The sequence below is a fragment of the Podarcis melisellensis genome, assembly GCF_964234715.1.
Source record: "Podarcis melisellensis genome assembly, chromosome: 4".
NCBI classification, from domain to species: Eukaryota; Metazoa; Chordata; class Lepidosauria; order Squamata; family Lacertidae; genus Podarcis; species Podarcis melisellensis.
In genome coordinates, this window is record NC_138531.1 from 105,211,875 (window position 1) to 105,281,486 (window position 69,612).

At 51.7% G+C, this 69,612-nt stretch overlaps 2 protein-coding genes across 4 annotated transcripts; one reads left to right on the forward strand and one right to left on the reverse strand.

Annotated features, from left to right (window-relative positions):
* Positions 1-24,980: 24,980 nt before the first annotated feature.
* SMPD1 (sphingomyelin phosphodiesterase 1) lies at positions 24,981-37,378 on the forward strand. Its single transcript, XM_081909870.1, has 6 exons — positions 24,981-25,320; positions 31,282-32,045; positions 34,128-34,299; positions 34,445-34,521; positions 34,829-34,974; positions 36,446-37,378. Exons 1-6 carry the CDS (start codon positions 25,090-25,092, stop codon positions 36,853-36,855), a joined length of 1,800 nt encoding a protein of 599 aa, XP_081765996.1. The 5' UTR covers positions 24,981-25,089; the 3' UTR covers positions 36,856-37,378.
* Positions 37,379-41,459: 4,081 nt separating this feature from the next.
* Positions 41,460-64,225, reverse strand: APBB1 (amyloid beta precursor protein binding family B member 1). 3 transcript variants are annotated; one of them, XM_081909809.1, is made up of 15 exons: positions 64,152-64,225; positions 63,094-63,186; positions 61,532-62,154; positions 52,986-53,167; positions 50,291-50,350; positions 50,104-50,189; positions 48,861-48,924; positions 47,015-47,152; positions 46,683-46,810; positions 45,834-45,948; positions 45,227-45,311; positions 44,216-44,299; positions 43,775-43,890; positions 43,520-43,696; positions 41,460-42,136 (listed from the first exon to the last, which is right to left on the reverse strand). In XM_081909809.1, exons 3-15 carry the CDS (start codon positions 62,106-62,108, stop codon positions 41,969-41,971), a joined length of 1,980 nt encoding a protein of 659 aa, XP_081765935.1. In that variant the 5' UTR covers positions 62,109-62,154; positions 63,094-63,186; positions 64,152-64,225; the 3' UTR covers positions 41,460-41,968. The 3 variants fall into 3 exon arrangements, with proteins under 3 accessions (XP_081765935.1, XP_081765933.1, XP_081765934.1); XM_081909807.1 differs by having other exon boundaries at positions 43,520-43,890; XM_081909808.1 differs by having other exon boundaries at positions 43,520-43,890; positions 63,094-63,179; positions 64,152-64,214.
* Positions 64,226-69,612: the final 5,387 nt, after the last annotated feature.

The following is a 69,612-nucleotide window of genomic DNA, read 5'->3' on the forward strand; positions in this document are numbered from 1 at the left end:
GTAAGCTTCTGAGAAGATATTTAGGATGGTTTCATATACAAGAAACCTATCAGTAAAAGGTGAACATCAGTTGTGCTCTCTAGGTGCCAAAAACTGCCACTGAGAAAATTGAGGAGGTTTGTTTTTTAATGCACTCCAGAAACTCCGGACCGCTAGTGCCTGCCTGATATAAGAAGGGGCAGGATCAGGCCTGGTCTCCATCTAGCCAGCTTCCTGGTCTCACAGTTGTCTGTGGGAATCCCAGAAGAAGGACCACAAAGACCTCTCTCCCCTCCGGTGGTTTCCAGCAACCAGAATTCGGAAGCATGGCTGGAAGGGGGGGTGGAGCAGGGCCCTCGTGCCCAGGAGCCCTTGATCTCCCGGGGGGGGCATCCCGGGGGGGGGTCTCACTTGCCGGGAGAAGGCTTCTCTGCTCATCTCAGCTCCCCGTTTATCCTTCCGCTTCCCTGGGAGGGCTCTGCGATGCTGAGGGCTTTTCATCTTGCTGAGAAGACTCCGAGGTCCCTGGAGACAAGATGTGCTTCTGGCTGTCAATTGCTTTGAAAAAAGAGAAGATTTGTTGAAGTAAACCAAAGAAATCAATGCGATAAAATGAAAATAAGCACACATAAAAAGCGTCAAGGGAGACGTGATATTGCTCGAGACCCTCAGGAAAGCAAAATTCTGCCTTGTGTCGCAGAGAGGGAGTCCTGGGTGCCTGTAGTTATTTATTTTATTCACTTATTTCATGAAATTTATACAATGTTTGGTTGTTTTTTAAAAAGAAGCCTTAAAGTAATTTAAAAAGGTAAAACAAGAACATCAGGGAAAAAATACAACAGCATACAAAAGGTTAAAATGCTACTATAAGAATTTGGATAACCGTCATTAAAAAATGCATGTTCGTAAGAGCACAAGGTAAACGCTGGCACCTAAGTGCCTAAACCTTATTCCTGAAAAAGAGAGCAACACAGCGGCCCAGGCTTTTATCAATTACAATACTGTCAATTACAATTTTTATCAATTACAATCCTGTCTTATTTATTTGACAGTATGGTACCTTGATAATCGCTTTCATGTTATGAACCAATGGTCTTGTTGGATAGTAAAATTCATTGTGTTTTTGTTTGTGTGACTTTTTCATTTTTGTGACTGTGGCTTGTTTTTCGTTCTATGATTGATTGATTGATTGATTGATGGTGTGACTGCGGAAATGGATCAAAGCCCCCCATCTAAACAATGACTGTCATCAATGCAGGTAAGAAAGAAAGTTAATTTTAATTTTTATCTATTTTATAGTACATGGCATTGATTATTGCTTTCATTTCATGGATCAATGGTCTCATTAGATAGTAAAAGTCATTTAGAATTGCTGTTTTAGGGGTTGTTTTTAAAAGACTGGAACGGATTAATCTGTTTCGCATTCCTTTCTATGGGAAAGCACACCTTGGTTTTGGAACGCTTTGGTTTTGGAACGGACTTCTGGAATGGACTAAGTTTGAGAACCAAGGGACCACGGTATTCAGATGCATTCCTGCCTCTGACTCTGCAGGCAGGGCTGAGAAAACCTGGCTAGCAGCCTCCCGTCACAATATTAATTTTTTACCTTTTGCATTTATATCCCAGTTTTTCCACCGAGAGCTTCAGGTGGTGCTCCCCCCCCCATTCGATCCCCACAACAACCCTGTGAGGTAGGTCAGGGCCGAGGGGCAGTGAGTGTGTGGCTCCTGAGGTCACGCCCAGGCTGCTTCAGGGTCAGGTGGGGGACTTGAGCCCTGGTCTCTTCCCAGGTCCTAGTCAGACACTCTAACCACTACACCACCACTGCCTCTCACTGGTTCTGTCAGGTCCGGTTTTGCTTGTCAGAGAAAGGGGAGATCCCACAGCACACGGTCCCAGCTTGTGCTGCCAACTATAACCATGCAACGCGGATCTCTGGCAGAACTCAGGAGAGGCTGAGTCATCGGGAACCTGATCCGTAAACATCCATTTCTTGATGCAATGTGGAGCCTTTTTTATTTTTGGTGCTCATTGTGTTGCCAATGGGCTTCATTTATTGCTTTACGTTCCTGAACATCTTGAAAGTTGTGCGCAGCACACACGTCTCGCTGCCTCATTTCTGTATCTTCCCGCAACTATTCAGATAACCTGCTTTTATCATTTCTTCCAGCAAATATAGTATCTCACACCAGCCCTGGCTTCGTTCAGTTCCACGTTTATCTCCCGAAGTTCTCTTTTGCTATTTCGCTGCTATTTGCAATAAAAATGCTTTTGAAAAGAAAAGGCAGAATCTATTGCCAGAGCAAAGCTTTGCTCTAAATAAGGACCAGAGGCAGAAAAACAGGAGGAGGGGGCACCTGCCCCCTCACCTGTGGGTCACGATGTCCCCCCACCCCGCCATCTCATTAGCCAGGCCACTCAGGCACACAAAGGGCCCCTTCTGCCCCGGAACAAAACTTGAGCCTTTCCAAAGCGCAGAACCCGGGGAGGAATTTCATCTAATCTGACGAATGCGTCTTTTCAATAAACAGCGGGCGGACGGCGGAATGAGAAGAGCCGGCAGCAAGCGAGGAAGGAAGGCAGCTGGGTCAGTGTAACACCAACCTCTCCAGATCAGACGTCAGCACTGACGGGTGGCGAAGGAAATGAAGAGAGGAGAACAACAGCAGCAGCAGCAGCGGAGGAAGAAAGGAGGAGGAGGAGGAGGAGGAGGAGGAGGAGGAGGAGGAGGAGGAGGAGGAGGAGGAGGAGGAGGGGAGGGGGCCAAGTCCCCCCTGCGCTGGGGGAGCCAGGCCTGTTGCCCTTCAGGTACAGAGGGATGGAGGAAAAGGCCTGGGATGGAGACAGGCCCTCAGTCCATCTATCTCAGTACTGTACTGTCTACACGGACGGACAGCGGCTGCTCTCCTGAGACCTTCTGCAAGCAAGGCAGCTCCTCTCCCCTCTGGAGCTCTTCTGGCTCCTTAGCTACCATATTTTTCGCCCTATAGGACACACTTTTCCCCCTCCAAAAATGAAGGGGAAATGTGTGTGCGTCCTATGGGGCGAATGCAGGCTTTCGCTGAGGCCTGGAGAGCGAGAGGGGTCGGTGCGCACCAACCCCTCTCGCTCTCCAGGCTTTAGGCAGCTATCCGCAAGCCTGTGGCCACACTTTGAAGGCTGGCGGATAGCAGCTTGTTCTCCACAAGCCTTCATAGCCCGGCGGGAGTTCCCGCCGGACTCCAAAGGCTTGCGGATAGCCTGTTCTGGGGGCTGGGGTCGGGGGAATCTTGTCCCCAGCCCCGCAAGCTCCGGGAGCAGCGGCGAGGTTGTACGCAATCTCTCCGCCTCTCCTGGACCTGTTTTGGGGGCTGGGGTTGGGGGAAGCCCAGGCTTTCCCCGCCCCAGGCCTGTGGCTAAAAACAAAGCCGCGCCCAACCTCTCCCGCTGGAGAGGTTGCACGTGGCTAAAGAGGAAGCCAAGACAGCCAGCGGGATGGATCCCGCTGGCTATCTTGGCTTCTTTGCTCTTTGGGGCTGGGGGCAGAAATAAAAAAAAAATTCTTTATTCCCCCCCCTAAAAACTAGGTGCGCCCTATGGTCCGGTGCGCCCTATGGAGCAAAAAATACCGTAAATCCTGGGGCTTCCATGTTGGGCAGGCTTTAACCAAAACCTTGATGAATCCCAACTTCTACCACTTCCAGGATTTGTGGCTGACCTGCACTCACAGACTCTGGCCCCCCAAACCTGTCACAATATGTTTGCTGAACAGTCAGCCTCACTGCTGGATGGAAACATCCCAGGGAGATGGAAAAAGGAGCTCCTGCCGGTCAAATCCACAGGGTGGGAGGGTGAGAAACAGGGAGATGAAGCCGGGACAAAGGACTCAGCGACATTAGTCAAAAAAACAATGCTTTAGATTTCTTATAAGTTTGTGACACCAGATGGCGACAGAGAGCAAAGAAAATTTTCTATGTGATTTTTACATAGGATTCCCCACCCCTTTTGTTATAACCATTTAATTTCTGACTTATTTATAGCATGTGTGTTTTTCCTGTGTGTAGCTCCACCCAAACTTTCCAGAGAGGAGAAGGAGAGGGGGGCCACTGTCTCTCAAAGAAGTAAGGCCCCGTAGACACGGTGTTTTGGGACTGCCAAAAAGCTTTTAATTCAGTCCCCCAGCAAATACCATATTTTTCGCTCCATAAGGCGACCTGACCATAAGGCACACCTACTTTTTTTGGGGGGGGGAGGAATTCAAGAAAAAAATATTATTTAAAGGGAGCACTGAGCAGAGCATGTATGCATCCCAGGCCATGCTCAGCGCTCCCTTTCATGAGTGGTGCGGAGCGTGTGTGCGGCACTTGCAGGCTTTTCCCTGAGGAGGAAGAAGGGCGGGCAGCCAGCCCATCACTGACGGGTTGCCATTCTCCCTCTTCAGGGAAAAGCCCCCAAGAGCCACACACACGCTCCGCGCGGCTCTTTAAAGGGAGCGCGGCTCTTGGGGGCTTTTGCAGGAGGTGGGGAAAGTGAGAGAACCTTGCTCTCTCTAACCCTAACCCGCAAAAGCCAGGGATAGCCGCGTGAAGCCTCCCCAGGGCAGTGGGCTGCCCTGCGGAGGCTTCGTGGGCTAGCCCAGAGCTGCTCAGGAGCTTGGCGGGGCTGGCGGGGGAAGCCGGGGTTCCCCCCCCCCAGCCCCAGGGACCACACATTTGCTCCATAAGACGCACAGACATTTAAAACGAAAAAAGTGCGTCTTATGGAGCAAAAAATATGGTGATTCATTCAGCTTCTCCGCCATCTCCTTTTCTTCTTTTAGCAGACCTTTGACTCAGCATCCGAGGAACTGACCGCCTCCCTCCCTGGTCTCCCAATTTGAATGCGTTAAAAGCCATTTGTGGTTCTTCTTCTTTGGCTGTCCAGCAATGGGAGCCTCGGCTTCTCCTCCTGGGCGACTGCTGCTTTGGGGGCCTGTCTTTGCCTTGGACTGGGGAGAGGGGGGGCTGCCCCCTTGTGTCCTGCTCCCAGACTCCCCAGAGGAATCTCTCCTGCCTCTTAGTGCTGCACGATGCCGATTTCTTTCTTTCCGTGCAATTCCCCCCCCCCACACACACACACCCCACGGAGCACCAGGTGCCAGACAGGGCTCTGTCCAGCCTCATTTATTCTTCCTGAGTGGCAGCGTCTGGCTTAGTCACCCAGGGAGCTTCAGAGCCAAGTAGAAATTTGAGACCAGGTCTCTCCCAGGTCCTGGTCCAAAACTCTAACCACTAGGCCATGCTCTGGATCTTGGGCATAGAAGGACTCCCATTGGTCAGATCCAGAGGCTGTAAGGAGCCCCTTCTCATGCAGGTCCTCAAAAGAAATACAGTGGTACCTTGGTTCTCAAACGTCAAAAACCCAGCTGTCGGCTATTGTTTCCAGGGCACCTGCACTCACCAGAAGCTGCGCCTTGGTTTCCGAACATTTCGGAAGTCAAACGGGCTTCTGGAAAGGATTAAGTTTGGTGCTTCAGTTTTTGCTATTTATGTTGCATTTTTGTTTTTGAGGCTTTCTTGGTTCATTTGTTTTTGTGACTGTGTGGAACCGAGTTCAGCTACTGGTTGAATGACGGTGTGACTGTGGAAATGGATAAAAGACCCCCGTCCAAACAAGGACTATCATCCGTGCAGGTAAGATTATTTGTACATTGATTACCTGTACATTGATTATTGTTTTCATTTTATGGTTCAATAGTCTCGTTAGATCATGGGTAGGCAAACTAAGGCTCAGGGGCCGGATCCAGCCCAATCGCCTTCTCAATCCAGCCCGCGGACTGTCCGGGAATCAGCATGTTTTTACATGAGTACAATGTGTCCTTTTATTTAAAATGCATCTCTGGGTTATTTGTGGGGCATAGGAATTCATTCTCCCCCACCCCATATAGCCCAGCCCCCCACAAGGTCTGAGGGACAGTGGACCGGCCCCCTGCTGAAAATAATTCCTGACCCCTGCGTTAGATAGCAAAATTCATGTTAAACTGCTGTTTTGGGGTTTGTTTTTAGAAGTCTGGAACGGATTAATCTGTTTTGCATTCCTTTCTATGAAAAAGCGCACCTTGGTTTTGGAACGCTTTGGTTTTGGAAAGGATTTCCGGAATGGATTAAGTTTGAGAACCAAGGGACCACTGTATTTAATCCGTTCTAACTCCTCGCCAGGTGGAATCTCCACGCCGCATTTCCTATTCATAGAATGAAGCATCTTAATTGCATGAGAAACACTTTTTTTGAAAGCCTGTGTGACTCTTGAAAATTGTGGTTGCTGGCGTGACAAAGAAGATTCCTTAAACTTTTGAGCTGCGCGAGGGGAGACGTCTTGGTTCAGCCCAAAGGGGCAGATTCTGAACGGCTTCGTGGTCCCTTCTCCACGGGCAGCTGGCCGCCCTCCTGCTCACTCCGCTCGGTGGGTCCTGATGGCATTCCCCCCCCCCCCCAAAAAAAGAAACCTGCAGAAAGGTGTCCAGACAGACAAGGCGCCTGATGAATATGCATGGCCTCATCTGCATGTACCAACCAGCCTTGCTCTCTCGTCAACAGAGCTGCTGGTATTGATTTGTTCTTTTCCCAGCGGCACACACAACATTCGCCAGCCCAACCCTCGGATGCTCCTCAGAAGAAAACAGGGACGCTTCTCCCTCCTCGGCACCCACAATTCCCCCCCACCCCAGCATTCCCAGCCAGAAGAAGGGCAACCAGGGCACCAACGCCCTGAGAAAAACCACCCATCCCTATTTTATTTTATTCTTTGGCAGGTTTATTAAAGGAAAAGCACACAGCAATAAATAATGTTCAGAAAGGGGCAGGACTAGACGTGGACGCACAAAGCTTCGCCCTCCCCCGAAGACCCCTTGCTCTCCACTGCTCTGTCCCTTTCTCCCCCTGCACCTCAGGGCTGGCGCATCATGCGCTAAGAGCACTTGGAGAGTGGAGCTCAGGTGTGGCAGCCTCTCCTGCTTTGAAGGTCTTTAAGCAGAGGATGGAGGGCCTTCGGTCAGGGATGCTGAAATCCCTGCATTGCAGGGGCTGGAATAGAGGACCCCTTGGCACTGGCATAGCCAGGATTTATTTTAGGAGGGGCAAGAACCGAGCTATCTGGTCCCCAGGATGAGACTCTGCCTGCCTGCCTGCCTGCAGACTGTCTCACCAGAGTGGTGTATGCTCTGGTTATCTCCCGCTTGGACTACTGCCATGCGCTCCATGTGGGGCTACCTTTGAAGGTTACTCAGAAACTGCAACTAATCCAGAATGCGGCAGCTAGACTGGTGACTGGGAGTGGCCGCTGGGACCACATATCTCCAGTCCTGAAAGACCTACATTGGCTCCCAGTACGTTTCCGAGCACAATTCAAAGTGTTAGTGCTGACCTTTAAAGCCCTAAATGGCCTCAGTTCAGTATACCTGAAGGAGCATCTCCACCCCCATCGTTCTGCCCGGACACAGAGGTCCAGCTCCGAGGGCCTTCTGGCGGTTCCCTCATTGCGAGAAGCAAAGCTACTGGGAACCAGGCAGAGGGCCTTCTCGGTAGTGGCGCCCGCCCTGTGGAACGCCCTCCCTTCAGATGTGAAGGAAATAAACAGCTATCTTTTCTTTAAAAGACATCTGAAGGCAGCCCTGTTGTGGGAAGTTTTTAATGTTTGAAGTTTGTGGCTGGGGATACCCAGCCAGATGGGCGATTATTATTATTACTATTATTATTATTATTATTTGTGATACAATTAGTCAGTTAGTTAACTATTTATATTTATTTACTTGATGGGGGAGCTAGCCCCCCCCCCAGATACACCCATGCCCTTGGGGTTCCTTCCAATTCTATGATCCTACTGCTCTAGGCTGCCACCTCAAAGAAGTCCGGCTCTTCCCGTCAGAAAGGTCTATCCGATGTTCAGTTGGAATCTCCTTTCTTGCAACTTAAAGCCCTGGGTTCGAGTCCTACCCTCCAGAGCTGGAGAAAACAAGCTTGTTTCCTCTTCCTTCTGACAGCTTTTAAGATATTTGAAGACGGCTCCCATATCTCCTCTCAGTCTCCTCTTCTCTAGGCTAAACATACCCAGCTCCTTCAACCGTTCCTCATCAGGCTTTGTTTCCAGACCCTGGACCCTCCGCCCACCTTCCAGCTTATCAATAAATATCCTTCTGAAATAGCGGCGTCCAGAACTGGGCACAGTATCCCAGGTGTGGTCTGACCGAGCCAGACTATTTCATAAGGGACTGATTTGGTTAAATTGATAAACGGTTTAAAATGTGGTTATTATTTGTCAAGAAATACTCTCATTGTGAAGCTTCTCATTACGTTTTTTTGGCAGCAGATCAGGCTGTCGGATCGAGGCCATCAAAGCGGTTGGCAGCCCCCCCCCCCAGGATCGGGGCCCCTGTGCCTTTCGCTGTCCTTTTGCATCTTGGGCAGGAGCCACCGCCGGCCACGTTCCGCTTTGCGCGTGGAGAGACAGGCCCGGCAGAGACGTGACCTTCGGTCCTGGACAAGTTAATTTGCCGCCCGGCAAGGCGAGCGAAGCGGCCGGAGGATGTTTGGCTGGCAAGATGCATTTGACTCTGATTTCCTGTAATAACCCGCTGGCCTCTTGTGATCTCTCTCCATAAAACCCTCTTGGTGATCAAAGCTTTTCCGTCTGATTAACCAGCCGGCTCCTGCCAAGCACACCGCTTGGCCAGCTGCCGCTCCCAGCGCAGCCGCTGCAAGGCAGCACAGAACTGCAGAGCCGGGATCCCCAGAGGTCATCCAGCCCAGCCCACGGCGTGGCAGGAATCCCAGCTCCACAATCCCAGCTCTGTGGAAAAACCTCCGCCACAGATTATCGAATGGTAGTAATTAAGTTGAAACCGTAAAGAGATAGTCGGAAGTCAATAAATTCCTAAGGGACTCAAACCAGTATGAAGGATTTTGTGTAAAGAATATCCAAGTATTGGTTTGAACTTCCTAAATATCGCTTGTATTTGAAAAGTACCGTATTTTTTGCTCTATAACACTCACCCGACCATAACACGCACGTAGTTTTTAGAGGAGGAAAACAAGAAAAAAAATATTCTAAACGAAACAGTGGATGTATGATTTTTGTGGTTCATGCTGTGGCCACAGACATGTGATCTGACAGTGAGTTTGGGGATCCATGCTTTGTAACCATGTTTTTGCACCACTGCGGCCCCAGGCAACAGTGGGTGCATGATTTTTTTGGTGCAAGATGTAGCCATGGACATGCTATGTGATCTGATGGTGAATTTGGGGTGACCCAGTGCAAAAATCCTGAGGATCCATGTGGATCCGTGCTTTGTAACCACGTTTTAAGTGGGGAGGGAAGGAAAAGCACTCAAGGGACAAGGAGCACGCGTGGGGTGTGTGGAGAAGGATGCTGCTAATAATGAAGAAGAGGGGTATAAGGGGAGAAGGCTCCTCTCCTCTCCCGCTTTGCTCCTTTAAAGCAAGCAGGCTCTGCTTTTCTCCCTCCTCCCCGCTCATCCCCGGCTTAGTGAGCTGAAAAACTTTGCTGCTATTTAGCGAGCTGAGTGAGGAGGAGAGAAGGACAGAGAGCCTGCTTGCTTTAAAGGAACCAACCGGACAGGAGCCGCTTACACTTACCTCTGCTTACCCCTCTTCTTCATTATTAGCAGCATCCTTCTCCACCCACCCCACGCGTGCTCCTTGTCCCTTGAGTGCTTTTCCTTTCCCTCTCCTCTCCCGCTTTGCTCCTTTAAAGAAGCAGGCTCTCTGTCCCTCTCTCCTCCCCACTCAGCGGCTCTTCTCCCACTTTGCTGTTTCAAAGCGAGCCAGCGAGGAGGGAAGGAAGGGGAACCATGGATCCTCTGCTCACGACTGCAGCAAATCCCCCCCGCGACCCGTAGGCATTCGCTCCATAACACGCACAGACATTTCCCCTTACTTTCTAGGAGGAAAAAAGTGAGTGTTATGGTGCAAAAAATACGGTAATTTAGTTTTTTGTATTTTTTAGTTTTTGTCATTTTGTTTTTTTTTTTTTTTTAAATGTTATTTTGCTTATTTTGGATCTTTCAAGGGCTTTGTAATATTTATTAACATATTAGAATATGTAGTTGAGGATCAATTTATACTTTTTGCTCTTTCTTTGTCAATTTTGAAAATGAAATAAAGTTTTAAAAAAGGCATTGTGCGGGAAGCAAAGTGTCGAGGGCAAAGCCGAGAGACGGGCCCCCACATGGGGGGGTGGCCTACATGCCTTTCTTCCAGTGCTGCCCCCACCCCAAATGGCAAACCTATTTTCTTGCTTTGAGTTCATTTTTTAAAAAAAAAATGTTTTGAGGAGGGGGGCAAACATTTTTTAAAAACCATTTAAAATCCAATTAAAGAACAATTAAAGTTCTTGTCGAAGCTAAACTAAACTAACCCAAAGTTCTGCAGCCCCCCTGGAACAAATGAGATTGCTCCCCCCTGGTGGAATATGCTGAAATGGCGAAAATGACCATGAAACTAAGAGAAAGAGATGACAGCGAATTTAAGGAAGAATGGAAGGACTTTAGTGCATATATACAAATGCAATGTACACAGGATAATACATTGGCAGGGTTCTAGGACTACTAATAATTACATTGTGAATGAAAAATAAGTAATTTTAATGGTTTTTATTCTACATTGGACATGCAGTATGTTGATAAACATTGGAACCAAGGAAGGGACTGGGGGGGGGATTCATTTTTTTTGTTAGATATTGAATTTGTATTGATGTTGTTTTATTTCTGTTATATTTGGAAATTAAGAAAATATTTATTTTTAAAAAAGAGATTGCTCCCCCCTGCATGAGGCCGCAGGGGGGGGCAAGAGGGAGCCCTCTGCTGGTTTGCCCTCACTGAGGTCACGCAGAGCCCCCTCTTCCTCCATGAATCTAACTAATCATCTTTTAAAATTGCCTCATGTGGCAGGGAGTTCCACAGTCTAACTAGGAGGGACTTCCTTTTAACTGTCCCAAATCTTCCCTTTCACTGGATGCCCCTCACTTCTAGCATTATGAGAGAAAGAGGGGGGGCGGGACTTTTCTTTCTCTATTTCCTCCATGCCCGATATCAGTTTGCAAACTTCCCTCACGTCGAGATAAGGATCAGCTTCGGTGCATGAAATAAATCATAAACTCATTTCAAAAGAGCCTCAGCCTTGTTTGTTTTTTTTAAGGAAGTTCTCATCTATTATGTTATTTATTTTGGGGATTATATAACACCCACTCCTTCAATAAAAACCCCAGGGCAGCTTACCAAAATTTCAAAACCCAATTAAAAGGAATTAAAACACCGCACAGAAACACACGCCCACAAAAGTCAACAGGAGCAGCAACGCAGCACAACAAGCCCAGCTGAGATTATTTTAAGGCCGTAGAGTGTGGTTACCAGACGTCCCCGTTTCCCGGGGACAGTCCCCGGATTCACAAATCTGTCCCCAGACAAAATCCATCCCCGGAATGTCCCCAGATTTCATTTAATGTCCCCAGATTTATATTTTAAGTGTTGTGGATTTATTAGTAGGGAATGAATGTTGTGTGATTGGTTCAACAGCACAAGACACATCATATGGGGACTTCTGGCAAGGCAAAATGGCGGGCGCCACGGCAGCGGGCAGCTCCTGAAGCCAGCCAGAGCCAACTGCGCTACCAAGGCTGGCTCTAGGCTGCTGAGACTGCTGCTGCCACGGGGGAACCGGGAACACCCAGCGGGTCAACTGGGGGAACCGCTGCCCCCGTGACCCAAATCGAGCCGGGAGCGAGAGCGCCCGGCCATGAGGCCAACTGCCCAGCAGCGCTCCGGGGCCAGAAAAACCCTGGAGCTGACGCAAGGAGAAGGAGGAGAGGAGAAGGAGAAGGAAGAGAGAGAAAGAGGAAGGAGAAAAAAGAGGGGAGCCCCAATTTTGCCACGCTGCTGAGGAGGAGAAGTAGGAGAGAACTGAGGGGGCAAGGACACATGGTGGAGCCCAGGCCTGATCCGAGCCTACTCCATGGTGGCTAGCACTACAAGAGAGCAGGATGGGGCCCAGAGGAAGGCCACGCTGCAGGGCAAGACGAGGAAATTCTTGGTAGAGCAGAGTGGACTGTCCTCCTGGAACAGAGATTCTTCTTTCTTTGGCGATCCCTCAGAGCTGAGTAAGTTGGTCTTCCATGAACAGGGAGTCCATAAATGACTGTGGGGGCCAATTCTGGATCCACACACCCTTCCATAGTGGGGACATTGGTTTCTGGGCGGGAGTTGATCCCGGTAAGGGTTTGCCAAGCCTGCCTTCCTCCTAGCACGTTTCTCCCTTGCGTCCTGAGTTCAAGTGTCTTCAAAGCCCATGACACCTTTGGTCAATGCTGTTCTCCAACTGGAGCGCTCGCAGGCCAGTGTTTCCCAGTTGTCGGTGTTTATACTACATTTTATTAGATTTGCCTTGAGAGCACCTTTAAACCTCTTTTGTTGACCACCAGCATTACGCTTTCCATGTTCAAGTTTGGAATAAAGTAGTTGCTTTGGAAGACTATAATCAGGCATCTGCACAACATGACCAGTCCAATGAAGTTGATGTTGAAGAATCATTGCTTCAACACTGCTGATCTTTGCTTCTTCCAGTACACTGATATTAGTTCACCTGTCTTCCCAAGTGATGTGTAAAAGTTTTCAGAGACACTGTTTATGGAATCTTTCAAGGAGTTGGAGATGGTGTTTATAAGTGGTCCATGTTTCACAAGCATATAGTGAGGTTGGTAGTACAATAGCTTTGTAAACAAGCATTTTGGTTTCCCTGCCAATGTCCCAGTCTTCTAACACTCTGCACTTTAGTTGGGAGAAAGCTGCACTCTCAAAACTCAGGCGATGCTGGATTTCAGCACAGGGTGGCAAATACGACCTAGGTGGCATTACCCAAACTTGGTGGCATGAGAGTCAAGACTGGAATGTGGAAAGGGAGTGTCACAATCTGCTCAAACAGGAAGCTGGGAGGAGTAGCATCATAGGTAAATGATGTGGATGCTTGTGAAGAAATCCCTGAAGTGGAGCATGGAAACCACATTGGGAGTATCTGGGTGAAACCAGAAGACCTTACAAGACCTTATAATGTGGGTGTCTGCTATAGACTGCCAAGCCAGATGACGCAGATTACCAAACACCAAAGGGAAGGGGGAGGAAGCTTGTTCCTCCTGCTCCAGAGGGGAGGACTTGAAACAAATTACAGTACAATTCAAATTACAGTACAGTGGTACCTCGGTTTTCGAACAGCTTAGTTCCCAAACAACTCAGAACCTGAACACTGCAAACCCAGAAGTAGGTTTCCGGTTTTCGAACTTTGCCCTGGAAGCCAAACATGCTCCTGAGCTTCCATTTTTACTGTTGCACAGCAAATCTGAGTCCCCCGCATAGTAAGAAAATTTCCCCCACTCTCATTTTCCCCTTGCGCGGCAAATTTAAGTCCCCCTCACACACACTGTGATTAATAATAATAATAATAATAATAATAATAATAATAATAATAATAATTTATTTATACCCCACCCATCTGGCAGGGTTTCCCCAGCCACTCTGGGCAGCTTCCAACAAAACACTAAAATACAATAGCCTATTAAACATTAAAAGCTTCCCTAAATAGGGATGCCTTCAGATGTCTTCTAAAAGTTTGGTAGCTATTTTTCTCTTTGTTGTTAGCCGCCCTGAGCCCGGCTTCGGCTGGGGAGGGCGGGATATAAATAAAATTTATTATCATTATTATTATTTGACATCTGGTGGGAGGGCGTTCCACAGGGAGGGCGCCACTACCGAGAAGGCCCTCTGTCTGGTTCCCTGTAACTTGGCTTCTTGCAGGGAGGGAACCGCCAGAAGGCCCTCAGAGCTGGACCTCAGTGTCCGGGCTGGACGATGGGGGTAGAGACGCTCCTTCAGGGATACTGGGCTGAGGCCGTTTAGGGCTTTAAAGGCCTCCGTTTCCAATTGCAGTGTTCTGGGGTAATATTTGGTGCTTTTGTTTTTGCAATTTTTTGCGTTTTTGTTTGTGTGACTTTTTCATTTTTGTGACTGTGGCTTGTTTTTCGTTTTTTGATTGATTGATTGATTGTGTAACTGCAGAAATGGATCAAAGCCCCCCCACCCAAACAATGACTATCATCAATGCAGGTAAGAAAAAAAGTTACTTTTATTTTTTATCATCTACAATACTGTCTTATTTATTTTATAGTACATGACATTGATTATTGCTTTCATTTTAGAGATCAATGGTCTCATTAGATAGTAAAAGTCATTTTAAATTTCTGTTTTAGGGGTTGTTTTTAAAAGACTGTAACGGATTAATCGGTTTTGCATTCCTTTCTATGGGAAAGCACTCCTTGGTTTTGGAACACTTTGGTTTTGGAACGGACTTCCGGAATGGATGAAGCTTGAGAACCAAGGTAGCACCGTAAAGGAGATTCCGATGAAACCTCAGGAAGACTTTAAGAGCTGATTGAGGCCGTGGACTCTCCTTCCTTTTTAAGCAGAGGCTGGGTGACCGTCTGTCAGGGAAGCTTCCGTTGAGATTCCTGCATTGCAGGGGCGGGACTGGATGACCCTTGGGGTCCCTTCTGTTATGGAAATTATGGGGGGGCACATCTTTAAAGTTGTTAAATGTTACAAATATTACTCATAAAGGTATCGTTTTGTCTTGCCAGCTCAGGGAAGTTACCTAGCTTTAAAAATCATATAAAATCAACTCCTTTGCCAGTTCCCTTCATTCCAAAGCTTCATTGGCCAAAGACTTGGAAACCACTTGGTCCCCGCCATAATCCCCCAAAAAGTCACATGGTCACAGGAAGGGACTCATAGGTGTCAATCGCTGGGCAAAGGGACTCCTCTGGTCTTGCCCAGCTGGCAGACTAGGCAAACTAAAGTTCCCTTGTCCTTTTGTAGTAGGTGACAAGAATGTACTTCCCAATGCATATCCTGTATTCCGCCTGTTGCCCCAACACGTTCCTCCTGTTAATCATGTATAACCCTCCCCTTTTCTGATGCAGCAATGATGTAGTGATGATGATGCTTAATGAACTGTCTGCTGGGATAAGATAGAAACTTCTAAACGTCCTTGTCACCCCGTTCTCGGGGTTCAATATTCCTCTTTGAGACTGTTGTGCAATAAACCTTGGTCTTCAGATATTTCCTCCGGTTGGTGGCTGGACTCCTTCCTTTATTTGGCAGGGACCCGCGGGCTCTGCCCGACCAGCTGGGGGACTGAGCAGCCTCACACCTAGATTTTTCCGTAACATTTCCATTCCATTCTGTGAAAAAGGAGAGATATAGTAGCCATGGGAGACTTCAACTTCCCCAATATCTTTTGGGGCTCAAACTCTGCCAGTACTGCAAGGTCCCACAAAATTCCTCCATTGCCTTGCAGATAATTTCATTTCCTAGAAGGTGGAAGAAGCAACAAGGGGGTCATCGATCTTGGATCTGGTCTTCACCAACAGGGAGGAAATTATCGACAAAGTGGTAGTACTGGGAAAGTGATCGTGTTCTCCTGGGTCTCAGGATACAGAGAGGAGGGGAAACTGAGCGTAGTCAGAGACACACTCTGGACTTCAAGACCAATTTCAAAAAGCTTAAAGAGCTCCTGGATGAGAGATTCCATGGTCAGAAATACTCGGAGAGAAGGGAGTCCAGGATGGATGGAGTTTCCCCAAGGAGAAATACTGAAGGCCCAAATGCAGACAAGACCAACAAGAAAGAAATGCAGGAAGCATCTAAGGAAACTGGTGTGGCTGCAAAAGGAGCTCACGGATGAGCTGAGAGCTCAGAAGGGCGCTGTCAGAGCTGCCCAAGGTCCCAGCTCACAGAGGACCAACGCCAGTTCTTGTTATATACAAAAGTCTTTATTAAGGTTCAGTTTCGATTCCAAAGCCGCGGCGCGCAGCTCTACGTCTCAACCCTAGACCGCTGAAGTTCCGTCTGAATCTCCTCCCCCCAGACACCAGTTCAAGACCCTAGCCTTACTCCACCTCTTCCTTTGCTCCTTTCTCCTCTGGGTCCTTCTGCCCACCGGGGTGTTGCCCTTTCTGGACTCTTCTGATGCTGAGTCCCCGGATTCTTCCCCCTGCCTCCGGCGTGCTTTAGGACCTGGCTCCCAATCTGCGCTCCCGGCTGTCCCGCGTGCCTGTGCATTTGAACTTGGCGCGCGCGCCCAGCCAGCAACTTTCCTCCTGACCGTTACACGGCTCCTCTCACTGCTTCCCCCTTGGGGGGGGGCTCGCTGGATCTGGCTTCCCCTCTGTTCCCTCACTCAACGATAGGGGCGTGGTCAGCCCTGACTCATCCTCTCTTTCCCCTGGAGGGGAAACCGGTCCTGACACATGGGACTCTCCCCCCCCCCCCCGCTACGCTCTGGTGGGGAAACTGGTCCCGATCTCCAGCTGCTGCTTTGGGAGTCACCGCTGGTCCCTTGCTTCTGGTGCATCCCTCCCGGGACCCCCCTTGCTCTGGCTATCGGTGCCCCCTTCTGGGAATCTTCCAAATCGCTGGACAGGCTCATGGAATCTCTTGCCCCACTGTCATCCTCACCTACACTGCCCTCGGATTGTTCCCCTTCGCTCTCCGCTTCCTCTCTCCCCTGTGCCTCTGCTCCTGAACCCCTGACAGGCGCGTATAAGAAATGGAAGAAAGGGGAAGTCAGAGAGGAGGAGGATACAGGGGGGGAGTCAGGCTGGCTCAAGCTCAGAATGAGGTCAGGCTTGCAAGGGAAGTTGCAAATAATAATAGAGGTTTCTGTCCGAAGCAAGAAGAAGAACAAGCAGGAGGCAGCAGGGTGCTCTCTTGGAATTATTTATTTATTTATTTATTTATTTATTTATTTATTTATACCCCGCCCAACTGGCTGGGTTTCCCCATGTTAATGGAAAAATCTGAGGGCTCCCTTGGACAAAAACAAAGACACCAACCAGGATTACTTGGAGCAAAAGAGCAGCCTGTGGGCTTGGCCTTTCTTGATCTGTTGCAACAGGGTGCTCCCCTCACTTGCAGGAGAGAGGAGGGACCCAGAAAAATGGTGTGCAAGGCCTTAGAAAGACTTTTGAAATTGCCACCCTGGAGATCAAGACCACCCCCAGAAACATCACACCTACATCACAGAAAGGAGGGGTTGAGGGAGGGGTTGTGGAGGTAACCTGAGTGTCCTGTCACCTGGCTGGTTCCCCCTTCTCCCCTCCCCATGAGTATTTTCCAGGTGACAGAGGGGAGTTTGCAGTTTCCTGCCCCCAGAGGGAAGAGCTGATTATTGTCCTTTGTTCCAGTCTGTGCTGAATCCACTCCCATATGCAAGTTCTTTGTGATCTTGATGGTCTTCTGTCTAGGACCATCAGGGTTGGCATATCAACTGGGCAGGGCTCCTGTGGATGTGCTGGGATGGTGAAGGGATTATGGCTGCCCTGTATCAAACCTTCCCCATTTTGTAGTCCTTCCTTCATGGAGTAAAATAAAAGTGGAACAGTGCAAATCCGATGCATGGTTGATTTTCTATGAATTTATAACAGAAGCGTAGCGTATGTAGTGTGTGAGTGTGTGTGTGAAGTTTGTACAAACTGAATGATTGGGGGGGGTTTCCTGCGACACCCAGCCACTCTGGGCAGCTTCCAACAGAATATTAAAATACAGCAGTCTGTTTAAAATCTTGCTCTCCCTTCTGCCGCCGGCTGGTTTGCCAGAGGCCTCTGGCTGGCCACCGCAAGGAGGCTGCTGGGCAAGATCTTCTTCTGTCCTCCTGATCTTTCGACATAGAGCAAGATGTTGCTGCCCTGTACAAACAGCACACTGTGGGCAGGGAGGGGCGGGCAAAGTGGCTTGAAAGGGACGCCAGCCAATCAGGGGAGCGAAGAAAGAAGGCAGCCAAGAGAGGATTTTTGGCACCAAAGACTATTCTGTTGTGTTCTCTGCCGCAGAAGAGTCACCAAAGCTCTGCCAAGGCCGCCCCCCACTGGCCGAAACCGGGTACTTGGACCCCCCCCCCCCGGAACGAACCTGAGGCTGGCGAACGGAGCTGTGGGGAGGGGGCAGCTTCTGTCGGGGGTGGCAGCCCAGCGCAGTGGCCGGGAGACAAGCCCCCAGCCCCCAAAGCTCCTTGCCCGGGGCCAGGGGGCAAAGCCCACGACCACCTGCCTGCTGCAGCCGACGCCGTTGCCAGGATGAAATCCAATTGCCAGGCTTCAGATTGACTGGAGGCTCATTACATTACTGGCTGAAGTGGCGCAAGAGGAGCAGCTGCCGCACTTCATCAATTAGATTTATTATGGCCCTTGCTCACCTATTCAGGGCTGCCTTCCGGACTCCCTCGCTCACGGCGGCTGCTTCCAGGCACAGTTTGTTACGGAAATTATAGGGGGGCACATCTTTAAAGTTGTTAAATGTTACAAATATTATGCATAAATGTATCCTTTTGACTTGACAGCTCAGGGAAGTCACCTAGCTCTATCAATCATATACAGTGGTACCTCGGGTTAAGTACTTAATTCGTTCCAGGGTTCCGTTCTTAACCTGAAACTGTTCTTACCCTGAAGCATCACTTTAGCTAATGGGGCCTCCTGCTGCCGCTGCGCCGCTGGAGCACGATTTCTGTTCTCATCCTGAAGCAAAGTTCTTAACCTGAAGCACTATTTCTGGGTTAGCGGAGTCTGTAACCTGAAGCGTATGTAACCTGAGGTACCACTGTAAAATCAACTCCTTTGCCAGTTTCCTTCATTCCACCGCCATTTTGCTTCATTGGCCAAGGACTTGGAAGCCACTTGGTCCCCTCCATAATCCCTCAAATGGGAGGTCAGTAATCACAGGAGAGTACTCATAGGTGTCAATCGCTGGGCAAAGGGACTCCTCTGGTCTTGCCCAGGTGGCAGACTAGGCAAACCAAAGTTCCCTTGTCCTTTTGTAGTAGGTGACAAGAATGTACTTCCCACTGCATATCCTGTATTCCGCCTGTTGCCCCAACACATTTCTCCTATGTTGATCATGTATAACCCTCCCCTTTTCTGATGTAGCAATGATGTCGTGATGATGATGATTAATGAACTGTATGCTGGGATAAGATAGAAACTTTTAAAAGTCCTTGTCATCCCGTTCTCGGGGTTCAATATTCCTCTTTGAGCCTGTTGTGCAATAAACTTTGGTCTCCAGCTATTTCCTCCGGTTGGGGGCTGGACTCCTTCCTTTATTCCGTAGGGACCCGCGGGCTCTGCCCGACCAGCTGGGGGACTGAGCAGCCTTGCACCTAGATTTTTGCGTAACAAGTTCAAAGTGCCGCTGATAAAACCCTCCACAGCTTTGTTCCAAGGGGGCGGAAAGACCGTCTCCCCTCCGATGAGCCTGCCTGGGTTTCAAGATCTTTGGGGAAGACATCCTCACAGACAGGCCTGGTGGGAACGCAAGACAGGGCCTTCTCGGTGGTGGCTGCTCATAGATCCTCCACCTACACCAGAATTATCCATACCTTCCCTCTTCATGGTACAATTTAAAACAACAAGTCTATAACTTGTCCTAAACAGTTACAGATAGGTAGCCGTGTTGGTCTGCCATAGTCAAAACAAAATAAAAAAATTTCTTCCAGTAGCACCTTAAAGACCAACTAAGTTAGTTCTTGGTATGAGCTTTCGTGTGCATGCACACTTCTTCAGATACACTGAAAGAGAAGTTACCACACCCTTCTATATAGTGAGAAGGTGGGGAGGGGTATTACTCAGAAGGGTGGTGGGAATGGGTGATTGGCAGATAGCTGTGATGAGCCTGTTGACGACTCTTAACGACTGCAATAGGTCTTACAGGAAGAAGCAAGGGGTGAGAAGGTGAAAAATGGCTTTATACATGCAGTGAAAGAGACCAAACTCATTATACATGCAATGAAAAAGACCAAACTCAGAAGTAAGTTTAAAAACACTTTACTTACTTAATCCAAGGTTCTGGTCATGCTTTATCCTGCAGGCGAATGCGCTTTTGTGGAAAGATACAGGAAGAGAGCAAAGTTGCCTCTTAACCCCCTCACATACTAACAGGCATTGTTAGGTTTGGCTGCAAACCTCCCCCCCCCAAGGTTGCAGCAGAGTCCCTGCCCTTATTTAAAGGTAAAGGTAAAGGTACCCCTGCCCGTACGGGACAGTCTTGACAGACTCTAGGGTTGTGCGCCCATCTCACTTAAGAGTCCGGGAGCCGGCGCTGTCCGGAGACACTTCCGGGCCACGTGACGAAGCTGCTCCGGCGAGCCAGCACCAGAGCAGCACACGGAAACGCTGTTTACCTTCCTGCTGTAAAGCGGTACCTATTTATCTACTTGCACTTAAGGGTGCTTTCGAACTGCTAGGTGGGCAGGAGCTGGGACCGAACGACGGGAGCTCACCCCACCGCGGGGATTCGAACCGCCGACCATGAGATCAGCAAGTCCTAGGCGCTGAGGTTTTACCCACAGCGCCACCCGCGTCCCACCCTTATTTAGTGTCAAACATTAAGAAACAGACCCTGCTATGAAGGCCAAATCCACTTCCTTCTCCAGTCTACAGATCCGAGGGCCCTGAGAGACAGAGCTCCTTATGACCCCCCGGCAATGTGGTCCATGCTGAATGGTTTGAGTGGTTCTGGTTCACAACCCTGGGAGAAAGGTTGTTTTCTGCTGCTCCAGAGAAGCGGACACGGAGCAATGGATCCAAACTACAAGAAAGAAGATTCCACCTAAACATTAGGAAGAACTTCCTGACAGTAAGAGCTGTTTGACAGTGGAATTTGCTGCCAAGGAGTGTGGTGGAGTCTCCTTCTTTGGAGGTCTTTAAGCAGAGGCTTGACAGCCATATGTCAGGAGTGCTCTGATGGTGTTTCCTGCTTGGCAGGGGGTTGGACTCCATGGCCCTTGGGGTCTCTTCCAACTCTATGATTCTATGTGTCACCTAGCAGCACCAGGCCCCTCTGGCAGCAGATTGATTGATTGATTGATTGATTGATTGAATTGATTGATAAAATTTCTATGTCGCTTTTCATTCAAATGAATCTCAAAGCCGCTTACAACCAATAAATAACCATAATAAAACATAACGGCACATCGTGAATACAGCATACGTCATCTAAAATAATCAACAAATTATCAATAAAACAGTTGCAATCTCTAAAAAACGTAACAAATCAGCAACTAAAAAATAAGCTAAGCCTCACAATTACGGCAAGTCATTTGATGAACAAATTAAGGCAGCATTTAGAATCTATAAATCAATATTAAAAACATCCACAAAATAGCAAGTAAAAGATAAGTTAACCACTAAATTCATTCCCACCATCTCTGCACCCCCAGGACTCAGAACCTTTCCCTCTGTTCAGTTCATGAAAACACACAAACACACCTCATGCCCATTGTTCAGGCAGCTCAGCCAGATGCTGGGCTGGCCAGGGTCCGAGTCGGGGGCCATGGGGGAGATGGGGGGGGCTCTCAGGCCTACCGCCAGTGGGAAGGCGGGTGTGGTCTGCCCAGGCACTGTGGAGGCGGAACTTGCCCCCATCGCTGTCAATCATCAGGAGGTCCATTCCCACTTGACCAGTCCCTCTGGGGCAGTGAGGGCCAACTGTCCTTGGTGCAGAGGCCGGCCAGGAGGTCCAGCAGTGGCCCCGGGGCCTGTCCAGAAGGAGCTGCTCCAGCCCAGTGCCCGACTGACCTATAAACTAAACAAGCTCTAGCTCAGGGCCCCAGTCTAAGGAAAACAACAACTGGGTATTTCAAAAATAGAAGATAAAAACTGGTTTGCTCCTTTCTATATATAGGGTGCCTACATTCTGCTATTTATAATTATGAGTCATTTGCATCATATATTTACACCTCTTATTATTTCATGTTCTAGCAAGTCTCTAGAAACTAGATGATGAGTCTTGTGTTTCTAAAAGGAACCTTTGTTCTTGCCAAATGCCAATGTGTTTGCGTTATTAAGTTTGTTATGAATCTAAAAACATTTTAAGTTAGAGCTTCATAATTATTTCACTATTAATATACTTCTTCATTGTATTTCACAATTAATATCCTTATTATTATTAATATTATTAGTATTAATATTATTATAATTATATTATTAATATAATTAATATAATATATTCTATTAATATAATTAATATAATATAATTAATTATTATTATTATTGAATCATAGAATTGCAGATCTGGAAAAGACACCCAGGGTCATCGAGTCCAACCCCCTGCCTTGCAAGAGGTTCCAAATCCTTTTTAAAATGCACATGAAGTAAGAACTTTCTGTTGTTTTTTTTAAATTAATTTTTATTAAAGTTTCCACAACATTTTCAACACAAACAAATACAAAACAATTAAACGTAAAACAGATATACTTCTGAATCTTAGTTTCATGTGCCTTACTTTCTCGACTTCCTCATACCTCCCCTTGCTGCATTCTCCTGTCAATAAATTTTAAGCAAATCCCCAGCTTATTTCAACTTAATCTTAATAACTCTCATTTTCATTCTCTTATCTATTACCGCAGTTAACCCCTATCTTCCCATTCAGCACCAACCTATCTTTCACCAATTTTTGCATATTTCTTTAAATAGTCCTTAAATTTTTCCCAGTCCTCTTCCGCGGTTTCTCTTCCCTGGTCTCGAATTCTACTCGTCATCTCCGCCAGGCTCATATAGTCAATCACCTTCATCTGCCATTCTTCCACGGTGGGTAACTCCTGTGTCTTCCAGTATTTTGCGATGAGTATTCTTGCTGCTGCTGTGGCGTACATAAAAAAAGTTCTATCTTTCTTTAACACCAATTGGCCAACCATGCCCAGGAGAAAGGCCTCTGGTTTTTTAGTAAAGGTGTACTTAAGTACCTTCTTCAGTTCATTATAGATCTTTTCCCAGAAGACCTTAATCCTAGGGCACGTCCACCAAAGGTGGTAAAACGATCCTTCCATTTCCTTACATTTCCAACATTTGTTATCGGGCAAATGGTATATTTTAGCCAGTTTGACTGGGGTCATGTACCACCTATAGATCATTTTCATAATATTTTCTCTCAAGGCATTACATGCCGTGAACTTCATCCCGGTGGTCCATAACTTTTCCCAGTCAGCAAACATAATGTTATGACCAATGTCCTGTGCCCATTTAATCATTGCCGATTTGACCATTTCATCTTGTGTATTCCATTTCAACAGCAGGTTGTACATTCTTGACAAATTCTTAGTACTGGGTTCTAACAGTTCAGTTTCTAATTTTGATTTTTCCACCTGGAAGCCAATTTTCCTGTCCATTTTAAAGACTTCCATTATCTGGTGATAGTGAAGCCAATCTCTTACTTTCCCTTTTAACATCTCAAAGCTTTTCAATTTCTTACTTTCTGGTGGCAACAGCTCTTGCCACCAGAAAGTAAGAACTTTCTGGTGGCAAGAGCTGTTCCTCAGTGGAAAGGACTCCCTTTTGGGATGTTGGGCTCTCCTCCCTTGGAGGTCTTTAAGCAGAGGTCGGACGGCCCTCTGTCCTGGATTCTTCAGCTGAGATCCCTGCATTGCGGGGGTTGGACTAGATGACTCTGGAGTTCCCTTCCAACTCTCCAATTCTGAGGCCCAAGTGAGAGGAAACGTCCCAGCCTTGCCCGCTCCCTTGGGGTCTTTCTCACTGGCGAAGGCAGGGAGCGGCCGCTGGGAGGAGGATCATCGCGCAGGCGAGGAATGTCTTTCCCTGAGTGCTTCTCGCTTGGCGATTATTATGCAATTATGCCGCGAACTGTTTGCGTGGGTGGGATCGGCAGCAGCCTGTCACTCAGGCTTAACTGACAGCTGACAGCGGCTCCCTGAATATTCAGAGATCCTGCGATCCACGCGCTGCATTTTAATGCTGCATTTTGACGAAGGGGCGCGGGCGCTTAAGGCGGCGAGCGGCGCGCAGCCAACGGTCCCGCCGCCCAGTTCCTCGCGCGCAGCGCAACGGGCCCGGGCGAGCCCCGGATGCTGCCAGGCCGAGTCAGGCCGCGGGGCCCAGCCCCATATTGCCCACCCGGACCGGCAGAGGCTCTCCCAGTCTCAGGCTCCCAGGCCGACCTGGGCAGGGGCCAGCGCGCTTTGCGCCGCCGGGGTCCTTCGGCTCGCCAGGCAGGCGCTCCGCCCCCGAGGGGGCCCCGCCCCGCGGCTCCCACCCCCCATTTACACGCGAGTAGGAGCCGCCCGCCCGGCAGGATCGGCTCGCCCTCCTATTCCTCGTGTCTGAAATAGAGGCCGGAATAAAATCCTCCTCAGACTAAAAAAATAAATAAATTGTTGTTTAGTTTACTTGTTTCTATTTTTCTCTTTTGTTTCGATTTGGGATTGTTACTGTTGGTTGTTTTTTATTTGCAAAATAAATACTGTAAAGCATTTATTTAATAAATAATAATCCTCCGCAGACGCCCTCCTGAAGAGCCGAGACAATCGGGGGCCTTTCTGCGCCTCCCCGGCCCTCGGAAAGGACCTCGGGGGGTCTCGTTAAAAAGCCCCCTGCCGGGGTGCCAACTTGAACATTATATCGATCATGCCGCGGCAACCCCTTCATTGGAATGGCAATGCCCATCAACTTTTGGGGAGCTCGGCCCCCCAAATATTTTCTGGCGGGTCCGAAGCCCCCTCGGCCCCCTGTCCAGATAGACTGCGCGCGGCCAGGAGGCTCAGTCCGCTCCGACGCCGCGCCTGGCCCCGATCCCTGAATGGCGCGCGTCTTGGGGGGCACAGCCGCGGCTCCCGCCCCCCCCCCCGGCCGCGCAGGGCGGCGACGCCGGGCCGGCCATCTTGGAGCCGGGCCGGAAGAGGCAGCTGCGCTCTGATCGCCGCGGAGCAAGGAGGCTGAGCGAGGGGAAACCGGGAAGCCCCCCAAGCCCGGACGCCCCCTCGGAGCCCCCGCACCGCCGCGCGCGCCCGGCTCCCTCGCTGGCGGCGGAGAAGAGCCGGGAAGGAGGAAGGGAGGGAGGCCAGCCAGCCAGCCGACCGGCCGACGGGTGGGCGGACAGGCGGGGGCGCTTCTCCGGCCCGCGACGCCCCTCCCCGGCCCGCCCCTCGCCTCCGCCCGCAGCCGAGCAGGAAGGAAGCGCACCTCGGAGCTGCGAGCAAGGGAGCCGCGGAGTGAGGCTCTTCCCGGGCGTCGGGGCTGCTGTCGGGCGAGCGAGGCATGGGGGGGTCGGCGGCGGCGGCGGCGCGGGCGCTGCTCTGGGGGGCGCTGCTCTGGGGGGCGCTGCTTTGGGGGGCGCTGGCCGGGCCGTGGGCCACCGGGACCGGCGGCTCCGAGGAGGCGGCGGCGCTGGCGGAGCTTCTCCCCGAGACCGGCGTCCGCTTCGGCTGGAGGAACCTCAGCTGCCCCGCTTGCAAGGCGCTCTTCCTGGCCCTCGACGTGGGCGTGCAGGTGGGTCTCCGGGGCGCGCGGGATGGGGGGCCGGGGGGCAGCGGGGCTCGGACGGGGCGGGCCGCTCGGGCGACGTCCTTCACTCTCCCCGCCCCCCAAAAGGAGAAGCGCACCCCCCGACGCCCCTTCCGACCGCAACCTGCGGCTTCTGCTTCCCAGCACGAATCCGCTGACAGGATGGCAGGAAAGAGACCCGAGCGGCGCCGCGGTCCCGCCATGGCCGCTTTCAAGGCGCCGAGGGAGACAGCCGGCATTGCGCGGGGTTGGGACGGATGTCCTCGCGGGGTCCCGTCCAACGCTACAAGACTGGGATTCTACCCGATGGGACCGAGGAAACCAGGGTGAACAGACGTGGCCGATTCCCCTCCCTGAAAGCCTTTCTGGGGCCACAGCAGAAAAGGCCCTGTTGACCTGAAGAGGCCCAGAGTGCAGCCGCCCCTGCTCCCCATTACTTGAACCCTAGTTGTGCGTCGGCTGCCCCACTTCCCTGTCTGAGGCTGTTGCCCTACAAGCAGGGGAAGCTGAGGCAGAGGGTGGCTCCCGAGGGAAACCCCAGATGCAGGGGGCAGCTCCAGAAGCCTTATTATCTAGCCAGGAGTGCCCTCCCTGGCCGGCAGCTGCCCCCCCCCCCCCGTCACACAGGCAGGAGATGTTTTGCACCCGAGTCTGAAGAGGCCGCTGGCCCAGGAGAACCTTTGGACCTTCCCTTTGCAAAACAGTTCTCTGCCCCGTGACCAGGGGGTCAGGGTGGGTCAAGGCTGCCCTAGGGCTTCACAGATCCCTGCGAGAAGCCAGAATCCGCCCTCTCCTCCCCGCCCTTCCTTGCTCTTCTTCTTCCCGAAGAATTTCCTTCTGGGATGCCCCCCCCCCCAGAGAAGGGGGTCCTGTGGGAAATCTTCCCAATTATTCCTGAAATGACCTGGCAGGAGGTCTCATGTCTATAGACACCTTTCATTTCCTTTACTCCAAATGTGAGCTTTTCTTAGTATCCTAGATTTGTAAAGTTGGAAGGGATCCTCAAAGGTCCTCTAGCCTGACCCCCTGCAATGCAGGTATCAAAAGCGAAGGAATCCCTCTATCTTGTGGAGCACGGGGGGGGGGGCAGAGGAGGGAGCCCTAAGGGGTCAGGGACAGGCTGCCAGCACCCGCCCCTCCAAGCAAGATTTTAAGCCATCATTGAATTGTCGCCGGAAGGCACCCTTGGGTCATCCAGCCCAGCCCCCTGCAGTCCAGCTAAATCCGTTCACTGGAAATTGGACAAGTTCTGAACTCCCGGCCACGGCCTCGCAGCTGCCCCTGCTTCTGCCTGAGACTGGCTTGGGGGGCAGCAGCTGGCGGCTGAGCCCAGCGCAGTCTAGGCTGCTCCCGCCACCCAGACCCCCCCAGATGCAAAAGGATCCCTGGCCAAGGGGGAAGTTGCTCTCAGCCACAACCCCCCCCAGGTGAGTCAGCTGACTGCCTTGTCAGCTGCTTTGGGGAGGAAGTGTGGTGTAGTGGTTGGAGTGCTGGGCTTGGAAGCCAGGGCTCCAATCCCCCTTCAGGACCAGTCCCCATCTCTTGGCCCGACCTTGCAGGGATGTTGTGAGGTTAGGATGGAGAGGGGAAGAATTATGGTGCCAACTTGCAGAATCAAAGAATTGACCCCCCCCCATAAAGTATGAGAATTGCCCAGTCCCCTAGACCAGCCTCTGCCCACCTAGTGCCCCCCATTCCAGAAGCTGTGGGTGGCGCCTCCCAGCAGCCCCAACGCACCTGGCAGAGGGCACCAGAGGGCAGAGGCTGGTCTATGCAACGCCAGAGGTCCGTAGCAGGTGGAGTGTGAAGGCACCAGCCCCTCCCCACCTCTTCCTTCCAGATGTGCAGCTCTTCTGGCAGCCGAGTGACTTGGGCAGAGGCCCAGCTACCTTGACTCTGGGCGGCAGCTGCTCTGCGGTGGCAGCTTCTGGCTCCTGGTGTCATTAGAGTTTTCCATGAAGCAGTTCCTCCCCTGCGTGGCCCTGGCTGCCCGGTTTCCCTGCTGCTCTCCGTCTGCCCCACCTGCCCCCCAGGGCCTGGCCCCGGTGGGGCAATGCGGTTTGCCAGCTGCTCCCCCCAAGCCAGAGGGGAAGCTGGTTGGGCAAGTCCCTCTGGGGGGGGGGGTAGTCCTTTCTGGGCCTGGGCGGCAAAACAGCCTGGGGGATGGGACGACTTCTGCCACAGCAAACATGGGCCTTCTCTTTTTTTTATTTTTATTTTTAAAAAATTTATTCATTTTTCAAACACATAATAAAAAACAAACACAACACAAAACAAAAACATACACAACATTAAACATATACCGACTTCTCCATACCTCCCCATACATGGGCCTTCTCTTCAGACCTCTGGAGGGTCTCCAAATATCTCTAGGGCTGTCACGGGGAAGGGGGAGCCGGCCAGTTTTCTGCTGCTCCTGAGGGCAGGACTCCGTCCAGGAAACTCACATGACAAGGAGATTCTGACTAAGCGTCAGGAAAAATTTCCTGAGGGTCAGAGTTAAGGGGGGGGCTCATCTTTGGAGGTTTCTAAGCAGAGCTGGGGGGGGGGCATCTGTCCGAGATGCTTTAGCCGTTGTGGGGGTTGGACTAGAGGACTTTTGGGGTTCCCTCCCGATTCCACAATTCTGGGATTCTCTCTTTCGGAATGAGGTGTGCTTTCAGCGCCTCTGACAAAGGACCTTCTTCCTTCCTTCTTTGTTCTTTTCTTTTCTTTTGTTTCCCTTTTCTTTCTTTCTTTCTTTCTTTCTTTCTTTCTTTCTTTCTTTCTTTCTTTCTTTCTTTCTTTCTTTCTTTCTGTCTGTCTGTCTTTCTTTCTTTCTTTCTTTCTTTCTTTCTTTCTTTCTTTAGCCAAGAGGTAAGAGCCTCTTGACTCTCCCAGCTCCTCCTTTACTGGCACAGGAGAAGCTTCTGCCCCCCCCCCACTGGAGTTGGCCTATTTTGCTATCCTTGCTGCTGGGCACTTCTCTGCCTCTTGCCCCCCTCCCACCAACAGAGGGAGGGTGCCGGGGCCCCTTCCGGAGCGGGGCCTCTCTTTGCCTCTTAATCCCAGCCTTCCTCTGGTCATGGGATCCTGAGCCTCTGGACGGGAGCGGGGGGGGGGTGCCCTGCCTGGCACAGAGATCCCTGGCCAGGGTGATTTGCTCCCTTGGCAAAGGGGGTGTTGAGCAATGCCCTCAAAGGGATGATAGGGGTGCCGTGGGGCACAGGAGACCCCTGCCTGCCTGAAACAGGAAACACAGGTTGGGGCGCTTTTCCGCCACCCCTCAATTATCGAATTATGCATTTAATTTCCTGCGTCCTGCGATTATCTGCAGAGGTGGCATTTGCATGTGTGTGGCAACCGCTTCCCATTCGGAGGCTGCCCTGTTCCTCCCGCCCCTCCCTGCCAAGCCGTGGCCCTGACCTCGTCCTTGCCTCCTGGCCCTGAGATGATGATGGCCATAATGATGATGATGATTACTGTATTTTTCGCTCTATAAGACGCACCAGACCACAAGATGCACCTTATTTTTGGAGGAGGAAAACAAGGGGAAAAAATATTCTGAATCTCAGAAGCCAGGACAACAAGAGGGATCACTGTGCAGTGAAAGCAGCAATCCCTCTTGCTGCTCTGGCTTCTGGGATAGCTGCACAGCCTGCATTCGCTCCATAAGACGCACACACATTTCCCCTTACTTTTTTGGAGGGGAAAAGTGAGTCTTATAGAGCAAAAAATACGGTATATTTATTTATCCCCTGCCCATCTGGTTGGGTTTCCCCAGCCACTCTTGTCTTTTAATTCCCAACAGAATTAAAAGCCCCATAAAACGAGGAGGCAGGGGCTGGACAAGGAGGCCCACTGGCCTTCAGCTCCTTCCTCACTTGCTGGGCAGCTGCAGCACCTCCATGACGAAGCTGGATCGGGGCCTCGGCTGTGATCCTGATGGGCCTTCAGGGGAGTCTGGCAGCCACAGGAGTCAGCTCTCTGCTGCCTGGCAGAGTGTAAGAACAGAAAGTCCTAGAGTGGGACCAGGGACTCCCAGGGGTCATCCAGTCCAGCCCCTGCCCGGCAGGAATCGCCACTCAAGGATCCTGCTTAGAAACCTCCCAGGAAGGAGCGCCCACCCCCTTAAAGCCCCTCTTAGGGCCACAAAGCTCTTCCAAATATTGAGTCCTGATCTTTTAATCTGGCGCTTTGGGATCTCTTGCTCTCTGGAGAAGCAGAAAAGAACTCCGGAAGGTGGACTTGGAGGAGATCCTCCGTTTTGTTTTTTAATAACACAGTGGACGCTTGGGTTGCGAACGTGATCCGTGCAGGATGCACGTTCACAACCCGCAGTGTTTGCAACCCTCGTCTGTGCCTGCGCATGTTGCCATTTGGCGCTTCTGCACATGCATGACTGCCGAAATCCGGAAGTAACCCATTCCGGTACTCCCGGGTTCCGGCTGTCCGTAACCTGAAAAAACGCAAGCTGAAAAAGTGTCTGTAACCCGAGGCATGACTGTAATAATATTTATTAAGTTTTCCATTTTCGGGGAGTGATGATCTCCCAGTGATCTCACATTTGTGCTGCTTCCCTTAATTAGTCCAGGTAGTTCCCAGAAGACATTCCATCGTAGATCCTTCGTTTATTTCTAACAGCCTCTGAGTCTGTTTCTGTGTGGATGTTTATTTTCGGTGTTTCTCTTTGTTCTTCGAGAGTCTGTCTGTGGCAATTCACTTTCACTTTCTCACGCCTCTCGCTTTCCACTGCGACACACCACAAGCTGGAGGAAATCTGGCTCTCCGCCATTTGTACCAGGCATATATCCAAACGTCTTGGTTTTATCTCCTTCCAAGACAAATAAGCCTGTGCTTTAGCTAGAAACCATAAGTTCCATCATCTGTTCTTATCGATCCGTTGAAAGTGATTACAAAATTCATAAATTCCACACAGTTAATTCTGTAGTTAAACCATAATCATAACAATAATGAAATACTCTATCTTTCCAGTCCCACTTGCATATGTAAATCCAAAAATGAGACTTTTATCTGGTTGTAAATATGCAGATTATACCAGCAAGAATGAGTCCCTAATGAGTTTTCTGTAAAAAATGATTTACTGTATTGTATAAGACTAGGGTTTCTTACTTTAATGTGATGTGAAAAACTGTGGGTTATCTTATACACGGGGCAGTCTCCCCCCTATTTTCTTAAATTGGAGTCCCTAAAAACTGGGGGTGTCATATACCTGGGGGCGTCTTATACACAGAAATATATGGTAAGTCAAGTCTTACTGACTAGTGATTTACTGTATTTTTGACCCCCATAGGATGTACTTTTTCCCTTCCAAAAATGAAGGGGAAATGTGTGTGCGTCCTGTGGGGCGAATGCAGGCTTTTGCTGAAGCCTGGAGAGCGAGAGGGGTCGGTGCGCACCGACCCCTCTCGCTCTCCAGGCTTCAGGAAGATCTCCGCAAGCCGTGGGAGCCTGCGGAGGGCTCCCGCGGCTTGCGGAGAGTTGCCTGCATGCCGAAGGCTGGGCACGCTGAGCTCAGCTCGCACAGCCTTCGCACAGCTCTCCGCAAGGCGCAGGAGCCCGGCGCCAGGCTCCCATGGCTTGCGGAGAGTTGCCTGCTCTAGGGGCTGGGGTCGGGGGAGGCTCGGGCTTCCCCCGTCCCAGCCCCATGCCTGGGGGAGAAATAAAATGTTTTTCCTTTATTTCCCCCCAAAAAACTAGGTGTGCCCTATGGGACGGTGTGTCCTATAGGGCGAAAAATACGGTAAATTGATTTGATTTAAATCAAATCCCCCCTGCCCCTAGTCAGAGTAGGGATTCTTGGAGAGTGGGGAGACTTGGAGTCTGACTGGGTTCCTAGCTCTGCTCCCACAGAACCAGCGACTGGGAAGGGCCCCCTGGGCATCATCCAGCCCACCCCGCTTTTCCCTTGGTGTGACCCTCTCTCTCTCCTCCCCTCCCTTGCAGCTACAGTCAAGCCAGGACTGGATCCAGCGCACGGGGGTGGCCGTCTGCCTGCGCCTCCGCGCGGGCACCCCCCAGGTGTGCCAGGACATCATCCGCCTCTTTGTGCCCGACTTCCTGACGGCCTGGCGGCGCTCGGTGCTGCGCCCGGACGAGATCTGCGGGCTGCTGGTGGGCTCCCGCTGTGGCCACTGGGACATCTACTCCGACTGGAACGTTACCCTGCCGCGGGCGCCCAAGCCGCCCGTCGTGCCCCCCGCGCCCCCTCCGCCGGGCGCCCCCTCCTCCCGCATCCTCTTCCTCACCGATCTGCACTGGGACAAGGCCTACGCCCCCGGCAGCGACCCCGACTGCAAGGACGCCCTGTGCTGCCGGGGGGGCTCCCCGTCTCGCGGGCCGGGCGCCGGCTTCTGGGGCACCTACGGGCGCTGCGACCTGCCCCTGCACACCCTGGAGAGCCTCCTGCAGCACCTGGCAGGATCCGGCCCCTTTGACATGGCCTACTGGACAGGCGACATCCCCGCCCACAACGTCTGGGAGCAGAGCCGGGCTGACCAGCTGGGGGCGCTGGGCACCATCACGGCCCTCATCCAGAAGCACCTGGGGCCGCTGCCCGTCTACCCGGCCGTGGGCAACCACGAGGCCGTGCCCGTCAACGCCTTCCCCCCGCCCTTCGTGGTGGGCAACCAGTCCTCCGCCTGGCTCTACGAGGCCATGGCCGAAGCCTGGCGCCCCTGGCTGCCCCCCCATGCCCTGGGGACCCTCAGGTAGGCGGGGGGTCCTGCTCTGGAGGGGGGCATTGCACATTTCATAGGGATCCCAGCCAGAGAGTCCTTGGGGGTCCCACACTTCTACGTATCAGGCTCAGTGAGAGTGGGATTATTATTATTACCGTATTTTTCGCTCCATAAGACGCACCTTTTTCTTCCTAAAAACTAAGGAGAAATGTCTGTGCGTCTTATGGAGCAAATGCGTGCTCCCTGGAGCCGAATTGCCCAAGGGTGAAAAGCAGATCATTTTTTTTTTTATTATTATTTTTTGAAAGAGGGAAGTGAAACAAAGCCGCTGATCATTTGCCGATCGGGGAGAGAGATAAGGGACGCTAGAGAGAAAGGAGGCTGCCTGGGAGGGGGGAGGTAAAGACAGCAAACTTGCAAAAGGGGGAAACAGGAAGACTAAAGCAACAAGGAGAGAAATTAGAAGAAAAGGAGGAGCAAAAAACTGCTGAAGCTGAGGAAAAGACACTAAGGCAAACAAGAGGGAAGGGAGTGTTGACAGGAAGCAGCTGATCGGTGGGATCGGAAGAGAGATAAGGGACTCTAGTGGAGGCTGTCTGGGAGGGGGGAGGTAAAAGCCCATGGATCCTCAGGATTTTTACCATCAGATCACATGTCTGTGGCCACAGCATGAACCACAAAAATCATACACCCACTGTTTTGTTCAGAATATATTTTTTCTTGTTTTCCTCCTCTAAAAAACTAGGTGCATCTTATGGTCAGGTGCGTCTCATGGAGCGAAAAATACGGAATAATAATAATAATAATAATTTTTCAATTTATAAACCACCCTATACCCAGAGGTCTCAGGGTGGTTTGCAACAAGACCACAACATATAAAATCCAACCAAAAGCAGTAACCCAATACCCCCCCCCCCCCGCAAATGCCAGATTCTAAAAGAACGTTGGATGTCAATAAGATCAACCAAAGACTTGGTTAAAAAGGAATGTTTTTGCCTGGCGCCTAAAGGTGTACAATGAAGGTGAACTTCCCTGGGGAGAGCATCCCGCAGACAGGGAGCTACTGCAGAGAAGGCCCCGTTCTCATGTTGCCACCCTCCAGATCTCTCAAGGAGGAGGCACACGAAGGAGGGCCTCAGAAGATGATCTCAGGGTCTGGGTGGGTTCATATGGAAAGAGGCGGTTCTTGAGGTCCTGCAGTCCTGAGCCTTTTAAGGCTTTATAGGTCAGAACCAGCACTTTTAATTGGTCCCAGAAACTAATGGGTAGCCAGTGCAGTCAGACCAGGATTGGTGTGAGATGTTCAAAGCGCCTTGCTCCGCTGAGCAGCCTGGCCACTGAATTCTGCACCAGCTGAAGTTTCTGATCCATCTTCAGAGGCAGCCCTACGTAGAACGCATTGCAGTAATCTAACCCTGAGGTTAGGGACGCGGGTGGCGCTGTGGGTTAACCACTGAGCCTAGGGCTTGCCAATCAGAAGGTCGGCGGGTCGAAACCTCACGACGGGGTGAGCTCCCGTTGCTCAGTCCCTGCTCCTGCCAACCTAGCAGTTCAAAAGCACGTCAAAGTGCAAGTAGATAGATAGGTACCGCTCTGGTGGGAAGGTAAACGGTGTTTCTGTGCGCTGCTCTGGTTCGCCAGAAGCGGCTTAGTTATGCTGGCCACATGACCGTATGGAGCTGTATGTCGGCTCCCTGGGCCAGTAAAGTGAGATGAGCACCGCAACCCCAGAGTCGGCCACGACTGGACCTAATGGTCAGGGGTCCCTTTCCCCTTTCCCTTGAGGTTACCAGAGCATAGACAGCCGTAGTTAGGCTCTCCCTGTCCAGATAAGGGCATAGCTGGGCCACCAGCTGAAGCTGAAGGAAGGCCCTCGGGGCCACTGAGGCCACCTGAGCCTTGAGCGACAGCAAAGGATCCAGGAGGACCCCCAGGCTACGAACCTGCTCCTTCAGAGGAAGTGTAACCCCATCCAGAACAGGCAACCTCCCACCCATCTGGTCTAGGGAACCCCCCACTAACAGGATTGAGGGAGAGCAAGGGGGCAGGGACTGGGGCTTCTCTTCCTTCCTGCGCCCTGACGCCTCTCCCCCCCTTTCTTCCCTGCCGCAGGTTGGGGGGCTTCTACACCCTCCTGGTGCAGCCCGGCCTGCGCCTGGTCTCCCTCAACATGAACTTCTGCTCAGACGCCAACTTCTGGCTCCTCATCAACTCCACCGACCCGGCCGGGCAGCTGCAGTGGCTGGTGGGGGTCTTGCAGGGGGCGGAGGAGCAAGGCGAGAAGGTGAGGGGGCTTCACAGGGGGTGGGGGATGGGCACGGCCACCGGACGGGGGGCAGACTCCTTCCTTCCTGCCCAGTCAGCTGTGTGCCAGTCCAGCCCCCCAGAATGGTTCTCAGCCCCACTTCTTCTTCTTGCCCCCCACCCAGGTCCACATCATCGGCCACATCCCTCCGGCGCACTGCATGCGCTCCTGGGGGTGGAACTATTACCGCATCATCAGCAGGTGAGACGCTTGCATGCCCCCCCCCCGCCACCTGGGACCTTGCCCTCCATGCCGCTCTGCCAGTCGGAAGGGACCCCAAGGGCCGTCTAGTCCAGTTGGGGGGGCTCCTCCTCCCCTGGCCCCCTCAATCCTGCTCTTTCCTGCCTCTTGCCCCCCATGGCTGGGCCGGAAAGGAGGCCGCTGCCCATTCTCCCCATGGCGTCCCCCTGCCCTGCCTCAGTTTCCCAGGCTGTGGCCGTGGGTTCTGGGAAGAGGAGATCCCAGCTGGCCCCACATTGACCCCTGTTCTCCCCCCCCCCCCGCCCAGGTTTGAGGGCACGGTGGCCGGGCAGTTCTTTGGCCACACACACTTGGACGAATTTGAGCTGTTCTACGACGAGGAGACACTCTCGCGCCCGGTGGGCATCGCCTTCGTGGCCCCCAGCGTCACCACCTACATCAACCTCAACCCAGGTGAGTTGGGGGGAGGGGATCCTGCCCCCAGGGATGGCCCAGGATGAAATGGGGGCCCCCATTTGCGTCAGTGCCCAATCCTCTCCAAAAAGCAATCCGAGTTGTGGCAATCGCTTACTCTTGTGGCAGGGAGTTCCACAGCTCACCTAAGAAGGACTCATAAAACTGTCCTGACCTTCCTAGTGGGGTAGGAGAGCTGGGTTGGGGGTCACATCTGACCCCCCTTTGGATTTCAGATAGTAGATGAGTCTGAAAACACCCAGGGAACACATTTTCCAGGCCCTCTAAGCAGTTCTGGTAGCTCATTGACCAGGAGGAAAGTAATTAGCATTAACTCTGGAATCGTGGACTCGATTCTGACCAAACTAAGCCTCCTAAAGTAAAATCTACATCAATATCACCCCTTCCTCCCCCCCCATGACCATAAAACCCTCAAACTCCCCACCTTTAACCATTGATATGAGGCATCCTTAAAGTGTAACTGTAATTTTAGTACATCAGTACAAGAAATGTCAAATACAATTATATTCAACTGAATTTGGCCAGAATCAAGTGGACCCTTCCAGAGTGAATGCTAAATCCAAATGAGCTGCCATGGAACTGGGTCTTCTGGGTTTTTTAGACTAGTCTCTCCTTTTGGGCTATCTGAAATTGGTTGGCAGATGTGAAACCCATTGGGATTATTTCTAGAACTCCTGGCCCACCGTCCGAGAGATGCATGCTGGCAGTTGCGGTTGGAGGTCTGCCCCCCCTTGCTTTTCTAGGGGGGTGTCCAGAATGCTGCTGCCAAAGCCCCTTTCATTTTTTTTAAAAAAACTTTCTTACATTTTCAAAATTTACAACAACAAAAAACCTAAATTACATAGTCTAAGATAAAAATAAGTGTTACAAATTACATAATAGAAATAGCTACAGGTAGGTAGCCATGTTGGTCGGCTGCAGTCAAAACAAAATAAAAAAAATTCCTTCCAGTAGCACCTTAGAGTGTATCTGAAGAAGTGTGCAGGCACACGGAAGCTCATACCAAGAACAAACTTGGTTGGTCTCTAAGGTGCTACTGGGAGGAATTTTTTTATAACAGAAATATTTAAAGATCAAGATAAATAGAATAACATTGAGAGAGAGAGAGAAAAAAGAAAAGAAAGATGAAAACGAGAAAAAACAAAACAAAACTAAAAACTGCAACAAAAGGCAACAAAAAATAAAATGAAAATACGTTTCAATAATAAACATTATTTAGGAAGTTCAAACCAATACGTACATATTTTGTACACAAAGTCCTCTATACTGGTTTGAGTCCCTTATAAATTTATTGACGTCCCTCTATCACTTTGCCGTTTCGACTCTATTATTATAATTCAAGAATTTGCATTTGATTGTTTGTCCAAACAGTAGGAAGGTTTTCCTGTTCTGTGAAATTAAACACAAGCCAATCTTCTTCTTGTTGTTGTTGAAACCCTTTCCCGGCCAGGCTACCGCGTCTACCAGGTGGACGGCCCCCGCCCTGGCAGCTCCTTCCAGGTCCTGGACCACGAGACCTTCATCCTGAACCTGACGCTGGCCAACGTGCCGGGTGCGAAACCCCAGTGGCAGCGCCTCTACGGGGCCCGCCAGACCTACGGCTTGGCCAGCGCCTTCCCGGCCGACTGGGACGCCCTGGTGCGGCGCATGCAGACGGACGAGGGCCTCTTCCAGCGCTTCTGGCTCCTGATGCACAAGGGGCGCCAGCCCCACAAGCCCTGCCAGGACCTCTGCAGAACCGCCCTGCTCTGCGCCCTGCGGACCGCCAAGGCCGACGACCCCAGGCTCTGCCCGGAGCATGCCCAAAAGGTGCCCTTCGCCCAGATCCAGGCCTGGTGGAGGCAGCGCCAGCTCTGCTAGAAGCCCCCCAGGAAGCGGGCCCCCCACCTCTGCCCAGAAGCCCCGCAGGAAAGACCGCCTCCTTCCAAGGGAGTTTGTCGTGTGGTCAGACAGGATCAGGGCCGCCTCTTAGGGATTCCTGCCTGGCAGGGGGTTGGGCTAGATGATCGCCGGGGTGCCCTTGGCTTCTAAGGCTTCTGGACTTTGCCCTGGACTCTCCAGCCCCCCAAGCAAGGATTTTTGGGGGAGTGGCCTGGACTGAGGACCCCCCCCCCTTCCAAACACTGGAGCCGCCTCCCTGCTGGAAGGAACTGATTTACATGAAGGAAATGGGGGGGTCTTCTCCCCCTCCGACGCTCTTGCTTTGCCTTGTTAGCGCCCCCCCTCGCATCCTGCTGCTGCAGCTGGGTTGGCTTGGGGCCCCCCGAGTCACAGCGCAGGGAGGATCACAGAATTGTAGAGTTGGAAGGAACCCCTGTGGTCATCTAGCTGAACCCCGTCTTCCCCCATCTCTCTTTGGCAAGTATCGGAGGGGGCTGAGGCCAAAGTGGCTGCTACTCCCAGACTCCCCCACACCTTACACTTAAAGCACATGAGCCCCCCCTCAAAGAACCCTGGGAACTGTAGTTCGCCCCCACCAGAGCTACAGCTCCCAGCACCCTCCACCAATTCTCTAAGCACATAGCTTGTCTGCAGCCCACAGACCTGGAGGATGGGCTGCGCTGCCTGTTTGGGGGCGATGGGTCACCCCTCCAGCCTCCCACAAGTTGCCTGCTGGGGGGGCACTCTCAGGAACTGCCCCTCCAAAGACATCCCAGATTCCTCCCACCCCCCTCCCCACTGTTGCCTTGGATGTTTCTTTGAGGGGCTGAGTGGAAGCCCCCCCCCACGCCCCTTTCCTCCTGACCCCCTTCATGGCCCAGCCTGGGGGAGCATCTCACCCAGGACCCCCAGGAGCGCCTTAAGCAGAGTCAGACCCTTGCTCCCTCTAGCTCAGCAATGCCGACACGGACTGGCAGCAGCAGCACCCCCAGCGTGGATTTCGGGCAGGAAGCCTCACCCAGCCACACCCGGACATGCCGCCAGCGGGACCTTAACCCTCTTTACCCAAAGCAGATTCTCGGCTGCTGAGCTCTGACCCTTCCTCATACGCAGGAAACCCGCACTCGTGACCGTCTCCTCGTCTTCCGACTGGGTTGGGGGCTTCCCCCTATTTATATTCACCCCACCCACCTGTGCAATAAATTATTTCTGGCTCTGCCGCATCTCTCGACTGGCTCCAGTCTGCGTCTTTCCCCACTAGGAATGGCGACCCCCACCCTCCCTGTCCGGTCGCTCCTGAGAACACGCCAGGTTCCGGCCAATGGACTCCCTTGTCCAGCTTCCAGCCTGGCCCCAAGCACGGCAGCAGCCCTTCCCCTGCCCCACAGAGGTTCATTGGGGGTCTATTGCTCCTGGCACCAGAGGCTCCCAGAGGCACCACTGGCTCATAGCCAACCTCTTGCACCAAGAGCCGCCTCCTTCAGAGCATAGGGTGAGCCTATGGGATCAGACCCACGGCCCCTCTGGCTCAACCTCCTCTTCTCCCAGGGGCCCCTTACGGGAAACCCCCGAGCAGGATTCGAACACAAGAGCAACTCTCCCCTCCAGAAGCACCGCTGCCTCCCTCCGTGGAGGCCACTGGGGCTGCCGGCCATGCACAGCCCCCTCGTCCGCCGTGAAGTCACCTACTCCTCTTTCAAAGCCATCTCTGTTGGGGGCCATGGCTGTTCTGTGGTTGAAGGAGCTCTCGATTTCACCTCCCAACATTCTGCCCCCTTGGATGTCCACAAATTCTAGCCTTACAGGTTTCCGGCTGACGTCACAATCCATGATGTTTGAGCTCTGCTGCCCTCCAGGGCAGGAGAAAGCCAGGATTTATGGGGTAAGATTCCTGGCAATGCTCCTCAGGGGGTTCTGGGGAGTTCCCTGCACTCCACAGCGTCGCTTAAGCCCATATCTGCCAATTTGAAAGGCAGATCAGCTGCGACCTGCGAGTGTCTCCCTGCCATGGATGAACCTCCTCACTAATTTGGAATACAGGGACGCAGGTGGTTCTGTGGGTTAAACCGGCTTGCCGATCAGAAGGTCAGTGGTTCGAATCCCTGCGACGGGGTGAGCTCCTGTTGCTCGGTCCCTGCTCCTTCCCACCTAGCAGTTCAAAAGCACATCAAAGTGCAAGTAGATAAATAGGTACTGCTCTGGCGGGAAGGTAAACGGCGTTTCCGTGCGCTGCTCTGGTTCGCCAGAGGCGGCTTAGTCCTGCTGGCCACACGACCCAGAAGCTGTACGCCGGCTCCCTTGGCCAATAAAGCGAGATGAGCGCCGCAACCCCAGAGTCGGCCACGACTGGACCTAATGGTCAGGGGTCCCTTTACCCTTTACCTTAATTTGGAATACAGCCATACCTTGGAAGCCAAACAGAATCCGTTCTGGAAGCCTGCTCAATTTCCAAAACGTTTGAAAATCAAAGCACGGCTTCCAATTGGTTGCAGGAAGCTCCTGCAGCCAATTGGGAGCCCCGTCATATATTTGGCTTCCAAAAATAGTTCGCAAACTGGAACAGCCACTTCTGGGTTTGCAACATTCGGGAGCCAAAATGTTTGGGAACTAAGCTATTCGACTTCCAAGGTTCAACAGTATTGGCCTTAATTATGAGGCCCTCCTCAAAGGGCATATGATAAAGGGCTGCAACCAATCAGCTGCCAGAAGGACTGGGTTTGGATCTCTGAAGGTATCTGATTTTTAAGAAGCGTGAAAATCCTTACAACAGCCGGGAAGGAAGGGGGGGCAAGACACGCTGCGTTTTCATCTGGTTTCCAAATGGTCTTTTTCTTTCTTATCCCCCCCCCCCCGCAAAATGAATGAGCCGTGTGTAGCTATGCTATTCTGTCTGACACCGAGGGAAAGGGGGGGGGCATTTGATTTATGCCCAGTGAAGGATTTAACAATGTTTTATTATGCCCTCCCACCTTGACCAAGGTAGAATGCACTTCATTTAAATTATCTTTGGACTGGACCAGGAGTGTAAGAACAATTAAGGGTAAAAAGATGAACGGCTGCTAATTAAATCTGGCAATAGCTTGCATTTGTGAAAAGACTGGGTTTTTTTAACTGTGTGCTGAGGAAGAACCCCAGAGTGGAATTTTAATAGCAGAGAGGGGTCATCTTGTTGGAGAGTTATTTATATCCGCAGTCTGCAGAGATCTCAAAGGAATGGAAAGTGACTTTGTAAACATTGCAGAGAACTGGACAAAGGAAGGTGGCAATGATCTATCTCCACACCAGGTCTGGGAAAACGTTTATGAAGACTACACACGTGAAAAGGATTTTATATTCTTAAAAGTAAGAGAGGTGGGTGCTGAATGCAAAGGAACTGGAAAAGTCAGCTGTGAGAATGGGCTAACATCCAGAGAGGGATTAAGAGGAGATTAAAGAAGAATGAAGTGGCGACATCAGGAAGTAATGGACATATGTTTGCAAGAGGAGCGGGAAACCTACTTTTCAAAAGAAATTGTGTTAAATTTAAATAATTTGGCCAGGTTTGTATGTATTTAGAAAACCAATAAAAAGTATAATACAGATTCTAGCCTTACGAGTAGGGCTGGGAGATGCCTGCTTTTCTATATCGTCATCTGAACCTCAAGATATCACAATACATCGCAATGCCAAGAACGTGGAAAGGCGTCCGTTGCCTTTGCCCTCGGTGGTCAGCCAGGCGGGCAGACGGCGTCACTGTGCTGGGCGGGAGCATCGGCTGGGACAGCACACGGCTCTGCGCATGCCAGCATGGCGCCACAGGGCTCTACCAATACCTGCGGAGCTGCCAGTCAAGGCTCATGCCAACCATCGCCTCTCCTGGCGCCAGTGGCGACTGAGAGCACTGGGCAAGGCTCCCTCCTGCCTGGCTGCAGCTCCCACTGACTGCAGTTGCCAGCGTGTGATTACCAGTGACCGCAGCGCCCCAGAGACAGGGAGGGGGAGCTGGGGCCGCTCCCACATCAGGGGCTCCCAGGACGCGGGCATGCCTCCGTTGCACAGCCTGGCACAAGGGAGGAGGCAGTCCAGTTGCGTGGCCAGAGAGGGCAGCGAAGGCACAGGCAGTTCCCCCTCACATCTTGGGCCCTGGAGGCTGGTGCCTGAAGGGGCCGGCATCGGGCAGCCTTGCGGGGAGCAAGCTGAGGAGGTTGCGTGCCAAATGCTGGCAACCCCCAGGAGTGCAGCGCATGGGAGGCGGGCAGGGATTTGCAATTCTGGAATCATTATTGAGATCTGAACTTCAAACCGGTTTTGGGCAATGTATCGATACCTCGCCCAGCTCTACTAATTTTGTCAGCTTCTCTCCTGTTGCCATTCCCTCGCCTGAAAAGCGCCAGATTCGAACCCAAATCCTTTACTCACAAGCAAGTCGCTCCATCCCCGGGGATCCCTGAACCTTCTCCAACTCCAGCTTGACATGAGGCGACCAGAACGGTGCCCAGAACCCCAGATGCAGTCTCACCAGGGATCTCCAGGAGGACATGATCGTGCCGGGGGACATATCGTGCCCTCCCTCTGCTCCCCCCCCCTCGCAAGAAGGAGCCACATCAGGGGAACCAAGTTTATTAAGTTTTAGTACAACACAGAGATCTCTTCTTATAGCAGAGACGGCCGGGACCTCCACTCCCCCCCCATGAGGGCCTCCGTCCGCTGGGGCCACCCCTGGGGAGACACAGCAATGGTGCAAGTGCCCCCCACTAGGGCAGGGACCCCCAAATACCCCCCAGCCTCCACTTTCATATCCTATTAAAAGCAGCAGCTTAAGATCAGGTGCCCCGACTTGGGGGGGGGTGAGGCCGCAGCTGCCCCCCCAGGAGAGCGCCCTAGATATGTGCACCCCCTCGCTCCCCCCAGCAGCTCACGTCAGGGAGCCACAGCGTTCCTCTCTCTCACACTCGCACTCGCGCCTCATAAATACGCACCTCGCACACTCGCTCTCCCCAGGGGGGGGCTGGGGGGACAAGAGCTGTCGGGCTGATGGGGGGGCCGACCATCCGACAGGGACCCCGTGCGGACCCTCCTGCTGGCCCCCACAGTGGGCCTGGCGAGGGGGCGCTCACGGCGTCTGGGCCCCCTGGCGCTTGGGCTTGAGGGTACCCAGCAAGGTCTGCACCCCCTTCCGGACAGTGGAGCCCACGCGGCGCGCCACGGAGTCGGCTGGGGGGGCCGGCAGGCAGGAGCTGGTGGTCTGGGGCCGGGCGTCCAAGCACTTCTGGTAGCGCAGCTGCAAGAGAGGAAGCGGGTGTCAGTCCAGCGGTGAGGCCTGCGTGGTGAGGGGGTGGGCTGGGTGACCCCTGAGGGGCCCTCCAACTCGGCAGTTCCCGAAGGGGCAGTGAAGGCGGCGGCAGCCGAGCTCCCCACCTCCCCACTAGTCCCCACCCGCTCAGGACCTCCTGCCCCCCACAGGGCGCATGGCCAGAGGGGTCACCTGTGGGATGTAGTCCACTGGAGCAGTCAAGTACAACATTCCTTGTTTTGCTAGAGGGGACATGCAGGGGATGTTGGTCTGGCCAGGCAAGCTTCCTGTTCCCCCTGGCTGGAGCATCCTTCCTTGGGGTGGCCAGGTGGGTCAGGGGCACCCAACCTTTTTTCAAAGAGGGCCAGATTTGGTGAAGTGAACGTGTGTGAGGGCCGACCCAAGTTGTTGAGGATTGAAGTTTACACTCTGCTCTGCCTGATTGTGAGTCCACTTCTTTTTGTTACTTATGAACCAGACTGGGGTGTCTTTATTATTTTAGGAGGGAATCAAAGGGGTCTTGCCAGGAATAATAGAACTTAAGAGATGCTAATGCATGGGTAGGCAAACCAAGGCCTGTGGGCCGGATCCGGCCCAATCGCCTTCTAACTCTGGCCCACGGATGGTCCGGGAATCAGCGTGTTTTTACATGAGTAAAATGTGTGCTTTTACCGTATTTTTCGCTCTATAAGACGCACCAGACCTTAAGATGCACGTAGTTTTTGGAGGAGGAAAACAAAAAAAAAAAATATTCTGAATCTCAGAAGCCAGAACACCAAGGGGGATCACTGGGCAGCGAAAGCAGGAATCCCTCTTGCTGCTCTGGCTTCTGGGATAGCAGCACAGCCTGCATTCGCTCCATAAGATGCACACACATTTCCCCTTACTTTTTAGGAGGGGAAAAGTGAGTCTTATAGAGCAAAAAATACGGTATTTAAAATGCATCTCTGGGTTATTTGTGGGGCATAGGAATCCGTTCATTTTTTGTCTTCAAAATATAGTCTGGCCTGGTCTGAGGGACGGTGGACCGGCCCCCTGCTGAAAAGGTTTGCTGACCCCTGTTGTACATAGCTATCAACTTTCCCCTTTTTTAAAGGGAAATTTCCTTATTCCGAATAGGATTCCTCATGGGAAGAGTTGACAGCTATGCTGTTGTAACAAGCCTGCAACCAGCTTCCTCTTGTGTAACAGGGAATACATTCTGCTGAGTGAAGAATCTTGCTAGCGAGAGTTAGGAGGGATAATATTAATCTATCCTGTCCTGCCACCCACAGCATTCCCACAAGCTGGGGACGATGCCAGCTGCTGCCAGGCGTGATATTGAGTTATGGGGGGGTGAGGAGTGCAAGGCAGACGTGGGGGGGCACCTACCATGCAGGCAGCCTGGACGGCCTCGCTCAGGCCGGCAGCGTTGGGCTCGCACCAGACCATGTGGCAGCGGAAGTTTCCTGGGGCAGCAGCCATGATGAAGGCGAAGGTGCGGACGTCCCGCCCGATGCCCATGAAGGACAGGAACCGCACCCGGCACTCGCACAGCACCCCCTCCGTCTGGGGAGAAAAGCGGGGGGGGTCAGGCCTTGCCATCCTCCGCCCCCTCCCTCCCCCCGGGGACCAGGGGGCACTCACCTGCTGGTGGGTGAGGGTGAGGGTGGCAGGGGCCACGCTGACCTGGGCAGGGGTCCACTGCTCTCTGGCCCCCTCTGCCAGCGCCACGTCCAGGGCGGCATTGAGGACGTCCATGCCTGGGGGGGAGGCAAGGAGGTTGGCAAGCAGGCCCAGCGCCTCCCAGGCGGGGCAGGCAAGGGCTACACAGCAGCTCCCACTGGGGGGGGCACCCAAACGGATTTCCCACCAGCCCCCAGAGGATTCACCCCTTGTCCCAAACAGGGATTGAACCCTCAGGCGTATCCCATTTTGTGCTCACAGCTCCCCTGCGAGGTCTGCTAGGCTGAGCATGCCTGGCCCTCGAGGTCCCGCCCGGTGAGATTCCTGGTCAACGATTTGAACCCGGGTCTCTCCCTGGTCCTGGCCAGCCCTGCAAGACCGGCTCCCCCGCCCCCTCCTTACCCACAGGCTTGGCCACGATGACACTCCCCAAGTAGAAGACCTGGAACCGCTGCACAGATTCGCTTTTGGGGGCTGGAAACTCAACTGGGGGGGGAGAGCGGAAATGGCCGTGAGAAGCGAAAAAAACATACATCTGGGGCACTGGGGGGCAGAGGTCATGCCTGGAAGTGAGCCTGGGGCACAAGCCAAATGGGGGCTGGGCAAGGACCCCCCCCCCAGGTCCCCTTTGCCCAAGAGGTGCCAGTTTGGCTGGGGGGAGCACACCTCCTTGACCCCCCCAAAGGTGTCCTGGGCAAATCCAGGGGGTGGGGTGCCCTGGATTTTTCTCACAAAATGTTGGAGGGTATGTCATTTTCATTTTTCATAACCATTATTAAATATTTCAATACTTTTAATCTTTTACCACACACACACACACACACACACACAATCAATACTTTTTTTCTTTTCTCCTCCACCTACAAAAGTGTCTCTTTTTTGCTCTTCGGAATATGGCCACCCGAACTTGTGTCCCAACGGGAACCAGCCCAAAATCTGACCATTGCTCACTCTGCAAAAGAGCTGTCCTGGAGAAAATGTGAGGCTTCAATGAGGACTAGAGCCTCCAGGCAATTTTTATAGGATTCCTTCGTGACATATACCGTATTTTCCCATGTATAAGACGTCCCCAATTTTTTGAGCCCAAAATTGAGAAATAAATAATTGCAACATTCTGTGTATAAGACGACCCCCAATTTCAAACTTAAAAAATTGGGGGGGGGGGTATAGTCTTATACAAAGAAAAATACAGTGTGTTTCCAAGGCAACCATTTTTCCCAAGCCTGGGGAACCCAGAACCAGACTTGATAAATCAGAGAAGACTGATACTCTTTAGTCGGACTCTGTTATTTATTAATGCAACCAGACCCATTTGGCGTGTCTATTTTGAACTTTTTCGTCTTTTAAAGTTCATCTGTTGTTATAACTGTTCTCTGTTCTTTATATATTATAAAATGAAAACGGAAAAGCTACCTTGGAAGGGGATGTCCACCATCTTGGAGTGGTCGAGGGACAGCCCGTTCAGGGGGGGCCGGGCGTTCCGCCGCTCCGTCATGATCTAGAATCGCAGAAAATTTGAAGGGTTGAAAGGGCCCCCTGGGTCATCTAGCCCAACCCGCAACAATGCGGAGCAAAAGGAGGGTCAGCAGGGGGGACCTGAACGCAGATTCCCCCCCCCCAGCTCTGCATGAAGGAAGAGCAGTAGAAAATCCCTTGGGGGGCACAGAGCTGGAGCCCACCCCCTGGCCACCTGGCTTGCTTGGCAATGAGGTCTAGAAACCTGCTTTTTGCAATTTAAACGAGGAAGCGGAGCCTCGGGGCGCTAGGTTCTGCCAGGTCCTGGGCTTTTTTCTGCAGGAGCTCTGGGGGGCGCCCCCAAGGGTGATTCCTCCCCCCCCCCGACCCACATGCCCTTCCTCAGTGGGGGGTTCCCGTGAGCAGGGATCCATCACCACACAGCCCCCCTGCCATGAATCCTGGGCTGCTTCCTTGCTCCCTAAGCCCTATCCGGGGGGGGGCTCTTGCTCTGGAGCTAAAGGGGGGTGTCATGGGGGGGTCAGGCACCGGAGTCCGGCCTCACCTTGGAGCAGATCTCATGGAGGCCAGTGGCGATGTCCTTGGCTGGGGAGTCACAGCGGAAGACATGGCACTTCAGCATCTGGGCCAGCTGGTCCCGGGCCACGTAAGCAAAATCCCTAGGGGGGGGGACACACACGGTGGGGGGAGGTGTTATTTATCGCATCTCTCATTCGCTTTGTACCAAAAGAGTCTCAAAGCCCCTTGACATTACGAAACACAACCACATAAAACCAGTTAAAAATTAGAACGCCGCCCCCAAAAACACACTCATGAATGGGCATGGAGGGAAGTTTCCTCCTGGTGAGCCTCTCTGGGGAGAGCATTCTGCAAGGGGGGGCACCACAGAGAAGGCCCTGTCCTTGCGGCACCTCTTGGGGGTTAAGATGGCAGCACGGGGGGGGCTCTGACTTTCCAAATGAGGTCACCCCCACCCCCATAAAAAGGCATCCCTTTCAAAGATGAGCAGGCAGGGGTCAAGGGGGGCTGCCACTTTCAGCTGTTCACAATGGAATGTTTTTTGGGGTGGGGGGTAAGAAGAGGGGTGCTCACAAAGAACTGAAAGGAAAGGGTTCTGGGCACAGCTACCTACCTCTCCCTGGATCCCCAAGGGAAGCGAGTGCGGAAGAGAAGAGAGCAGTCAAAGTTAGCAGGTGGGGGGCAGACTCTAGAGGCAGTGGGGCAGCCCCACCCCACCCCTCCCCCTCCCTCCCTTGCAGAGGGTGGGCTATAGGACCCTCAGGGGCCCCTTCTCAGATTCCATGGCCAAGCAGCTGGCCGGCTGACTCGGGGCCAGAGGAAAGGGGCCCGGACCTGCTCCTCCCACCCCCCTCCCCACAGGGGGCCCCCCTACCTTCCGCTGTCCCTCCCGACCCCCCAGACGCGGATGGTGACGACCGGCTGGCTGTGCAGGACCAGCTGCTCCTCGGGGTCCAGCAGCTTCAGGGTCTCGTTCTCCAGGACCAGGAGCATTGCCTTGCCCTGTGGGGAGGGGGGAGGAGGGGTCACGGCTGCACAGAGGCCCCTTCCCCAACAGGACCCCCCCCGCAGCCCTACAGGCATTGTGGGCAGAGGGGGGGCACCCAAGACTCATCCATATCACCCCCTCCTCCTCCGTCCAGTGAAGGCTGAACCCGCCCAAAGTCGCAGCCGTAGGGATCTGGGCCCCCCTCAGGCAGGACTCACCTCTTCGCAGGAGCCCCCCAGGTCGGGGTTCTGCCCCGCCAGCTGCCGGATGCAGTTGTTGACGGCCACACTACTCCTGCCCAGGGTCAGCTCCTCCTCGGACATCTCCACCCAGCCCAGGGAGTGGACCGAGAAGCACTGGGGGGGACACAGAGGCAGGGGGGTCAAGTGGGCCCCCCAGAGAAGTCTCCCAGCCCAGGGCGGCAACTTGGGCCCCAGAGTATGGGTGCCCAGTGACATCCAAGAGGTAACATGATGTCATGGCACTGTGACATCATCTCCTGGTGACGGGGGGGACCTTGGGGGCCTGACAAGACCTCCAAGGTGACTTCCAGTTTCTCCCCCACACTTTTTTCTTCTTCAGTTTTTACAAATGACTTTTACAATCAATTTTATACATAAACAGGATTCTCTGAATCCTTTGACTTCCCTTCACTCCCCAGGGATTTCCACACTGTGCCTGATTTATGTATAAGCTAAACAAGCTGCAGCTCAGGGCCCCTCTCTCTTGGGGGGCCCCCCAAAATACACTTCTTCTTAATTGTATTTCCGTTCAACAATTCCTTTGACAAAATACATCTTTTGTGATGTGCAAATGGCTTGAGATACCTATTAGGTCCCTAAATTACCATCTCGCATATACAGTGGTGCCCCGCAAGACGAACGCCTCGCAAGACGAAAAACCCGCTAGACGAAAGGGTTTTCCGTTTTGGAGGCGCTTCGCAAAACGAATTTCCCTATGGGCTTCCTTCGCAAGACGAAAGCCCATAGGGAAATCTCCAGGGACAGCGGGGAAGTGCAGCGCGTCTTCCCCACTGTCCTCGAAATTCCTCCGAAGCCTGGCGATGGGGCGGAGAGCTCTCCGCCCCATCGCCAGCCTCCTCCGAAGGCTTGCGGTGGGAGGAGGGCTTTCCTCCCTACCGCCAACATTCAGAATGCTGTTCTGAATGTTGGCGGTGGGGAGGAAAAACCCTCCTCCCACCGCAAGTCCCGGGAACAGAGGAGAAGCGCTGCGCGCCTTCCCCTCTGTTCCCGGACCTGTCCTGAAGGCTTGCGGTGGGAGGAGGGCTTTCCTCCCTACCGCCAACATTCAGAACAGCATTCTGAATGTTGGCGGTAGGGAGGAAAGCCCTCCTCCCACCGCAAGCCTTCGGAGGAGGCTGGCGATGGGGCGGAGAGCTCTTAAAATAATCTACAAATCTCCCCCATTCCTTAATATATCTCTTATCTTATTGGTTTCTGATTCTCCCTGCCTGTTTTGCCATTTCGGCAGAGTCCATCATCAGGACGATTCATTCTTCTCTGCTTGCAACCTTCTCCTCCTTTCATGGAAGGAAGACAAGGAGACTTCCAGTTTCTACCGGAAGCTGCTTCTAAGGCTCAGGCGGAAGCTGCGTTGGAGCCCTGCCCTGTGGGGGCCCTGGCACTGGCCCCCGGGACCCCCAAGAGATGCCCCCATTGCCCTAACCTCTCTCAAACTCGAGAGCAGGGCCGTCTTACGCATATGCAGTGCTGGGGTGCAAAGATCCGTCCGGCGCCCCCCCCCCAGGTTGCCTAAAGTTGTTGACCTATTTATGGGGGGAACCCCAACGTTGTTGACTTTTTAAAAGGTGGGCCAGCTGCCTCAGCATCAACAGTCTGGTTTTTTGTTGGCCTGCTGCAGCAGGTGTCCCCCCCCTTAGTGTCACAGAAGAGAGGGGGGCCCCTTTCCTCTTCCCACCCCCAAATGCAGGGGAAAGGGCCTCTCCTCTCTTCTTCCAAGCTCCAGGGGCCACGTGGGTCACTAAGGCCAAGAGGAGACCCTTCCCCATCTCTGGCTGGGACCCCCCCTGCAAGGCCACCTTACCTTGGACCCCTGGGAGACGCCCAGGACCTCCTCCTCTTCCTCACCTCCCTCTTCCAGGGAAGACCTGGGGGACGGAAGTAGCAAAGTCGGGGTCACAGTTGGAGCCAGAGGCGGCAGAGGACACGGCAGGCTTCCTCGGGGCATGTGCAGAGCGCCTTTCGCTGACTGCGGAGCGATGGAGCCCAGACACACAAGTACCCTGGAAAGTGGGGGGAGAAGGAGCCGCCGGAGCGCAGAGCAGCCGGGGGGAAGCCTGCCATGGGCCAGACCCCCCGACTGCACCCCATTTTGCAAGGAAGGACCCTCAGTCCCCTGTGGGAGTCACGCCCCATAGACCAGGGGTCCAGAAAGAGGGTGGTAAAATTACTTGGGGGGAGCTGAGTTGAAGGGGGTCTCTGGAGACATAAATGGCTCTCAGTCTTTGAAAAGCCGGCATCCCTGGGTCAAGTTCATCCATTTGGCTTAATTAAACCGAATCGTTTAAATTTGATTCTACAGTGGGACCTTGGTTCTCAAAGGCTTGGTACTGAAACAACTTGGAACCCAAACACTGCAAACCCGGAAGTAAGTGTTCCAGTTTGCAAACTTTTTTCGGAAGCCGAACGTGCTCCGTTTTGAGTGTTAAGCTGAGGTCTGTCTCTTTTTGCTATTTATTTTGCGTTTTTGTGGCTCTTTTTCCTTTTGTTTTTGTGACTCTGTGGAACCCAGTTCAGCTACGGATTGACTGACTGTGTAACTGCAGTACATTGTTTATTGCTTTCATTTTTCATTTTATCTATCTTGTAAGATAGAAAAAAATCATGTTAAATTGCTGTTTTCGGGCTTGTTTTTAAAAGTCTGGAAAGGATTAATCCATTTTGCATTACAGTGGTACCTCTAGATACGAATTTAATTCATTCCAGGGGTCCGTGCGCCCCTGAAAAGTCCGTATCCAGAGGCGCTGCTTCTCCTTCTGCACATGCGCGCACGGCGAAACCTGGAAAAATACTTCTGGGTTTGCCGCGTTCGTAACCTGAAGGTTACATTTCCAGAGAGGTAAGTAACCCGAGGTTCCACTGTATTTTCTATGGGAAAGCGCACCTTGGTTTCGGAATGGACTTCTGGAACAGATTAAGTTTGAGAACCAAGGTCCCACTGCATATAAATGTGCACTCAATTGTCCCTGTTCTGAATTGTGTCGCGTTATCATCCTTCTTAGTGGGTCGTGCCTTCCTGGGGGGGGGGCCCTTCCCACCCCACTCACCAGTTGCTGGGGGACCCCAAACACAAGCCAAGCGTGCCCTTCTTGTCCTCCTGGGGCTCTGGGACCCCCTCTTCCGACGGGACGTCCTGCAGGGAGCACAGCAGAAAAGGGGACACCGTGAGAAAGGAGCCCCCCAGCTCAGCCCCACCCCTCCCTCACCCCCTCACCCCCCCATCCAGCCTCTCACCTTCCAGAAGGCAGCGGCTTCCTCCGAGGGCTCAGCCTGCCCAAACTCCATCCAGGTGAGCTGCAAAGGTGCAGGGGGGGTCAGGTGAGAAAGAACAGCCCCTCCCTGCCCCTCTTCGCTCAGCACAAGCAAGGGGAGGGGTCTATGGGGCTGCCCCACACCGGCAGGTAAGTTTACTTGCTCCCCCCCCCCCAGGAAGTCCTTGGTATACTCAAGGGAAAGTACTGTATTTTTTCGTTTATATGACTAGGGTTTTTTCCACCAAAAGATTAGGTTTAAAATTGGGGCTCATCTTATACACAGGTAGTGCTGAGGGGTGTTTTCTTAATTTGGAGTTCCCCAAAATAGGGAGCGTCTTATACACAGAAAAATACGGTACATAAAGGATTCCATTACCATACAATTAGGAGATCACTTTTAAAAGTATGGGAAAAACACAAAGGTTTATTAGAACAAAAGACTCCCTGGTGGTTGTCTCCAACAGAAGCAACCTCAATAACAAAACAAATAGGGAAGAAAAATGACTACAGCTAGAGATCTGTTAATAGAAACAGGGGGAAAATTAAAGCTGAAGGATCTTGAAGAGATGAGCGATTATGTACATGACGGGTTGCAATACTGTCAATTACACTAGGTCTTTAAAGAAGATAAAAAGAAAGGATTTAGCTATACTTTATCCAGATTCCAAGGGGAAATTATAGAAAATAATACTAAATTGTTGGAGAAGATGTATAATTATTATTAGAGTGGGAAACCAAGGATGAAGAGGTTAAATGAGTATTGATTAAGTGGGCACAAGATTTATTGTGGTGAATATATAATTGTAAAACTTAATAAAAATTATTTTTTTTAAAAAAAGTTTTATAGTTTTATAGACTACTTTTTAGAGGCTGTGGTTGGGGTTTGGTGGGGAGTCATTTAACTGCCCCCCCATTCCTGGTTTCAACAGGTGTCAAATGGTAAAAGTGAAAATGAACAAAAAGAACTTTTAAAAAGAAGAGAGAACGACTCTGGGAGGTGCAGAGTTTGGGTGTTGGCCTGTCAGGGCTGCTTCAGCTGCCATCCCTGCATTGCTGGGGTGAGACTAGAGGACCTTTGGGGACCCCTTTGGCAGATCTCCGCTTCTACAGAACCAGCCCAGAGCAAGTGCAGCACAAAGGAAGTGCCCAAAGTCCCTTCAATTTACCCTCAACATAATCATAACTTTCTTATTTATAGGCCACCCGTCTGTCTGGGTTTCCCAGCCACTCCCAAGAGAATATTAAAAGCTCAATTAAACACCAGTCATGAAGAGCTGCCCTCTTTGGGTCTCTTGCCAGGGGAGGGAAGTGGGTGGGGCCAGGATTAAGCATTTTCTCTTAATTAAAGCTTCTGTTTGTCATTTGATTTTGATTTTCCTCTGGTTCATGTGCTGAGAAATGGTTTTTCTCAAAAAAACCACCAGCCAACCCCATCGCCACAGCCCAGGGCTGCGCAGGGACGGTGGGCGTATTGTCCTGCTGTTTTGATTTACCTATTCAGTTCCTTTTGTCCTGTAATTTATTCCACAAGCTGCCCTGAGACCTCTCGATGAAGGCTGGTAGACAAATCTAACAAATAAATACGTAACATTGAAAGGGGTTTTAAAAACGGCTCAAGCCCAGATTTGGCAGGCCTTCCGAAAAGGAGGGCATCGACTGAAGGTGCGGCGTGAGGCGTAACTCTAACATCTCACCACAAATCAAACTGAGATGTAGAAAACGCAACGTGGAAAAAGAGACAATGCGTGTATTTTTGTCAACTAAGAAATTTTGCATAAAAATATTTTTTAAGAGAAGAAAAAGTGTCACAAAAGAGTCTCTAGGAATTATAATTATTATTTATTATTTTATTTATTATTTATTATTCTATCTCATGTTTATTAAAATTGTAAACTTCCCTGTGGAAGTTTATTTCCTTGGGTTAAAGCTCAACAACTTCAACTTTAACAACTCATGGCCCTTCACTTCATCAAATCTGGCCCTCTTTGAAAAAAAGTTTGGACACCACTGATGTAAGTCATGAGCCCCGCCTGCTCGCCTGCTCCCTCAAATATCACTGGTTTGCTCAATTCTATATCAATTACTTTGATAAAATACCGCATGTTTCGCTCTAGAAGATGCACCTGACCATAGGACGCACCTTGTTTTAGAGGGGGAGAACAAGAAAAAAAAAATCTCTCCCTCTCTGCTCAGCGCCCCTTCAGCGAAGTGGCAGAAGAAACGGAGCCCCTTCCATTTCTCCCCCTGCTTCTCTGAAGGGGTGCTGCGCAGAGAGGGAAAACTGTGCAGCGCATCTCCAGCAAAGCGAAGCCGGGTGCGCACCGCCCCCTCTCGTTCTTCTGGCTTCAGGGAAAGCAACGTTGCTTTCGCTGAAGCCATGGAGCCTGCACTCGCTCCATAAGACCCACACACATTTCCCCTTACTTTCTGGAGGGGAAAAAGTGCGCCCTATAGAGCAAAAAATACGGTACATCTTTTGTGATGTGCAAATGGCTTGAGATCCCTGTGAGGTCCAGCAATGACCATCTAGCAAACATTCAACACAAAAAAATGACCATTTCTTGTGGGCAAAGGAGAGCTGGACACGGAAAGAGCCCCCTTCCCTTCCGGAGCTGAGGGCCGCCTCCAAGCCCCTTCCGGCCCTGGCTGGTCTTCTGCTCCAGACTCCCCCTCACCTGCCTCTCCTTGGAGGGGGTGTTTCCCGGGGAGTCGCTGCCCCCGCCCCCCGAGGGGGGCTCCCACTGGGTGGTGCCGGTCGGGATGTGCCAGTAATAGGTCCCGGACGTGTCTTGAACCCGCATCCATCCGGCCGGGAGGTCGGAGTCCGTCTCCAGAGAGTTACAAAGCCAGAAGGAGTCTGGGGAGAGAGAGGGGTGAGTCAGCTCTGGGGCATTTCTGCTAGGTATATTACAGTAAGATATACCCAAAGACAAGAGGATTTTATTTATTCAACGTGGAAGGTACTGTGTCATTAAATTTCAAAAGAAAGTTTTGAACAACAGGCCTGATTGGAAGATTCAAATGGAGTCAGGGAAAGCTGCGCTGGCAAATAGACAGTTGGAAAAATGTAGATACACAAAGAAAGCTGTATTCAATGGATGAAAGGATATACGATTTATGACAAGATTGAGAATTGTAGAGCCAGCGACAGAGAACTTTAAAGTGTTAAAATCGGGATGTGAAAAATATAAAAACAACAAGGAGAGGCAGGACTGAAGATTTGGAGATATGCTTTAGAGGTCCAGACTATGGGGAGCCCCGAAAAATTAATAATTACAATTTGGATTATAATTTGGTCTTTTTTTTATTTTAGTTTCTTGTTTTAGTTGGATTATGATTGGATATGTTGGTTGGCTGTTTTTTATTGGAAAATTAATAAAAATGATTTTTTTTAAAAAAAGAAGAAATTATTTATTTATGTATGCAACAACAGCGGCTAGACTCTTATTAGCCCAAAGATGGAAAAGTGATGAAATACCAATGAAAGAACATTGGCAAGAAAAGTTGATGGAAGACGCGGAAATGGCAAAGTTAAGGGAGAAACTCAAAGAGAAGGAGAACAATGACTTCAAAAAAGATTGAGAACCTTTTATGATGTATATGCAGAAACGATGCATTGAAACAAACTCACTTGCAGGATTTGAGTAATACACTTACAAAAGAAAATATAAATATGATTTTTTGAAAAGGTATATCAAAGTATAAGCAGAAGAAATAAATATGTTGGGGAGAGTCATGGGGGTGGGGTTAATTGAAATTGTAAAATGTAATTTGAATGTTTGATTATGTTAAAATTTCTTCAATAATTTTTTTTTTAAGGAATGGGGCCGCCTGCCCCCACCTGCCCCACCCAAAACGGAGGCAGCGCACTGGGGTGAAGCAGCCAGGGGGGGAGGGCAGGACAGGGGGGGTCAGATAGAACCCCCACCCCAATCCCCGGGATCTGGCCCCCTCGGCTCCCAGCCAATCTCCACCCCCCAGGGAAGGGGTCAGGGAATGGCAGAGTCAGAGGGGCCCCGGGGTCATCTAGCCCAACCCCTGCAGGGCAGGACTCCCAGCGGCTGGGCGGCTGATCTGTCACGGCTTCTCAAGCTGAGATTCATGCATCGCTTGGGTTGGACTGGATGACCGCTGGGGTCCCTTCTGACTCTGCAATTCTGTGATGAGCTCATATCTACAGCCCCAGCGCTGGAGTTTGTTTTCTCTTCCGAGAAGTGCTTTTCTCTGCTCAAAAAATGTTTAGGGGTACTCCTTCAAGGGCAGCCCCGCGTAGAGCGGATTACAGTAGTCAAGCCTGGAGGCGACCGTCGCCTGGATCACTGTGGCCAGGTCGGGGCAGGAAAGGTAAAGGACCAACTGCTTGATGCGGCAAAGGTGGGAAAATGTCGCCTTGGCTGTTGCTGTAACCTGCGCCCCCATGGAAAGGGAGGCGTCAAGAATGCCATGGTGAGACTGCTGACGGGGTCCTCACCATAGGATCACATTCACCCGGTGCTATACCAGCTGCACTGGCTCCCGGTGGAGTACAGGATCAGGTTCAAGGTGCTGGTTTTAACCTTTAAAGCCCTATACGGCCTAGGACCCTCGTACCTACGGGACCGCCTCTCCTGGTATGTCCCACAGAGGACCTTACGGTCTTCAAACAAAAACATGTTGGAGGTCCCAGGCCACAGAGAGGTTAGGCTGCCTCAACTAGAGCCAGGGCTTTTTCGGCTGTGGCTCCGATCTCTGTCCCAAGAGACTAGGGCCCTGCGGGACTTGGCATCTTTCCGGAGGGCCTGCAGGACGGAGCTGTTCTGCCTGGCCTTTGGCCAGGGCACAGACTGCCCCCTTATATGGGATTTGGTATATTAATCTTCCCTTGGCTTTTTTGCTGGCCCACGTAGCTGCCTCGGGTGAATATCTGATGTTTCCTCCCATTATGGTCTTGATTTATGGGCTACTACTAAAATAAGTCTCCATCTTAAGCCATATTTTAATTAACTGTTGTTTTTTCCTATTATGTTTTATTGTAATTTATATTGTAATTTATATTGGTGTTAGCTGCCCTGACATGGATCCCCCTTCATGGATCACTGCCTTGCCGTGGCGAAGGGGCTTGAAGAACTCAGAGAAGCTATGAACTATGCCGAGCAGGGCACCAAAGATGAACAGGTCATAGTGGAGAGTTTTGACCAAACGTGATCCACCTGGAGGAGGAACCGGCAAGCCACTCCAGTATCCCTGCCAAGAAAACTCCATGGACAAAGACAACAGGCATATAAAAGTTATGACGCTGGAAGATGAGCCCCTCAGGTCGGAAGGCATCCAACATGCTACTGAGGAAGAGCGGAGGACAAGTTCAAGTAGATTCAGAGCTGATGAAGCGGCTGGGCCAAAGCCGAAAGGATGCTCAGTTGCGGATATGCCTGGAAGCAAAAGGAAAGTCCAATGCTGTAAAGAAAAATATTGCATAGGAACCTGGAATGTAAGAACCATGAACCTGGGTAAGTTGGAGGTGGTCAAAAATGAGATGGCAAGAATAAATATTGACATCCTGGGCATCAGTGAACTAAAATGGACGGGAATGGGCAAAGTCAGTTAGGATGACCATCATATCTACTACTGTGGGCAAGAATCCCGTAAAAGAAATGGAGTGGCCCTCATAGTTAACAAAAGAGTGGTGAAAGCTGTACTGGGATGTAATCTCAAAAATGATAGAATGATCTCGATACGAATCCAAGGCAGACCTTTTAACATCACAGTAATCCAAGTTTATGCACCAACTACTGGTGCTGAAGAAACTGAAATTGACCAATTCTATGAAGACATACAACACCTTATAGAAGTGACACCAAAGAAGGATGTTCTTCTCATTATAGGGGATTGGAATGCTAAAGTAGGGAGGCAAGAGATAAAAGGAACAACTGACAAGTTTGGCCTTGGAGATCAAAATGAAGCAGGGCAAAGGCTAACAGAGTTCTGTCAAGAGAACAAGCTGGTCATCACAAACACGCTTTTCCAACAACACAAGAGACGACTCTACACATGGACATCACCAGATGGGCAGCATCAAAATCAGATTAATTATATTCTCTGCAGCCAAAGATGGAGAAGCTCTATACAGTCAGCAAAAACAAGACCTGGAACGGACTGTGGCTCAGATCATCAGCTTCTTATAGCAAAATTCCAGCTTAAACTGAAGAAAGTAGGAAAAACCACTGGGCCGGTAAGATACAATCTAAGTCAAATCCCTTATGAATACACAGTGGAAGTGAGGAACAGGTTTAAGGATTTAGATTTGGTGGACAGAGTGCCTGAAGAACTATGGATGGAGGCTCGTAACATTATACAGGAGGCAGCAACGAAAACCATCCCAATGAAAAGGAAATGCAAGAAAGCCAAGTGGCTGTCCAATGAGGCCTTACAAATAGCGGGGGAGAGAAGGCAAGCAAAATGCGAGGGAGATGGTGAAAGATACAGGAAATTGAATGCAGATTTCCAAAGAATAGCAAGGAGAGACAAGAAGACCTTCTTAAACGAGCAATGCAAAGAAATAGAGGAAAGCAATAGAATGGGAAGAACCAGAGATCTGTTCAAGAAAATTGGAGATATGAAAGGAACATTTCGTACAAAGATTTCCATAATAAAGGACAAAAGTGGAAAGGACCTAACAGAAGCAGAAGACATCAAGAAGAGGTGGCAGGAATACACAGAGGAATTATACCAGAAAGAAATGGATGTCTCGTATACCCCAGGTAGTGTGGTTGCTGACCTTGAGCCAGACATCCTGGAAAGTGAAGTCAAATGGGGCTTAGAAAGCACTGCAAATAACAAGGCCAGTGGAAGTGATGGTATTCCAGCTGAACTATTTAAAATTTTAAAAGATGGTGCTGTTCAGGTGCTACACTCAATATGCCAGCAAGTTTGGAAAACTCAGCAGTGGCCAGAGGATTGGAGAAGATCAGTCTACATCCCAATCCCAAAAAAGGGCAGTGCCAAAGAATGCTCCAACTACCGCACAATTGCACTCATTTCACACGCTAGCAAGGTTATGCTTAAAATTCTACAAGGAAGGCTCAAGCAGTATGTGGACCGAGAACTCCCAGAAGTGCAAGCTGGATTTAGAAGAGGCAGAGGAACCAGAGACCAAATTGCAAACATGCGCTGGATTATGGAGAAAGCTAGAGAGTTCCAGAAAGACATCTACTTCTGCTTCATTGACTATGCAAAAGCCTTTGACTGTGTCGACCACAGCAAACTATGGCAAGTTCTTAAAGAAATGGGAGTGCCAGATCACCTCATCTGTCTCCTGAGAAATCTCTATGTGGGACAAGAAGCTACAGTTAGAACTGGATATGGAACAACTGATTGGTTCAAAATTGGGAAAGGAGTACGACAAGGCTGTATTTTGTCTCCCTGCTTATTTAACTTATATGCAGAATTCATCATGCGAAAGGCTGGGCTGGATGAATCCCAAGCCGGAATTAAGATTGCCGGAAGAAATATCAACAACCTCAGATATGCAGATGACACAACCTTGATGGCAGAAAGTGAGGAGGAATTAAAGAACCTTTTAATGAGGGTGAAAGAGGAGAGCGCAAAATATGGTCTGAAGCTCAACATCAAAAAAACGAAGATCATGGCCACTGGTCCCATCACCTCCTGGCAAATAGAAGGGGAAGAAATGGAGGTAGTGAGAGATTTTACTTTCTTGGGCTCCATGATCACTGCAGATGGTGACAGCAGCCACGAAATTAAAAGACGCCTGCTTCTTGGGAGAAGGGCAATGACAGGCCTAGACAGCATCTTGAGAAGTAGAGACATCACCTTGCCAACAAAGGTTCGTATAGTTAAAGCTATGGTTTTCCCAGTAGTGATGTATGGAAGTGAGAGCTGGACCATCAAGAAGGCTGATCGCCGAAGAATTGATGCTTTTGAATTATGGTGCTGGAGGAGACTCTTGAGAGTCCCATGGACTGCAAGAAGATCAAACCTCTCCATACTGAAGGAAATCAACCCTGAGTGCTCCCTGGAAGGACAGATTGTGAAGCTGAGGCTCCAGTACTTTGGCCACCTCATGAGAAGAGAAGACTCCCTGGAGAAGACCCTGATGTTGGGAAAGATGGAGGGCACAAGGAGAAGGGGGCGACAGAGGACGAGATGGTTGGATAGTGTTTTCGAGGTTACCAGCATGAGTTTGACCAAACTGCGGGAGGCAGTGGAGGACAGAGGTGCCTGGCGTGCTCTGGTCCATGGAGTCACGAAGAGTCGGACATGACTAAACGACTAAACAACAACAAGCTGCCCTGAGCCAGTCCTGGCCAGGGAGGGTGGGGCATAAATAAAAATTTATTATTATTATTATTATTAATCCATTCTGGAAGTCTGTTCCAAAATGAAAGTGTTCCAAAACTAAGACACACTTTCCCATAGAAAGGAATGCAAAATGAATTAATCCATTCCAGACTTTTAAAAACAACCCCTATAACAGCAATTTAATATGAACTGTACTAACGAGACCCTTGATCCCTAAAATGAAAGCAATAATCAATGTACTGTACTATAAAATAAACAAGACAGTATTGTAGATGATAAAAATTAAAATTCATTTTTCATCTGCTCTGATGATAGTCCTTGTTTGGAGGGGGGGGCTTCTATCTGTTTCCACAGTCACGCAATCCATCAATGAGTAGCTGAACCGGGTTCCGCACAGTCGCAAAAACAAATTAAACAAAAAAGACTCGGAAACAAAAATACAAAATAAATAGCAAAAACAAAAGCGCCAAACTTAATCTGTTCCGGAAATTCCGTGTGACTTCCGTAATGTTCGGAAACCAAGCTGCAGCTTCTGGTTGGTGCAGGCGCCACAGAAACAAGAGCCGACAGCTGCGCCGGACATTCGGCTTCCAAAAAACGTTCGGAAACCAAAACACTTCCAGGTTTTTGGAGTTTGGGAACCCAGGTGCCACTGCGTTGAAACTCTGCCCCTCAATGAGGCCAAACTTAGATGCACAAAATGTTTCGGCGTCCCCACAGGAAAGAAGGACTGCTTCTGACTTTCTGCCTGCCCCCCCTGCCAGCCAGTCCCCCCCCCGGAGCCCCCTCCCCACCGCTCACCCTGGCTGGGGCTCCGCATGGCTCCTGTCCCGCTGGGGGGGCTGCATCCAGCTCCAAGCCTGTTCCCTTTGCACCCCGGAGGGTGGGTGTCGCCAGCTGCCCCCCCCCCGCCTGCTCCTGGGCGGGTGTCCCAAGGCACCCACTGACATCACGGCTGCCAAGGCAAAAGGCGTCGCCAAGGCACCCTGCTCCCTGGGGGGGGGGGAGGACAACAGCCAGATGCCAGGCAGCGGGGGGGGGGGGGCTGAAGCAGCAAACGCCTCTGGCTCAGAGCTGAGCTCTGCCCCCCCCAAGACCAAGGAAGCAGGGAGTCCAGCCGCATCCCCCTGCCCGTCCCCCACTGTAGGGGTGCAAATATCCAGAGTGTGTGGGGGGGATGAAATATGGAGCAAGCCATTGTGTCCGCGATGAAAGCATTGCATTGACTGGGTTTGATTCACTGACAATAATTTCTGATCAAATCCCACAAGCCTCTGCATCTCTGGCCATTTTCTCTATCGTTCATTTTCTACGCCTGACAGGCACGTATAAGCATTCTATACACAGGCCAGTTGCTTCACTGGGCATCCTCAGTACATAAAGATCGCAGATTACTTTGATGTGCTTTAATCTTTAGATAGATCTTAAGGGCCAGGAAGAGAGTTCACAAGGAGATGGTAAATCCTGCCTCTTCTGTTTATGACCTCCTGGGTTTGCTGAATGCATTCCTCCTTTTATTCCTATTTTATTTACACTGGACTACTGTGCATGCTCAAGTAGGAAATAGTTTCTTTGTGGTTAAAAGAATTTCTTCTGATCTGACTTTGTCCCACGTGGTTTTAGAAATGCTCAGAGGGAGCCTGATTGGTTCTTACGAACACGGTGTAAAAACAAAAAAAAATTCCTTCCAGTAGCACCTTAAAGACCAACTAAGTTAGTTCTTGGTATGAGCTCATACCAAGAACTAACTTAGTTGGACTTTAAGGTGCTACTGGAAGGAATTTTTTTTGTTTTGACTATGGCAGACCAACACGGCTACCTATCTGTAACTGTGTAAAAAGTTCTTTTGTGAATAAAACGACCTGGGCCGAGGGCGGGGAGAGGATTATTATTATTGGCACTCCTCCCAGAGCCTTGCTGGTCAAGCCTCATGTGTATTCTGTTAATCAGAGTCCAATCCTTCCTTGCTTTGGGAACGCTACAGCCCACCCCATGGAAAAACAGGAGCTGGGGGGGGGAATCAGGGAGCCCCAGTGGGCAAGCCCCCCCTTGCTGCCTTGGCATCAACTTGGCCCTGGCTGTGGTCATGACAGACCTCCCTCTCCCTACCTGCCTCAGATCAGAGCCCCCCCCCCAGGAGAACTATAGAGGGGGAGGGGACTCCAAAGGTCATTCAGCCCAACCCCTGCAAGGCAGGATTTGTAACGATAGCATCCTGCGTTGGGGGGGGGCAGCTCTGTCTCCACAGCCCCCCCCCCCACTCCCTCTGAGCTGCCCTTGGAGCCAGACACCATCTCTTAGCCTAGCCTATCTCACCGGGCTGTTGTTCTTATTTATTAAATTCCTATTTACATCTAAATTTGGATTTAAATCAATTTGATATTGTGAGGAGGAAACCAGGAGGAGAACCAGGTACGGTGGACGCTCAGCTTGCGAACGTGATCTGTGAGGGAGGCACGTTCGCAACCCACAGCACCCACAACCTGCAGCGGCGCATCTGTGCACGCGCTGGTTGCGATTCGGCACTTCTGCACATGTGCAAAGTGCAATTTTGCGTTTGTGCGCATGTGTGACCACCGAAACCCAGAAGTAACCCGTTCCAGTACTTCCGGGTTTTGGCGGTCCGTAACTCAAAAAAACGCAACCTGAAGCATCTGTAACCCGAGGTCTGGCTGTACTTAAGCGCCTTGAGAAAAAGATGATATATAAATATTTTTTAAACCCTCGCATCCTAGAAGGGACCGCGGGTAATCCAGTCTAACCCCCGGCAATGCATGCATCTTTCGAACCCACGAGCCTGAGCCATCCCCTCCTGGGCATCTCCTGCCAGTCAGAGTGGGCAACAGGGAGCCGTCCCGCCTGCCGCCCGTCGGCCAGGGATACCTTGGCTCCAGCGAGGGGCCCTTGGCCCTTGGCCCCCTACCTGCTTCGTCGGGGGAGCTGCCAGCGGGGCTGCCCTGGCTGAGGGTGGCCCAGCTGGAGTCCTCGTCGCTGGCGGTGCTGTGGCGCATGCCAAAGAGGAGGCTGGCGCTGCGGCCCTGATCCCCCCGCGGAGGAGCCCTCTCCGAGCTCTGCTCCTCCGACTCAGTCGCCGGCTCGCTCTGGACGGGCGTGGAGTCCTCTTCCTCCTCCTCCTCTTCTTCCTCCTCCTCGTCTTCCTCCTCCTCCTCTTCCTCTGGCTGGGCGTCCCCCGTCAGCGGGATGAGGAGGGCGCTCAGCTCCTTGGTGGGGGGGCTGAGCTCGTTGCGGTTCTGGTCGCGGCCCCTCTCGGCCGCCTGGCGCAGCTGGTTCTGCCCGTCCTTCACCCACTTGGTGTTGGAGGGGGGCTCCTCCACGCTGGGGGGGCAGCCCAGGACCCCCTGCAGCTCGGCACAGCTGTAGGCGCAGTGGCCCTTGCGGGGCAGAATCGGGCCCACGGCGGGAGCCACCAGGCCCAGGCTCAGGCCCAGGCAGCTGTTGTCGTTGGCCAAGTCGCCCCTCTTGCTCAGGGAGCCCGACATGGCGCTGGGGGTTCCGTGGGGGGCAGGAAAAGAGATGGCGGGAGCCCTGGGAAGGAAGGAAGAAGGAAGGAAGGAGAGTGAGGAGCCTCTTAGGTGCTCAGCCACACTCCAGCACCCTCACATGGCCCCCAAAGGGAAACCCACAACAAGCAGGATCCCAGCACAAGAGCAACTCCCTCTTCCTGTGGCAGGTAGTTCCGCAGGTGAACAATGCCCTGTGCTAAGAAGGGATTCTGGTCTCCTCCACTGCTCCACTCCCCCCCCCCCCCGAGAGCCTAATACCAGATCCCTGGAGGTTGTCTGCTCTGACTCTCTCAGGGGAAAGGGAATGGCGCTCTGCACATGCTCCGCAGAATTCCATCACACACTCCAGGAAATAAACAACTATCTGACTTTCAGAAGACATCTGAAGGCAGCCCTGTTTAGGGAAGTTTTGAATGTTTGATGTTTTGTCACTATTATTATTATTATTAATCTGTTGGGAGCCGCCCAGAGTGGCTGGAGAAACCCAGCCAGATGGGCAGGGTATAATATTATTATTATTATTATTATTATTGCTGATCCTGGTAAGGAAATCCATTTCCCAGCTGCCACAAGGCCTTCACTGTGCCAGCATTTAGCCACAAGGCCTGGCATTCAGAAAATAATAATAATAATAATAATAATAATAATAATAATAATAATAATAATAATAATAATAATAATAATAATATCCAAAGTCTCAGGGCAGTGTCTGAAAGCTTGATTTCAGGAAAAGAGCTGGAATTGTTTGTTGAAAAGGGTGTCTTTGTTAGCAGGGAAGGTGACATTTTGGCATCGCAGTCCTGGCACCCCCAGAACAGCCTGCCTTCAAAGTTTTGCCCCCAGCTCTAATGGGCTGAGGCACTTTGCACATGCTCTATGCCCCTCTCTCCTGAGAAACCCCTGCAACTGCTCACGCCCTGCCCTAAGCCCAGGTGGTCTCTGCCCAACCCCTTGGACTTACCTGTTGTGGGCCGGAGAGAGAGAAGAGCGGGCAACTACATGCTTTGGGTGGCACAAAACGGGCAGCGGCCAGGAGAGGGTCTGCCCCTAGAGCCTGGAGGAAGAAAAGGCACAGCTCAGTTGAGGCAGGAGAAGGGGGTCTCCCAGAAGCAGCAGCCCCCTCCCACCCCTAGACCCTCAGCCCCAGAGCCTGGCAAAGCACCCTGGAGATCCAGGGCCCCCTCTCCCCTGCCCCACAGAACCCCCTAATTCACCACCTTCCACAAGCCCCCTGTGACCCCCTTGAACCCACCAAGCACTGGGGGGGGGGAGAAGGAGTTCAAGGCCTGGAGGGGGGTGTCTGCAGGGGTCTAGACCAGGGCAGCACCCCCACTGCCCACTCCTCTCTAGTTGTGAACAGGGGGCACCCACAGGCCCTTTGGGGGGCGGCCAGAAATGGGTGGTTGGATTGAGGGGGAGCCCATCCAGGCCAGCTTGCTCCTGTTCCGGGGGGGGCGCTTTGGCCTCTCCCCGCCCCCGTGCCAGCTGGGCACCAGCCCCACATCCTCCCCGTCCAAGGCCTCTCCTGGAAGGGAGATGGAGATGGAGGGGGGGTTGGCGCAGCTTCCCTGGCAGGTGTGCCCCCCCCGTCTGCTCCAAGCCGGCCCTGCTGGACAAGGAAACGGGGGGCGTCCTCTCCCACCCCCGGTGCCAAGAGTAGGGGGCGCGACGGCGGAGAAAGGAGCCGGGAGAAGGATGGAGCCCCGCGCGCCCTTCCCGGGGGTCGGGCATCCCCGGCCGCGATCGTGCAGCCCCCACCCCACCCCGCGAGGCCAGACCCATTGGGGGGCGCAGAATCTGCTCCCGATGCCCCTGGGGGTCCCTTTGTGGGAAGGGGTCTCCTTGAAGGAGGGGGCCAGGCACCGTCTCCCTCCCCGCCCAGGCATCCCGAAACGCCGGCGCCCCCGCCCGACGGTGCCTCCGCACCCCCTCCCCACCGTGCACCCCCTCCCAAGGGGGGGCTCCGTTATCCCCAGCGACCCCCTCCCCTCTTTTTTCCTCCTTTTTGCATCGCGGTACCTGCAGCAGCGCGGCGCCTGCGTGAGGATGGAGACGGGGCGGCCGGGGGGGGGAGAAGGAGGGAGAGAACCGGGGGGGGGGAGGCGTCGTTTCCGTTTCCGAGCCCGCCGAGCCCCGCCCGCTGGCAGGGAGGGGGGAGTCTCGAGGGGCTCCGGCGTGGGGGGGGGGAGGGAAGGACCGGGGCTCGTCGGGCGGGGGGCACTTGCAGGGGTCCCCCCCCCCGTCCGCGGGCTCCGGGTGCAAATCCTGCGCAACGGGGGCCGCTTCTGAAGCTGGCTTCCCGGCGCGGGGGGGGGGGCAGCCGGCTCAGCGCGGGGGTCTCCGACGAGGCGCCCCTCCGAGTCTCCCACCCCCTCGCTGACGCGCCCCGCCCGGCGGAGACCCCAAAGAGGCGGGGGGCGCCTGATCCAGCTGGGAGGGGGCAGTGCCAGCTGGGCACCCGGCTCGCCTCATCCGGGTCTCTGGCGACGGGAGATGCCACCTTCGGCGGCTCCCTCTCTCCATCTCCCGCGGGGGGAGAGGGTCGCCCTGGGGGTCGCCTGGAAATCCGACACGGACGGAGCTCCCCCCCCCCCCGCCTTCCGTGACCTTCGGCGCCTGGGCACGGACAGCGCCCGCCGTTTCGCAAGGTTTTCTGGACACTGGGCATCAATTTGGGTGGACGGATTAGGGAGCGAGCGTGGGTCTCCCTTCTCCCCCTCCCCAATTAATCCCTCCCCCGCCTCGTCAGGTAGGCTGGGTTCTTTCCAGGCACTCGCTGACTCTGAAGGTCACCCGAACCTCGTTCCCAAGTGGGGAGACTCGAACCCAGGGCCGCCGGGTCCCAGAAGCCAGGCAGCTGACTCTCCCGTAGGAAAGGCGAAGCTGCACATTCTCCCGAACCTCTCCAGTAATTTGTAAGGTGCAATTGGTGCCCAGCTCAGCTGTGGCAGCCCTGAAAAAGGCCAATTCCCCGCTAGGGATCCTTAGGAAAGGAATAGGAAATAAAACCAGTAATATCATTATGTGTCACACTAATAATAATAATAATAATAATAATAATAATAATAATAATAATAATAATAATAATTTATTATTTATTATTTATATCCCGCCCATCTGGCTGAGTTTCCCCAGCCACTCTGGGTGGCTCCCAATCAAGTGTTAAAAACAATTCAGCATTAAATATTAAAATCTTCCCTCAACAGGGCTGCCTTCAGGTCTCTTCTAAAAGTCAGATACCATATTTTTCGCTCTATAAGACGCACCAGACCACAAGACGCACCTAGTTTTTGGAGGAGGAAAACAAGAAGAAAAAAATATTCTGAATCCCAGAAGCCAGAAGAGCAAGAGGGATCGCTGAAAGCAGCAATCGCTGTTCTGGCTTCTGGGGTAGCTGCGCAGCCTGCATTCGCTCCGTAAGACACACACACATTTCCCCTTACTTTTTAGGAGGGAAAAAGTGAGTCTTATAGAGCAAAAAATATGGTAGCTGTTTATTTCCTTGACATCTGGTGGGAGGGCGTTCCACAGGGCGGGCGCCACTACCGAGAAGGCCCTCTGCCTGGTTCCCTGTAACCTCACTTCTCGCAATGAGGGAACCACCAGGAGGCCCAAATCTGTGGTGGGACCACATTTGGGGCAGCCCCAGTTGCCTCATTTCCAAAATGGATATTATAGGGCTGGACAATGTTCAGAAAAGAGCAGGCCAAACGATCAAGGGGTGGAGTGACTCCCCTGGGAAGAAACGCTGCAGAATTGGGGACTTTTTAAAAGGTAAGAGGTGTCGCTGGTTGGTTGGCACCCGCCTGTCTCGTGACCCCAGGGAAGAGCCTTTGGGCAGGAAGTCAGACTGTTGGGAAGTCACAGCACCTGCTGTGGCTGTCGAAACCAAGAGAGGAGAGACATGTTTTGTTGCAGCTGGGGCACATCAAAGAAGCCTAGAACTGTAGAGCTGGAAGGGACCCCAGGGGTCATCTAAACCCCCTGAAATGCAGGAATCTGAACTCAATGAAGAAGAAGAAGAAAAAGAAGCTAAGCAGTTGGCTCCTTACCTCTCTCGCCCTGCCCTAGCCACTGTGATCCACATGACGGTCACCTCCAAACTGGATTATTGTAACTTGCTCTACGTGGGGCTGCCCTTGAGACTGACCCAGAAACTCCAGCGGGTGCAGAATGCCGCGGCAAGACTCCTTACAGGGTCTTCGCTGCAAGATCACATTCACCCGGTGCTATACCAGCTGCACTGGCTCCCGGTGGAGTACAGGATCAGGTTTAAGGTGCTGGTTTTAACCTTTAAAGCCCTATATGGCCTAGGACCCTCGTACCTACGGGACCGCCTCTCCTGGTATGTCCCACAGAGGAACTTACGGTCTGCAAATAAAAACATCTTGAGGGTCCCAGGCCACAGAGAGGTTAGGCTGGCCTCAACTAGAGCCAGGGCTTTCTCGGCTGCGGCTCCAACCTGGTGGAACGCTCTGTCACAAGAGACTAGGGCCCTGCGGGACTTGACATCTTTCCGCAGGGTCTGCAAGACGGATCTGTTCTGCCAGGCCTTTGGTCAGGGCGCAGCCCGACTCCCTCCTCTGGCAACCTGCGCAGAATTTTGCTTAATCGGTTGTCATCAATTTGATTTTAATTAATTTTTATAATGAAATATTTTTAGAATGTGTGATTATTTGACTGTTTGATTATTTGATTGTTGTTAGCCGCCCTGAGCCCGGCTTCGGCTGGGGAGGGCGGGATATAAATAAAATTTATTATTATTATTATTATTATTATTATTATTATTATTATTAAGAAGAAGAAGAAGAGGAAGAAGAGGAAGAAGAAGAAAGTTATTTATACCCTCCCATCTGGGCTTCCCCAGCCACTCTGGGCAGCTTCTAACAGAATATTAGAAACACAATAAAACATCAAACATTAAAGGTTTCCCTAAACAGGGCTGCCTTCAGATGTCTTCTAAAAGTCAGATAGTTGTTTATTTCCTTGACATCTGATGGGAGGGCGTTCCACAGGGAGGGTGCCACCACTGAGAAGGCCCTCTGCCTGCTTCCCGCTTAACAACCTCCAAGGAAGGGGTCCGGTTGTGCTGCTGCAGGGCTGCTCCTCCCGGGGGCCATTCCTCCTCTCTCACTGCCAACCTGACTGCCCGGGCCCTGGGCTCCTCTGCCAGGGGTTTTCACCTGGCACAGCTGATGTTGCCAGCCTTCAGGGCTTGTTGGCAGGCAGGAGTTGGTCTGCCCACAGGCAAAGGCTTCCCTCACAGGACTCAGCAGGGAGATCCCACAACACTGGCAGAACTCTTCTCCCCCCCCCAAAAAAAATATTCATTTTATAACACAACTAAACAGCACAAACAGAAAAACAGACAATACAAACAAATTCTTATCTTATCCTTATTTTTTCTAAACATTGTTAGGTGAGCTTCCCCAAGTCCCCCCATCTGATTTTCATTTTACCTCATCTTTAGCAGTTTACATATATCATAATTTTGGACCATTTTTTTATCACACTTTAAAAATCTTGACATTTTAAAATACACTATCTTCTACTTCTAACCTTACAGCCTATATCCACTTCCAAAGCTATTCTACGATTTAAATATTGAAATATTTTTTCAAATAGTCTTTAAATTTCTTCCAATCTTCTTCCACCATCTCTTCTCTCTGGTCTCGGAGTCAGTTTGGCAAGTTCCATATAGTCCATCATCTTCGTCTGCCATTCTTCGATAGTTGGTAAATCTTGTTTCTTCCAATTATTCACTAGTAAAATTTTCGCAGCTGCTGTGGCATACTGGAAAAAAGGAAGATCCTTTTTGGGGATTTCCACCCTCAGTGGCAGCACTCTTGTCGAGGGTCTCACTGCTGGAGTCGCAGAGCTCTGGGGGATCTTTGTTCCCAACGTGGCAAGAGGAAGCCGTGGAGGTGCATCAGGAGAGAGGAGTGGAGGTTGGCTTCCAGCACTTCTGTTGGCATCGCGTCCTGTCCTGGGGCTTCACCACACGCGTGAGAGTGGATGACAATCTCCAGCTCATCCAGGGAGGGACACCCGCTTCTCCTGCTGTGTCAAGGACCATGTTTTCCTGCCAGTTCAGATCTTGATGGTGGTCTGCCCATCGCTTCATCTGCTGCTGCGGTCTGGCGTGATCTCGCCCAACAAGGTTTCCAGCTGCTTTGATGTGGTTCCACCTGACTTTGATACTATCTCTGGGGCAATTCAGAAGAGCTTGTTTGACAGAATCGGAGACGCATTCAGAAAGTTCAGGCGTGGCTGTTCTGGCAGTGTTGATCCTGTTGTTGTTGTTGTTGTTTAGTCGTTTAGTCGTGTCCGACTCTTCGTGACCCCAGAGCACGCCAGGCACTCCTGTCTTCCACTGCCTCCCACAGTTTGGTCAAACTCATGCTGGTAGCTTCGAGAACACTGTCCCACCATCTCATCCTCTGTCGTCCCCTTCTCCTTGTGCCCTCCATCTTTCCCAACATCAGGGTCTTTTCCAGGGAGTCTTCTCTTCTCCTGAGGTGGCCAAAGTCTTGGAGCCTCAGCTTCAGGATCTGTCCTTCCAGTGAGCACTCAGGGCTGATTTCCTTCAGAATGGAGAGGTTTGATCTTCTTGCAGTCCATGGGACTCTCAAGAGTCTCCTCCAGCACCATAATTCAAAAGCATCTATTCTTCGGCGATCAGCCTTCTTGATGGTCCAGCTCTCACTTCCATACATCACTACTGGGAAAACCAGAGCTTTAACTATACAGACCTTTGTTGGCAACGTGATGTCTCTGCTTTTTAAGACGCTGTCTTAAGTGTTGATGCCTCACAATCTGCTTGGTCCTGTGGTTCTTCTTTGGCTGGAGACAGATATTGCTTGCCACCAGGCTAGGTGATCTTGCACCCCTGGCAGAACCGTCCAGATTGCACCCCCTAGTCAAGGACAAATAAGCTCTTCCTTTTGCTTCTCCTCCCCCCTCCCCCCATTCAAGTCACCCTCTGTTTAAAACCATTTATTATGAGGCAATAATCAATATTTATATTTATGGACACATTTTTAGCCTATTGTGTGCCCCCCAATTGCCTGTACCCTGGCGGGGGCCCACCTCACCCCCCCCCAGCTACAGCCCTGCCACCAGGAAGTGATCCTCTCACTCGGCACTGTGGTAGCTCCATGCGACATTAACACAGTTGGGTGCCGACAATCCGTTCCAGCTGGGGTCAGAGGTCTGACCTTGGATGCCTCCAGGACACAGGATCAAAGCTTGTAACATTGTACACACATGAAGAAAATGGATAGAGGAGAATTTCTGTCCCTCTCCTAACATTAGACCTTGTGGACATCCAAATGTAGCTGAATATTGGGAAATTCAGGAAAGAGAGACGTCTGACAAGGGCAAAATCTTGGGGTGTGGTACTTAAACTGTCCCCCAACGTTGCTAGCCCTGAGGGTTTGGAGTCTGACCACAGCCAGGCAAATGGAAGCCAAGGAGCGGC

What these genes read in the sequence shown, in the direction of transcription:
- SMPD1 (XM_081909870.1), top strand. Translation starts at nt 25,090, where the DNA reads ATGGGGGGGTCGGCGGCGGCGGCGGCGCGGGCGCTGCTCTGGGGGGCG. An exon ending in TATTACCGCATCATCAGCAG is followed by an intron (nt 34,522 to 34,828) that starts GTGAGACGCTTG and finishes CCCCCCGCCCAG; the next exon opens with GTTTGAGGGCACGGTGGCCG. An exon ending in CTACATCAACCTCAACCCAG is followed by an intron (nt 34,975 to 36,445) that starts GTGAGTTGGGGG and finishes TTTCCCGGCCAG; the next exon opens with GCTACCGCGTCTACCAGGTG.
- APBB1 (XM_081909807.1), bottom strand. Translation starts at nt 62,108, where the DNA reads ATGTCGGGCTCCCTGAGCAAGAGGGGCGACTTGGCCAACGACAACAGC. An exon ending in TTGGGGTCCCCCAGCAACTG is followed by an intron (nt 48,925 to 50,103) that starts GTGAGTGGGGTG and finishes TCCGTCCCCCAG; the next exon opens with GTCTTCCCTGGAAGAGGGAG. An exon ending in GCGTCTCCCAGGGGTCCAAG is followed by an intron (nt 47,153 to 48,860) that starts GTAAGGTGGCCT and finishes TGTCCCCCCCAG; the next exon opens with TGCTTCTCGGTCCACTCCCT.